The 72,089-nt window shown below is 36.2% G+C and overlaps 2 pseudogenes; one reads left to right on the top strand and one right to left on the bottom strand.

Moving 5' to 3' along the window:
- Positions 1 to 6,333: 6,333 nt before the first annotated feature.
- Positions 6,334 to 6,987, bottom strand: LOC149241740 (F-box/kelch-repeat protein At5g60570 pseudogene; annotated as a pseudogene).
- Positions 6,988 to 20,068: 13,081 nt separating this feature from the next.
- LOC149241739 (magnesium-protoporphyrin IX monomethyl ester [oxidative] cyclase, chloroplastic-like) lies at positions 20,069 to 46,783 on the top strand (annotated as a pseudogene).
- Positions 46,784 to 72,089: the final 25,306 nt, after the last annotated feature.

Raw genomic sequence — 72,089 nt, 5'->3', positions numbered from 1 at the left:
CTGGGCTCGGAGTATCTTCTAACTCTTTTATTTTTTCCTTCAGCTTCAAATTTTATTCTTGTTGTCGACTAATAGAATCCGCAAGCGCCTCACCACTAGATTGATGAAATTTCATTAGCCCCCGGCATCGCAACCCCTGACAAATCAACATTCATTTATACTCGATCAACAACCTTTTAGTTGGAAAGTTGTACCCTTTCAAAATTCAATCTCTTACCGCCCCTACCATAATTTGCATCATGCAATGTGATAGAACGGTCATCGAAAGTAAAGTCCTCTTCAGCAATTTGCTCCATTATTTTCGTATTTTCTTGCAAACAAGTACAAACCCAATCAGGTAGTATAATTCTATTAACTTCCATGTTCATGGCCTCATCAATTCTCCCTATTTCAGGTGGACTCTTGGATCTAGTTGATTCAGCCATGTGCATTCATTCTGGAGTTACTCTATGAAGAACCTCTTCATCATCCCTACCACTTGATAGCCTATCACCAACTAGTTTTTCGATTCTAGTAGTTTTTTTCCCTTTTTGGCTGGTAGATGAAGCCGGACTAGTACTATGTGTGCAAGATTAAGATTGTCCCATAGGATTTATGCCTCTTTTATTATATATTCCTCCCATGCAAGTAATCTCTTTTTCATCGATCTCTTCAACATTACTAACATTTTATGATCTTTTGTTGATACATTATGACTTTCCTTACTTTGCTCTCTAGTTCTTGGAAATAAGTTCCCGTACCTCATAGACTCTAGGTGTTCCATGAAAATTATTCCTCTATTGAAAGCCTTCAATAGCTTCATCTTCACCTAAATTAAAATCATCTAAAGACTTTGCAACAACATTAGCGTGAGTCGTATTCTTCATAGTGACTTTTCCAACAGTAAACAGAAAAGAAATAAATCATTTTTTCTTTTTTTGTTCAAATGTAAGTAGCCAATGATGATATTGCCTGCAGACTTCAGTAACAAAATACCTATCTAGAACAAAATTCGGCAACAACAATGGTCTATCTTCAAAACCATAAGTTCATATAATCGTATTTCTTTCTCTTTCCTCATGTTCCCCTTTGCTAGATAGGAAAACCTCAACCTCTACAGATATTCAAGGAGGCTCTTGTCTAGTTACCATGCAATACACTTTCCTTACAAACACATATTGAATTAAACAAAAAATTAAAGAAGATTCATTCTTCCACAATATAAGATACCATAATTGCATTGGTTCCTCGCGAAAACTGAATTTAGTATTATAGATTAAACAGTCAAACACATGCCTTGACGCGAGAGTTGTTATCAAATATGAAATCATAAAGAATCTATTGTTATTGGATAATGTATGTAACTGAACAAATAATTCATTGGAAAGAACATCAGCCCAATCGAAAATACAATTATTTTTGTATGTCTCATAAAACACATAGAAAATGCATTTCAAAACATTTTTTGTACTTTCTTACCCTACTACATGGGAAAAGAGCCAGTAAAAATCCCTAAATAGCTACCTAAACAAAGGAATATCTACAAGACAAAGATCGAAAGGAACCTCAAAAGTTGGAGAAATGAATTCTCGCACAATGTCAATCTCGTTGCCTTTTGGCTTCAGGAAACTATTCGCAACAAAAAATTCTAAACGCTTGTTCGATTCCGCTAACTTGAGTAACCATATGAATGCATTGGGATTCAGAGGAAACTTTTTTTCTCCTAGCTTAATTTTTCTCATTCTTAAATCAAAATTATTTTCACAGAGATAAATAATTTCTCTAAAATCAAAGACTTCTTGAACACACCCATCTTTCACTAATCCAGTACTCCAAATCTTGTTGCTTGTTTCTCTTATGTTGACAGATTCATATATCGCTCATACATTGTCACCCAGTCAAATCTATCATCGATGTCAACAAGTGAGTTAATGGTATCATGCCAAATAGTCTCTTTCCTCATTGGCAATCCATTTTCGCTTTGCAGTAAAAAATCATTTGTCAGTGAATAACGTTTTCAAATCTCATTGCAATTTAAAATTATTCGTTTTCTTCACAAAAATTGGTTCCTACTATTACTCGTGTGAAAACTGTTACACACAACACTCTGAATAAATAGCACTTAAAGATACCAAAGCCAACTTTTACAGAAAGTAAAGGGAAAAAATTCTGAAATTCCAAAAGCATCCTATCCATTTACACTGCAGTTTTCTCCTACTTTTTTGATCATTGATATATGTGTCATAAGAAACATAAACTTATGATATACAATAACAAACATCGTCTACCAAGGTGGCAAATTTGTTCGCATGGCCAAAAATCACTGCAATTGGGCATTTTTTGTTTTTTCAATAAAAATTTGGCAACGCGAGTGTTTGGATCTTGTTTTTTGATAGTGTAAATGGATTCATCATCATTAAAAACCCCATCGACACCCAATATCATGAAATTTGACAGTTGTAACTTGGAGTTACAAAAAAATTCCGCCATATTTTATCAGGGACGTGCCGTAATTTCCATTATTTTTCTGGTCAAATTTCAAGTCTCGTAAAACTATCAATAATAGTTATAAATATTAAAGTTCACAAGGACATTCACAAATAAATAGTATGAGAACATGTATTTAACTATCTTCTACGATGAATTGACTTGACAACTAGTCCCCACTACTATGTAAAACTTAACCAAATTTGATTTATGAATGACTTAACATACCTATGTCTCGCAAAACTTGACATGTAGTGGGGACCTTATTCTGCACAAATAGATTTAATTTTAAAATATCTGATTTTGCGGATGTGAAAATAATTTAATTACTGGAAACATAAATGTTAATTTGTAATGTAGTAGGCACAACTGCAAAAAGCAATTTGTAAACTAGAAATGGTGAATATTGTGTGGATTAAATACTTATTACTATTATGCAATATTACATTAAGTGTCTTTTTAATGAATGTGAACAAGTATTGTTCTATGGGAGAATGTATGTGTGCAAGAAAGACGGGAAACATTGACACCTTGTACGCCTCAGTATATTAAATAAAGACGTGTGCATGTATGTTATCATCAAATTGAATTTCTAAAGCACTAATATTTACCTGCAACGGTGTTTTTTGTTAATAAGAGAACCATAGAAAAATTTAGGGGCGAATCTTAGCCCATGGGTGAAATTTAAGGGGTTTCAAATTTTGGAGGGGCAAATCTTTTAAATTACCCCCGTTTTCAATAGTTAGCCCAAAAAATATTTTAAAAATAAATAATTATTATATTTTATCCCATCAGAAATAGGGCAGATGAATATTTCAATGTTGATTCGCATGGGTTGTAGGTAGAATTTTCTTCCCATCAATTTTCTTCCCATCGCCTCGATTTCCAGGTATGGGACTGGTTAGTGGCTATTTTTCCCTCTACCATTCTTGGAAAATCGAGGCCAGGTTGTATTCGCCTTGATTTTAAAGCCAGGGGTTTGTAGTTTTTTCTAGTAGGGTTCTTGGTTGAATTCACCCTGCATTTCAAGGGTTTTCACTAAGCTATTTGAATCTTGATTCAGGTGTGAAATATAAGAGTTTGACAGTTTGTTTTAAAGTTTGTGAGTATAGGGTGGGGTGCAAGTGGTCTCTAACAGATTAAATTTTAATGGGACAGGTCCATGGTTTCATGTTGTACATGACATCCTACCCTGGGAATAATTAGATAGAGAGATCAATGGCCAGATCGTGTAACCACCTCATCATGAAAAATAGATGGAAGGTCGTCCTGGAGACTTGGTTTGGCCTGGGAAAGGGCCACTTGAATTTTAAAGAATGAACCCTGCATATAATGCCTCCAATGTTTTATTGGATTCATGTATGCACATAGTAGCTCAATGTTTGAAAATGATTTTTTTTCATTAAATACTCTCTGGTCCAAACATTTTTCTAATTAGCGCAAGGGTTTGGTAACATTTTCAGGTAAATATCATTATTTTCTCTTTGTAATGTTGGTAAACTTTGTCGAGTTTTCTACTGTTTAAAGTTCTAATGAATTTTTGGCTTCAAGGTGCTCCATCTTTGGTCTTGAAGATGAATTTGGATGTTTAAATTTGTTTTTTGGTGAGTCTATAAGATATTAGGCATTAAATTTGATAATTTGCCTGGTTGAAATAAATTATCTTCCATTTGGGAACTCCAACAATAAGTAAGTTGTTTTTCCTGATCAAATCTTGTTGTTTTAACTCAAATATTATGGATTTGAATGTCTCACATCCCTATGATATTGAGCATTTCAAGCATCAAAAGAGTTTTTCAACTTTTTGTTTTTTCCTTCTCTATTTAACTATGTTTTTGGCTTCACATTTGGCATTTAACCGTTGAAAATATATCTATGCATGTATCATTATGAATTTAAGCGTTCTTTAAATCAATGAGGATCAAGCATTTTGGTGATCAAATTTGTGAGAAAGTACTAAGAATTTTAGACTTGACAAAAAACGTTTTGTTTTAAATTTACTTATTCTATGTAGTTTAATTTCTTTTGCTTCGCATCTGACACTGAACTGTCAAAAATCTCTTTGTACATATAAGTTGCTTCTAAAGCTAGGTGTTTTTAATTTTTTAATATCTTTTGAAATTAATGAGGGCTAGGCATGACATTCGTCAATTTCCTGATCTTTTGCTTCAAAATAAGGTTATTTTCAATTTTACATATTAGATCTCGGTTTTTTTGGAGTAGTGTGTTGAATTAAAGGTTTTTTCCCTGCACTATCCTGCTTTTGGTGTTTGAAACAATCCTTGTTTTCCTTGGATTTATAGGCATGCCGACTGTAAGTGATCTCGGCTCATTACGACCATTTGGATTTATAAGCATGCTGGCTATCAGTGATATCGGCTAATTACGACCATTTGGATTATAAGGCATGCATCAGTCATTTTCAGAACAAAATACTTTGTTGAAGGATTTGTCCTTTCAAGCATAGGATACATGTTACTATTTTAAATTTTTTTGAAATGTGATTTTTTGAGCTTCGGAGCATTTAAAGATGGGTTTAAAACATCTATGTAAGTGCATGTGTTCATTATGTTAGTATTTTGTTAATTTGTGGACTGTGCACACACCTGAGCAAGGGTTGTGTGGTGGACCTCATATGGACGAGTGGGATTAATTTTAAGATTTTTCTGTGTATATATATTTTTTCCGATGAACATTCAAATTTTTCTGTACTAAGCCTCTTTTACTGATGTATGTACTTTCTACCCATTTGGATATCATTGGATGGTCAAAAACATATAAAACACAATTATTCTAATGAAATTTCAACTCTTTTTGTTGTTTTCGACTCAATATGTATGCAAATCAATGAATCATGGAATGAGACGTTAATACCATGTAAACCAATTGATGTATCAGACATTCTCTATACAGTTATTAGGTGAATCCTCTGTGATAGGGTTTTTTAAATGATAATGTCCCCTAGTAAGTAAAAGTATACCAAATGAATTATTATTTTGGATATTACGAATCTGGACACTCTAGAGTATCTGTCAGGGTTTTAAGCATCTTAACCTTCTAAATATTTTGTACTCATTATTGAGGGTTTTATCTTGTTAATCGATGCAGTGTGATGCTAGAATTTTTATAAAAAATGGTTAGTTTACAAATTTCATGTTGGTCTTAAAGGTTTTGAGGTTCAGTACATGTAGCTTGACTTGTCAAATATCATTGTACCATCATAGATTATGCTGGTAAGAAATTTGTCTTGTATCGGTTAAATTGCAGAGCTTTGTTTTCCAATAGAAAATTTTGACTTCAAATTAACCATTAATAATAGGTGTTCTAGAAGCACAAGTTTCATTATGTTCCTCTTTGTGTAAAAAAATATAAGGGCTCGATTTGTCTAAGCTTACATCCCAAACTGCAGTGAAGTACACCAAAAGCTTGGAGATGTATGAATTTCAATGCATGGTTGCCTCAGTGAAACATTTAGATATTTGTTTTGAGTCTTCACATCCATGCTTTGGTGTCAAACAACCCTTGATGCCAACACAAATATGCTACAGTAGATCAACTTCTCTGTTTTCTGTTAGGAAGAAACAAAATGGAGAATATAGTTCCCTTCTCAGACATCTGAAGATTAAAGCATTGGATGTTGCTCAGCCTTTTGGTAATGAATCCAAGGAAAGTGAAGACTTTGAAACTAATAATCATTTGAAGATTGGTATAGTTGGATTTGGTAATTATGGGAAATTTCTTGCAAAAATTGTGGTTAAGCAAGGTCATATAGTATTGGCTCATTCTATAATGGATCATTGGGACAAGTATAAACTTTGAAAAATACAAAACAACAATAGATTGATGAGACCAAGAATAATGACCAACTCAACAACTCATTACTGCACAATTGTAAACAAACACTTCAGTGTGCTGCTTGACTGCAAGGACTTTCCAGTCTATTAGCCTCCTAGCATCAGAAGTAGGCCTCCATGAATTCACTACAATGCATTCACCTTCAGGTGCTCTTTGCCCACCAATTACTATAATCTCATAACCACATGCCTTGAATGCTAGACCCCAACCATTCATTGAATTTTCCCTCACATAAAACCTACCCACAACACTCCATGTGTTATTCTCCTTGTTAAATTTCTTAACTTCATTTCTAGAATACTCAATTGCATATAGTTGATTATTGACTACAACAACTAATGGGGGAGCATGAGTTGTGTTGTTCCCTACAAGGAACATGTCACGTATCATTCTCCGAGTCCTTGTTTGAAGATTATACTCTTCTCCACATGTCAGGGAAATTGTGGGGCTTGACATTCCTCCTATGACATTAAAATTTCTGTCCATGAAAAAACCTGAACATATTTTTTGTGGAGAATACATGTCAGGTCGTGTTTCCCAAGTGCCTTGCTCGGAATTGTAAATCTTGGCACACTTGAGCACAATGCCATTTTTATCACTTCCTCCTGCAATTATGGCTATCTCTTTGTAGTTTCTTGGACCGAATAAACAACGAGGGCTAGCCATCCCTTTACAGATTCAATGCTAATTATGTAGGATTCACGTATGTAATTGATGTGCTTAATTTTTTTAGTGACTACGGAGTTGTTGGACCTGTGTCTTTATAGAAGTGTAGATCTCCATTCAGTTTAAACACCAGACCATCCTGGAAAGGGAACATGGGTATGTTATTTTATGATCTTAACTTAGTTTATGTTATTGTCAGAAAGATGAGATTTTATGAATTAGCTTATTTTATGTAGTGGACTATGGTTAAAGGAAGTCATTCTAGGCAATTTTTTCCCTCAAATTACTAAAACATTTATGCCATTCTGGTATGTTATTTGACAAACATAAAAAAAACTCAAGCAGATGAGATATACCCTCAAAAAATCATAAACCAACATTTTTATGACTCTTTTACAAATCTCGAGCAGATCTGAGGGGTGACATCAGGCTCAAGAGCAAGGTGTCCAGACCATAAATGCTTAGATTTGATACTTAGTGAGTTTAAAACAATTCAGAAGCCAAATGATGTAGTTTTATGTGAATTTCAAGCATCAGTAGAAATAAACCTACAAATTTCATATATGAGCAGCAATCATACTGAGGAAGTCGCTGGGAAAACTTATTAGAGAAATTTGTGTTGTCTTTGTTCTCTGCTGCCATGTTCTTTTTATCTGCACATATCGTTGGAATTGATACACTTTTCACCATTAGCCACAACACTGGTGCAGAGGGAAAATAGTATTTCTTCCTAGATGTTTGTCTGGCTTGGGAATTTACCTGCTGCAACAAAGTTGAGTTACTTTGTCCATTGAAATAAATTATTACTTTGTCCATTATTCACAACTGAAGTAGTATGGTTACCTAACCAAAGTCCTACTATATTTTTGAAAATAAAACATCTATTGTAAATTATTTGTTTCCATCCACTTCTTTAAAAAAATTTACCTCCTATCCCACAAAGTCCAGACTGTCCACATTTATATTGGCAAGATCACCAACATAATCATCCTTCTGAACAAGTAATTCATACAAGTGCCTTTTCTTTAAGGTTCTTTGACATTTTTTCACTTGTGGGATTTCCATACTTATATTTCTATCACTATATGGAAAAGCTCTAAGATGAATCCAAATGATCATAGCCAAAATTATATCTGTTCTCTTCTTCTATATCGATTTTGTCTGGGTTCTGATTCAGTGTGCATACTTACACATTGCAAGCCTTTTTGTTGCATAAAGTAGATTCCGCATTTTTTTTGTTCAGTGCTTTTTTTCGTTCCTTTTTTAAGTTTTGTCTGGGATTATATCTCAACACTCAATGGGATTGGAGGCATTTGTGTCCATTCTGAAGATAAATATCAAGATCATATCTTTCATATCTATTTAGATGCGTACTAATGGGTGTTGGCCTATATGATCCTAAGCCTTTCGTAGAGTTGGAGCCCTTTACAACCTTTGTACTCTGAGAAGCAAGAGGAAAAATAAAATATGACCGTAGATTGCCATTGTAACCAATTGTACATGGTAATCCCTTCTATTTTTCTTTAGGGAATGGTGTACCCTGGAAGAGATATTTTGTTCTCAAAAGAGAGGATACCAAAGAAGCATCATTTCCTTTGCCAGGGACAGTCCAAGAAGGGGTAGAATTTCCATAGAGCCCATTTGATACAAGATGCATAGAAGGAATGAACTTTGCAACATAAGGCATATTTTTAACTGAACTTATGATTTGTTCATGCATATGTGCGCTACCATCAATAGGTTGTGAACCTCTAACCATTATTTCAGTGCCACTAAATGTTCTATTTTGATACATCTCCATTAACCCAGATGAGGCACAGGTTGTTGAATGAAACCAACTGACATGCTTTTGTGAAGAGCCCTAGGGTAAATTAGAGAAATTTTTGTTGTCTTTGTTCTCTGGTGCCATGTTCTTTATATCTGCACGTCTCTTGAATTGATATGCTTTGCCCCATTAGCAGCAAAACTAGTGCAGAGGGAAAACAATATTTATTCCCAGATGTCTGCCTAGCTTGGGCATTCACCTGTTGTAAAAAATATGAGTTACTTTGTCCATTGTTTACAACTGAAGTAGTATGGTTACCTAACCAAAGATGTGATATATTTTTTAAAACAAAACATTTATTTTAAAGTATTGTTTCCATCCACTTCTTTAACAGAAGTTGCCTCATGTACCAAAGAGTCCAGATTATATTTAATCGTATTTTGAATTATACTCATATATGCTTGTGAATCCATGCATTGGGTAACCCACTTCTAAGAGTAGTTGGAAGATTGGATAATAAGTGGAGTTTTAGTGTGGAACCGTGTCCAGCACTGAACAGTAACTGTTTGTTGGAAATAATACTGAGAAGGGGGGGGGGGGGGGAATCAGTATTATCACATCAATAAAACTTTTTCATTTCCATATTCAGATTCATATATGCTGCTTCCACAACTTCTTATGATTTAGTTAGTTGATCCTTAATGAGTGCATTAGAACATTATCAACCATATTAACAGTAAACTGGTGCAGTAAAATAGAACAGATCATCACACATAATCCACAGACATGAACACCATGATATAAGGTGGAAACCCAATGTGGGAGAAAACCACCTGTTGCAAGTCATCTCAATCTTCTTCTTAATAAGAAAATCCTTTTACAATATTTCTGTACTGGTGCAGTCTTATACCAGTACGCAGGCTTCTACCTGTAGAGAGCTACAACCCTCTCTCATTCTCCAGTCTCTCCTGGAAGGGAGCTACAACCCCCATAGTTCTTGTACTAGCCGATCCATTTACTAGTACGCAGGCTGCTACCTACTACAATGCTCCAAAGTTTTCAATTGCTACTGGAAGGGAGCTGCCACCCCCTTAGCTCTTGTACTAGCTAAGATACTAGTATGTGGGCGCCGGCCTACAATCTTTTCTCCTCCGGGTACCACATTTCATACATTTTCATACTGGATACTCCTGAAGCACAACACATAATATGAAAGGCCACGTTTCATCCAATTTTCATACTGGACCCATTAATATCATTGAAGCACATAATCAATCAATCTTCTGAATCACCCACTCACCAGATCAATACATATACAAGGATAATATGTGAGTTAGCAACCAGATCTAGTCCATCAGATCACATAAAGATAAGTCATTAAGAACTTGATCCATTCAACCATCAATACTGAAGCTAAACATAATCTTGCTATTATCAGAACTAGTAACCAGACATCAATTATGAACCCAAAGCCCTGCAGAATAGTCAAAGGCAGTTAAAACAAATTTCAAGCAGGGTCCTCAACTTCACCAATAGACATCTGCGAACATCCGCGCCTGTGTTGCTTTCTGATATGCGGGTATCCGCACTTGCACAGTCTTCTTATCTACGGGTATCCACACCTGCGCACTCTTCTGCTCTGCGGGTATCCGCACCTGCACCGTGTCGCACCTGCGGTCCTGCGGCTACATCCGCACCTGCGCACTCTTCTGCTCTGCGGGTATCCGCACTTGCACCGCGTCGCACCTGCGGTCCTACGGGTATAGATAGTTTTTTCAGTCTTCAAGCATACCCCAAACTATCAGATCTACATATCTGATCATGCGCCATGGAGATCTCGACCCATCAGTCGATTTTTCTATAATACTCAGATTTCTCCTTGATTCAGATCTAGCTATCACTCACCAACTGATCACAAGTATTTCATATCTAGCAGACCTTAAGATATTCAACCCATAAGTGTGCAGCCAAATGATCTCCTTTCCCTTTTATAGCCTTAGGCCTTTCACAATACCACGGACCAAAAACCATAACAATTCAATACCATGGACCCAATACTTGGGATCAACACTTTTGGATGCAATACCACGGACCAAAACCATAGGGTCAAAAACTGTCGGACTAATACCATGATCCAACTGTGAAAGAAACTTTTCTCTGCATGAAAGTGCGTGAACTTTTCTCTACATGAAAGAAACTTTTCTCTGCATGAAAGTGCGTGAACTTTTCTCTACATGAAAGAAACTTTTCTCTGCATGAAAGTGTGTGGACTTTTCTCTACATGAAAGAAACTTTTCTTTGCATGAAAGTGCGTGAACTTGAAAATAACTTTGCTGCACTATAATTTATCATCTGTGTGATTTGCCCTCAAGGACAACACTTGTCTCATAATGCCAACAATCTCCCCCTTTGGACTTGATGGCAAAGCTAACTTGTCATACTGAGAATTGTCATTTGATTCCTTTCGGCTGTCCTGCATCCCATGTATTATGTCACATCTGATATCTCTTCTGTAGATTCATCTGATTGTATATAAGTGAGATGTTCTTCTATGAGTGGGTTTCCATCAAGTACAACACATGCATCATAATGCCAACAATCTCCCCCTTTGGACTTGATGGCAACAACACCAAATCACTCTCCCCCTTTGACATCAAGGGCAAAGGGCGGACCAAGATATGCTCTTTCCTTGATATACATTCCGTTGTCCATACTCCCCCTGAGTACCTGCTGAAATCTCTGAATGAGCTCCCCCTTTGTATATGCCATGGTGCACCAATCTGTCCATGTTCCTTCTGAGTACATGCTGAAATCTCTGCTCTACTGAAGTGAGTTGTTCATGCTCCCCCTGACTGTAAGCAAGGTCTGCAAAAAGATGTTCTACAAGAAGAACATGACTCTATCATAAATGACCTTCCTATCACCAAAGACTCATACATACATCTATCTCCCATCACAATGGTGATATACCAAAAGTTTACATATGATAACATGAGAGAATAACATCATTCATCCCAGGCATAGTGGGGAAACCAACATAGGCCATTACATGACCTGAAGAGATCTCATCAAATGACTACAATAGATAGAGACACACTATTACATCATGAGTCTTGATATGACCTTTACATTGAATGATATACGTGACATTTATAATAGAGACCAAACACCTAAATAAGATCATGATAGTCATCAGCAACGATACTGTATGATCTGCTCCATAGTATCTGTCAACAGCAACTAGACTAGCAACTTGTATTAGTGCATAAATCATCACGGTATGTCCGCATCAACTCATCCTTTTGAACAAAATTCTGTATATACAGAATCATTCACGTTCTATCATATGTGAGAAACACCATAGTCATCCAGATCTGCATGAACCAAGTATCATCAATTGGGAATATCTGCATCAATCAACATATGTACGAAACAACCTGTCATCATATAGGTAAGAACTCATCATCATCATGTCTCCAAGAATGCAACTTTGAATAATCATCCATGTATCCATCACTATGTATCATTTGTCAAGACTTCTTGATATCATCAACAGCCAACAATCCTCAACCATATGAAGATCACCATGTAAGTACCATATATATATCATCAGAGAATCAACCACAAAACTGATCTGAACATCATCTGGACCACTCACAACCATATCATAGCAAGATGAATCATTTAAGCATCATCACCAAAGACTATTAACCATAATGCCAACAATGCATTATTAAAAGCATAAACTCCCCCTGAACTTGTGCCATCTGTTTACTGTCAGATCTGATCATTCATTCATCAGCAAGAGTTACTAACACTTCTAAACATCTTACAAGTGTCAAGACATTTCCACACATCATCAACAAAATCAACCAGAGCAAATAATAAACTGAATCATATCAGACCCTACTAACATATATGCGACTGTGCAGTGACTAACTCGCGTATATATGTGACTTTCCTTTATGAAACTTGCATATGAGATTTAGGACACTGAAGTTTTACACTTCCAGCTCCCTCTGATTCTGTTATGTCTGAATGTTGTGTGGTGCCGCATTTTTCTGACTGTATTTCTTTCTTCCTCCATATCTTCAAGTGTGATGAAGATGTTTTCTTCTTTGGGAGTGGTGCCCGTACTTTGTTCCTGCAATCCTTAGCTATATGCCCAAACTTGTTACATGCATAACATCTCACATGTTTCATATTGCTTTTATAGCAATCAACAGCTCTGTGACCAAACATATTGCAAGCAAAGCAATATCCATTAAAGTACCTGGAATGTGATGATCTTTCATGATGGTCTTGAACCCTTCTTCTTCTACATCTAGCTGCAACATGTCCAAGATTATGACATACATAACATTCAACATTATTCATAGGAGTAAAAGATTTTCTTTGAAGAATCTCTTTCCTTGGATGTTGATGGGGTTGACTTTTCATCTCCTTGTTGAGCATTTCAAATTTTGCCTTAGAGTCCCTTGTCTTACTTTGTGAACTAGATTCACCTTCAACAGATTCATGAAAACCAAGACCAATTTTGATAGCAGGAGACCTTTGACTATTAAGAATATCATCCAAGACTTTAGTACTATCTTGAAATCGTAAGAGCTTATCCTTTTCTTCTAATTTACCTTTCAAGATATTTACCTCAACCTGAAGTTGTTCTTCCTTTTCCAGAAATTGCTTCTTCAAAATTTCTTCAGATTTTCTTCCTTCTTCCATTTGTTGCCTTAGTTTGAGAATCTCCTTTTCTTGTTCTTCATTCAGATCCTGCTGCTTTTGACGAATTCTGAAGGCACATTATAGCTGAGATTTTAAGCTGATAACTTCGTTTTCTTGTTTTTAAATAGCTAGGAGTAGATCTTTATTCTGCTTCTTTGATTCTTCAAGTTCTTCCTTTAGTGAGAGGATCATAGCTTCAAGCCTTTCATAATAACTGGATCTATCTCTGAGTTTCTTGATTGTTGCGCTCTTTTCATTGACTTCATTTCTTAGAGATGTTACTTCATCCTGCAACTTTTGATATTTGTCCTTCAATAACTTCCTTACCTTGCTTCCTTCCTCTTGTTGAGCCTTTAGTCTGGTAGCTACTTCTTTGAAGGCACCATCCTTTATGTTCAATAGATCTTCTTGATCTCTAATTTTGTCCGTCGGCCTCTTAAATTCTGCCTCTATTTGATATCCTTCTTGCTCACCCATACGAGCACATTCAGTTGTTTCGTTATCACTTACATCACCTTCAAATGGATAGATAGTTGGAACATTAGAGGATGAAAAATTCATACCTGATAGTTCATCTTCATTCTGAAATGATTCTGAATCTGAAGTGCTTCTTCCACATAATCCCCAATCGATTCTCCCACTGTCATAACTCTCTTGAGATGTCTTCTTCTTCTTAGGTGCTTTCTTCTTAAGCTTCTTTCCGATTGTTCCACGAATCTCCTTCAAGCGATCAAGCTTCTACCAAAGGACCTGCTTTGATACCAATTGTTGGAAATAATACTAAGAGAGGGGGGGGGGGGGGGGGGGTGGTTGAATCAGTATTATCACATCATTAAAACTTTTTCATTTCCATATTCAGATTCATATATGCTACTTCCACAACTTCTTATGATTTAGTTAGTTGATCCTTAATGAGTGCATTAGAACATTATCAACCATATTAACAGTAAACTGGTGCAGTAAAATAGAACAAATCATCACACATAAGCCACACAAATGAACACCATGATATAAGGTGGAAACCCAATGTGGGAGAAAACCACCTGCTGCAAGTCATCTCAATCTTCTTCTTAATAAGAAAATCCTTTTACAATATTTCTATACTGGTGTAGTCTTATACCAATACGCAGGCTTCTACCTGCAGAGAGCTACAACCCTCTCTCATTCTCCAGTCTCTCCTGGAAGGGAGCTACAACCCCCATAGTTCTTGTACTAGCCGATCCATTTACTAGTACGTAGGCTGCTACCTGCTACAATGCTCCAAAGTTTTCAACTGCTATTGGAAGGGAGCTACCACCCCCTTAGCTCTTGTACTAGCTAAGATACTAGTACGTAGGCGCCGGCCTACAATCTTTTCTCCTCCGGGTACCACGTTTCATACATTTTCATACTGGATACTCCTGAAGCACAACACATAATCTGAAAGGCCACGTTTCATCCAATTTTCATACTGGACCCATTAATATCATTGAAGCACATAATCAATCAATCTTCTGAATCACCCACTCACCAGATCAATACATATACAAGGATAATATGTGAGTTAGCAACAAGATCTAGTCCATCAGATCACATAAAGATAAGTCATTAAGAACTTGATCCATTCAACCATCAATACTGAAGCTAAACATAATCTTGCTGTTATCAGAACCAGTAACCAGACATCAATTATGAACCCAGATCCCTACAGAATAGTCAAAGGTAGTTAAAACAAATTTCAAGCAGGGTCCGCAACTTCACCAATAGACATCTGCGAACATCCGCGCATGTGTTGCTTTCTGATATGCGGGTATCCGCACTTGCATAGTATTCTTATCTGCGGGTATCCACACCTACGCACTCTTCTGCTCTGCGGGTATCCACACCTACACCATGTCGCACCTGCGGTCCTACGGCTACATCCGCACCTTGCACTCTTCTGCTCTGCGGGTATCCACACCTGCACCGCGTCGCACCTACGGTCCTGTGGGTATAGATAGTTTTTCAGTCTTCAAGCATACCCCAGACTATCAGATCTACAGATTTGATCATGCGCCATGGAGATCTCGACCCATCAGTCGATTTTTCTATAATACTCAGATTTCTCCTTGATTCAGATCTAGCTATCACTCATCAACCAATCACAAGTATTTCAGATCTAGCTGACCTTAAGATATTCAACCCATAAGTGTGCAGCCAAATGATCTCCTTTCCCTTTTATAGCCTTAGGCCTTTCACAATACCACGGACCAAAAACCATAACAATTCAATACATGGACCCAATACTTGGGATCAACACTTTTGGATGCAATACCACAGACCAAAACCATAGGGTCAAAAACTGTCGGACTAATACCATGAACCAACTGTGAAAGAAACTTTTCTCTGCATGAAAGTGCGTGAAATTTTCTCTACATGAAAGAAACTTTTCTCTGCATGAAAGTGCGTGAACTTTTCTCTACATGAAAGAAACTTTTCTCTGCATGAAAGTGCGTGGACTTTTCTCTACATGAAAGAAACTTTTCTCTGCATGAAAGTGCGTGAACTTGAAAATAACTTTGCTGCACTATAATTTATCATCTGTGTGATTTGCCATCAAGGACAACACTTGTCTCATAATGCCAACTGTTTAGTCAATTTAGTGTTATCTAAATTGCTAGTATTTATTGTCAACCCGGGGCTCGTAAGCTGATGAAGCGAAGGTGTACTATATGTACTTAAGCAACCTCTTAGAGTTTTTCTTATCGTTGGGGGTGTTGTTGTGGTTAATTATGTTCCTAAGATGGAGTGATAATTTATAAACAAGTGAGTGGTGGTGTGTGTGTAGAGTGAATCCTAAATGAGTGAAAGTGTGTGTTTAGTGATCTCTAACTACTTGCTTGAAAGGAAATGCTTGAAAGGAATAAGTGAACTGAAATGACTTGAAATAAAATTGAAAGCAAATGACCACTTCCAATGGCACTAGACACCGTTCAAGCTGCTGCTAATAAAAGAAAAGAAAGTCACTTTTAAAACCCAAAAATAAAGATTATCTCTCTCTAACTCGATGCTTCAAAGCACATGTACTGTGTAAAGCACGGATAGAAAGTAGCTTAAGTTGAATTAGAAAAGTGAGAAAAATCTGCTTGAAAGACTAATGATAATGGTTTGCCCTTTCTAATTCTCTACTTCAGCCATATGTACTATGAAAAGTATGATTAGAAAGTAGTGAAAGAATAGTCTAAGAAGCACTTAAAATCAAAACTCTACTTTAAAGACTAGTAGTAGTATTTTGCTCTTTCTAACTCTCTACTTCAGCCATATGTACTATGCAAAGTATGGTTAGAAAGTAGTGAAAGAATAGTCCAAAAAGCACTCAAAACTGACTGCAGGTTAGTGATATTCTGATCTTAAAAGATAACAGTTTATGATGAAGATCATTCATGTGTTAGCAGCTCTTTGAGAAATAAGATTAAAAATCAGCTATAAAAACAAAAGCAGCACTTGAATTTGTCAACTTCAAATACCATTAGTTTGTAAAGCAAACACACACACATAAAAATAAATCCCGGGCCAAAAGAAACCTGCAAAGAAATAACACTGATCAGCTTGAAAGAAAGGAAAACAAGTAAATGAAACTATACATGCTTAAGGAAATAAACAAGAAAATAAAGAAATACTGCACATAAAATACTTTACAGAGGCTGAGATGAGCAGGGGCCCTCTATTCATTCAGCCACGAGAAAACTCAAAGATCTGGAAACTTCAAAACAGTGCTATGTTTATTCCTCCATTTGCAAAAAGTGTACAAAACAGAGTGCTAGGATAGCACTAAAAAAACAGAGTTCACAACGCTCTTAAATTTAACACAAGTTCAGAAATTACAACTAATAAAAGTCGGATGAGCGTACGCAGACGCAGCTATTTATAGAGGTTTCTAAGATAGCCTACTCGTACAGCTAATTAACTGAAAAACAACAAATAGTCATGCGTATTTATGGTTCCTGGACACATCATACGGCTGCGTGGATGAGTTTAATGCTTCTGTCGTCATGGGTAATGAATCCCATGTTGGATCATGTCCCCTGCCACCTGTAGAACGTGGACAAGTCACCGTTTAAGATGACGTGACCAAGCAGCTCACAATCACCGTTAAACAGCCTTGAGTTGACCGTAACTTGACCAGCTTTGACCATGGGTAAAGATGACGTGGATGGCTGGAAAAATGGAACAGGAACCTCGAGCACGTTGATACCTAAGTGCCCATGTGGCTCATCTAGCAAACCGACACGTGGAACATTGCGTTTAACAAAAAGGCTGCAGGATCTTCAGATAGCTGCAGGATCGTCAGATAGCTGCGGGATTCCTGCAAGTAAGTCAAAATCTAAACAAATAGTCATTCATTAGCAAAACTTGCTTGATCATGCTTAATGACACCTAATGTAATGATCTGGGTGGTTTTATGGTGAAAATGAGGCAAAAGTGAAGGAAAGATAAGGAAAAACTGAGGAAAATGGTAGACAAGTAGGTGTAGAATAGAGGCTCTACATACCCCCACTCCGAGGGTATTGCATGTCCTCATGCAATGAAAACACAATTCAATCCACCTGCTGGGATGCCTCGGCTAAGACATCCAATCTCCTCCTCTTCCTTTGTGTGGAAACATTAGCCTTTGGTCTCTTGAACATGCATCTGAATTTCAAATTGATTAAGGCTCTGTTCAGCCTTCTACATCTCTTCTTGAGTTTGCTGTGTTTCTTCTGCCACATGCTCATGTGAAGAAAGGTGTTATCTTGGATTGCTTTGGCAATATCAGCTTGCTGCTTCATTTCTTCATTTCTCTGTTTAATGTGACGGTTTAGCACCTCAAGTTCATAGATCTCTTGTTTGAGTAAGTCTATTTGCTGCTCATGAGGTATGACATTACTTGGGCCAGCAGTGTTCTGCTCCAATGTTTCAAAATAGTTGTACACCTCTTGTTGAACTGGGTCAACAATTGGTGACTTCCTTGGACTGTATTCATGCTCAATTTCAGTTTCAAACTCCGGCTGAAATGGACTGTCCTCCCTTGGAGGAGTAGCTGCCTCACGTTGTGGACTATCCTCAAGGTCTGTTTTTATAGCACCCTTCTCAGGTGTGCTTAGATCAACGAAGAGTATCCTTGTGGCTTTCCCTTTATTCTGCAATCTACTACTCCTTCTTACAGTGGCAGCACTCTGTGTTTCTTTTTGTGCCTTTTTCCTTGGTTTTTGTACTTTTACTTTCTTGGAGAGGGCAATTTTCTCATGGAGTTTAGCTAACCTTTGTGCTAAGGGCTGGCTATCTCTTTCTTCATCATTAGAATGCTCTGGAGTCTGATCAGTTTCTTGAATTATGGATTTTCCCTTGTCTTGTTTTTGTTTCTTTTTATCTTCTCTTCTCTTTTTGGCAGCTTCTTTGGCAAGTTCAGCGAGGGTTTCTGAGATAATCTCTTGAGCACTGTCTTCAGTGGGTTCAATCTCAGGTTCAGGATGATGTACTTCTATTTCCTCTACAGTTTGTCCTTGAACAGTCTCAGAGATACTTTCTTTTCTCTTCCTTCTGCTTTTCCTAGGTATAGAAGATTCTCCAGGTTCTTCAAAATGATTCCTTACAAGGAATTTCTCCCATGTGTCTTGTTTTTCTTTTAATTGTTCTTCTATCAATAACTTAACAAGACTATGGTGACAGAGGTAAGCTTCTATGTTTCGTGGATTCCGTTGAGCCATGGAACACATTTTCCTAAGGCTTTGGAATAGAAAGTAGGGAAGATTTATATCATGTTCTCCTTGAAATTGCAGCATAATTTTACCATGATAAACGTACAATACTCCAAATCTCCCTTCACACGTGAAAAATTTTTGCACTAACAACAGTAGAATTTTCCATTCTTCTTTAACATGAGAGATAGGAATTCCTTTGGTGAAAACACTTGTATCCATACCTGGGTTTTTAAAAATCCGCTTCCATTGTTGATCCTGGACTGCCCGGTTTTTGAACCAGCGTTCACCGGTTTGTGGAAGAGATGTAGCCCTTGCTATGCTTCCTTCACTGACTGCAAATGTTAAATCTCCCACCTCTACTTGACTGTCTTTATCCTTGAATGACCTTGCAAAGGCTTTTGTTACTTCTTTGTGGTAGCCCTTAAACTTCTTGATGCACTGTAGCCAATTGGCTTTTTGCAATGCCTCCTCAACCTGAGGGTATGCCTCCAAGAATTTCGAACCTTCTGGTTCAGCCCTTAAAAGTTTTCCCATCGATTCCTCAGCTCTGTTTAAAACACGACTTTGATGGTGACTTTACACAGTAATTCCGTGACTTTACACAGTAATTCCTCGGTTCCTGTTCAGACTTTGTGGAACAGAGGATATATGGGTGCATCAACAGCCTCAGACACCGAGAATTCACGGCTTGAATCAGAGTTAAGTGGTGGATAACAGCGTGAACACAGTGAAACGGTGACTAGTAGTCGTAATACAACTGTATCACACGTTTACTGGCTATACAGCAGAGGGAAAAACAGAGTATGGTTTATGGAGGTAATCGTAGTGAGTGAAACGGAATAAGGGAGATGATAGCGAGGAATGGAGTGTTATGAGCGCAGAGGGTTTCGAAATAATGAATGGAACGGCTATATTCTCCGATTTCGGCTGTGGATTGACACATGGCTACGGGATGAGAACTGAGAGACGTAATACGGTAGGTTACGTCATTAGGGTATGAGACCTTAATGACGGAAACAGCCATATGTGATTTCAAAAATCATGGGTATTTATGAGCTGGTAGACGTGGAGGATTCGTGGATTTGTGGTCGCATGGGAAAAGAAAATGGGTAATCATTACGATTAGTGGCCAACAAGACATAATCCAGAAAATTCCGCGTAATGAAATAACTATAGGTTTAAAATTTTAAACATACCTCAGATCCGCATTTGATTTGGCTTCTGATAATTTGCTACTAACCTTTTGTTAACTTTATTGCTAGCACATGATTCTTTCCTCCTTGTCTTTGATGATTTTGAACTGTACATATTTTCTTCAGACAGACTGTGTTTCTTGTGCAGGTGCAGAAGGCTGCAGAAAGGCTAAACGGCTGCAGAATTGCCAAATAGCTGCAGGAACTGTAATGGTGTCTTCCAGCTGCATAAAATACTTTAGTTGCCTGAAAAAAAAAACTTTATTAATGAAATGAAATGGAATGAATGAATGAATGAATGGGTGGAAAGCATTGAGGTGAAGTGAGGATGGTGATATGGAATAAATGAAATGAGATGAAAGAGAGAGAGAGATTTTTTTGGAAAACATGAGGTGTCAGGTGACCCTGATTTTCACCTCATGTTTTCTGCATGAGACTGCCAATCAAAGATTGGTTTTCAGGCTCATACATTTATTTATTTTTCCTCTTTTTTTTTTTTTTTTTTATTGAAATTGAAAGAAACAGAGATTAGGCTGATGGAGGAGAAGAATTCTTCTCAACCAGCCTCTTTTCAGAATCGCCTTGGAATAACTTAACAAACTCCTCTTTTGAGAGTGGCTTGTGGTAGACTTTCAACCGGTGGCCATTCACGATAAAGGGAGTTTGAAGTTCATCAATAGTCTTCACTCTAACTGCTCCATTATTAAAGACTTCATCAATCTCATATGGCCCAAGCCAATGAGTTTGAAATTTTCCTTTGAAGTCCTTAAATTTTGAATCAAACAAGAGTGCCCAATCACCCTTTTGAAACTTCTTTTCTTTGATATGTCGATCATGCCATTTGCTTCTTTGGTGCTGAACTAGATCGGTTCTTAGAATTGCATCTTGTCTCATTTCATCTAGTTCGTTTAACTGGTCCATTCTGTGCTTCTGGGCTTCTGATAAGCTCATCCCCAATTGAACTGCTGTCTTGAAGGTCTTGATTTGGAACTCAATGGGGAACAGGACTTCCTTCCCATAAACAAGTTCATAGGGAGAATGTCATGTGGTGTTCCTCCATGTAGTTCTATAGGCCCATAAGGCTTCAGGAAGCCTTTCTGCCCAATCTCTTCTATGAAGATGAACAGTCTTTGTGATGATGCTTTCAAGAACTTTATTTGTAGATTCTACTTGACCATTCGCTTGCGGATGGTATGGAGTAGACGTTCTATGCTTGATCTTATATTCCTCCATCAGCTTCTCTATCATCCTTGATGTAAATTGGCTTCCCTGATCTGTTACAATTTCTCTTGGGACACCAAAACGAGTGAAAATATCCTTGAAAAGAAATTGAACAACTGAATTTTCAGTAGCAGAAGTTAATGCTATAGCTTCTACCCACTTGGTAACATAATCAGTACAAACCAGTATATATCTATTTTGCTTGGATGGCGGATTAATTGGTCCAACAAAATCTAGAGCCCATTTCTCGAAAGGTTCGATGCATACTTGTGGCTGTAGTGGCATTTCATTTGAAAGAGTTGGTCTCCCAATTCTTTGACAACTGTCACACCTTTTAACATATTGCTTTGCATCCTTAAAGAGAGAAGGCCAATAATATCCTGATGAAAGGATTTTATAGGCAGTCCTCTTATCAGAAAAATGTCCGCCACAAGGTTCGTCATGACATGCCTTAAGGATGTCAGGCATCTCATCCTCCCGTACACATCTTCTGATCATCAAATCTGGCCCTGTTCTGAACAATTCATTAGAAATCCAAGAATAATGTGAACTATCCTGAATGATTTTCCTTTTCTCATTAGGAAATAAATGTAAAGGTAACTTTCCAGTAACTAAATAATTAGCAATATCAGCATACCAAGGGGTTTTGGTAGTTACTGCAAACAAATACTCATCTGGAAATTTATCCTCTACAGGAGAGTCCTCATTAGTGTTTTGGATTCTAGACAAGAAGTCAGCTACTGTGTTCTGTTTACCTGGTCGATCTAACATAGTTATGTTGAATTCTTGTAAAAGCAAAAGCCATCTTGTAACTCTACCATTAGTGACTGGTTTGTTCATGAGGTATCTAATGGCAGAGTGATCAGTGTGGACAAAGGTTTCATAGCCGGTTATATAGTGTCTAAACTTGTTTATAGCATGAACAACGGCTAGAAATTCCTTTTCAGTAACAGTATAATTTAACTCAGTAGGAGTCAAATTCTTACTTGTGTAATAAATGGCATAAGGGATCAAATCCTTTTGTCCCAAAACAGCTCCTAAAGATGTATCTGAAGCATCAGTAGAAATGTGGAAAGGGAGTTTCCAATTTGGACCCCTTAAAATGGGTGCTTCAGATATTCTAGTCTTTAAAGCTTCAAAGGCAGATTGACATTCAGGATCCCACTTAAATTCACAATCTTTAGTAAGTAGTTTGAACCACTACTTACTAAAAGGTAGAGGAAAATGATCCTTTAAGGTTGCCTTGTTCAATTCTCGATAGTCAATGCAAACTCTCCATTTACCATTCTTTTTGGGCACTATAACCAAGGGAGAAACCCATTGGCTATCTGAAATGGGGTAAATGAAGTTTACCTTGAGCAATTTCTGAAGTTCTTCTTTCACAATTTCCCTAAGATTTGGATTCATCCGTCTTTGTGGCTGCCTAATGGGTCTGCTGTTTTCTTCAATATAAATATGATGAATACAAGTCTTAGGGTCGATTCCTTTCATGTCAGTATATTCCCATGCAAAGGCAGTGGAATGTTTTTGCAACAGTTTAGTTAATTCTTCTTGTTGTAATCTTTCCAAGTTCTTGTTAATGTTTAATGTTTTTCCTGGAAAGATTTCAACTGTAGAACTACCAAACTCTTCCATTGAGAAGAGAGACATCTGTCTAGAGGAGAGATATTCAATATCTGCATCTAACTGAAACTGTGAAGAGTCATATTCTAAAGGTACCTCAAAATTTTCTAATGTATTTAGAATTTGACTGTCCTCACTGATCTCAGAGATGGTTAGAACAGGTTGAAGAGTATCCTCATCATCAATCCACTCATCTTCTCCTATTTCTGTTATTGCCTTTGCGGGAGGATACAAGTTGAATTTCTTGGTAGAACTACCATCTGATATATACATGTCTCCCGACCTACAACTTATGAAAGCATCAGCTGTGGCCAGCCAAGGTCTTCCTAGAATAAGAGGATGTCCTCCTAGATTGTTCTTGGGAGTTAAAATCATAAAATCAACTGGATATTCCCAAGAGTCTAGTGAGACTGGAATGTCTTCCAATACACCATCAGGTTTAATGATTGATCTATCTGCAAGTTGCAACAAAGTAGGTGTAAAGAGAAGGTTAGGAAGTTTTAACTGATCCATGGTCTGTCTACTCATAATGTTGATAGCGGCTCCTAAGTCAATCAAGGTATTTGGGATTTCAACCCCATTAATATGAGTTTTAACAATAGGGCTACCGGGATCTACATATTTTTGCATGGTAATTTTACCCATCATAATGTCTGCAATTTTTCCAACTAGATGTATCCTTTTGGTATCTCTGGTTCTTTTTATTGTTTTTTTCAAACTCATCTCCTTTATTGTCTTTGCTAGAATGGGAATCTCCTTAATGGCTGTTAACAAGGGAATCTTGATACAGACATTTTTCAATTCATCTAGAAAGCTATAGTCAGGCAACCAAATCTGCTTCTCCACTCCTTTATCAATTTGCAATCTTTCAGGAAAAGGAGGAATAGCTGAAGATGTGGGTTGCTCTACTAAGGGAGTTGATGCTTTTTCTTTTTCTTTAATGCTTGGGTTTTGAAGGGATACTTCAGAACCCTTATTGGCTTTGAGAGATTCTTCCTCAGAAATGCTTGGTTGTTGAGCACTTGTAGAAGGTTGGTCTAGGATTCTACCTGATCTGAGTTGGACCTCATTGAGAGGAACAACCATATAGGTAGGGAATGGTTGACCTTCCATGAGTGGTTGACTTTCCATCACATAAGCACTTTGAGGATTCCTATTATTGGGGTTTGGTTGAGTTTGAGAGGGAAGTTGATTTGGCCTCTGTTGAGATTGTAACAAGAGTTGAGAATTTTGATTTTGTGGAGGAGGTTGTTGTTGTTGAGGGAATGGTAATGACAATTGTTGACCTTGATTTGGAAGTTGGGGAGCTTGCTGATTTTGAAAGGATTGAGGATATTGATAGAATTGGGCAAATCTCCCATAAGGATTTTGCATTTGCATGCTTTGCAACCATGCTTGGAAAGGATTTTGTGGTTGTGACCAAGGTTGTTGCCAAGGATTCCAATTTGGTGGGGGTTGGAAATTCATAGAGTTATTAAACCCTTGATTTTGCTGCCCCTGCCAAGGTTTTCTTGCAACAAAACAAAGGGATTCAAGCGTACTTGGATCTTCTTGAAAGACTGCTTTGAGGCCAGGGATTGAAGGACATTCCTTGGTCTCATGGGTTTCTGAGCAAATTACACAGGTTTCCACAACTTGTGCTTCCAAGGGACATTCCCTTAAAGCATGCTTCTTTCTACACTTCGGGCAAAAGATAGTCATAGCCTCGGCTTCTGCTTTTTGTTTATTTTGAATCTTAAGGGTATCAATTTGTTCACTAAGACTCCCTAAGATGTCAGTTTTAAATTCATCTAGCATATTACCGATTTCAGCCCTACTCACTGATCCTGTTGCAGATTTATTTGCCCTAAGGAGAGAAGGATCTCTAGGCCCTTTTTGAGTTTTTGATTTGCCCCTTGAGAGATGGATACAAAGTTCTGCTATATCATTGAGAGAAAGTTGAGAAATATCCCCCTTTCCCATCATGTTTAAGATATCTATCCATTCATCCCTAATGGCTTTTAATAAGAGGGCTTTTAAGGTCTCTTCATCCAAGGTACTCATTTTTGCTCTTTTTAAATTATATTGAAATCTCTCAAGTAAATCTTCTAAGCTCTCATCTTCTTTTTGCACCATTTTAAAAACCTCATCCTTATGATTAGTAGGCATACAATAGTCCAAATACCTATCCAAAAAGGTTTGTTTCATTTCATCCCAGGTCCTAATGGATTGAGTAACTAACCCCATGAACCATTTCAAAGCTTGATCTTTTAATGTTGATGGGAACAGTTTGAGTTTCTGAGTATCATCCAGATAGTCATAGGTTCGACACACAACTTCAAATTCAAACAAGAATGTTTCAGGGTCCTCAGTTCTTAATCCATGAAAATTTGGGAGGACGGATGGTGATATGTTTTTCATGGTGGCTCGGGAGTCCTCATCAACAATGGGAAACCCAAATGAATTATCCCCGTCTCTATTTCCTCCAATGGGACCTCTACCTCCTCCATTGTTATTATTATTTCCTCCTCCTCCTCTACCTCTACCTCTACCTCTACCACCTCCTTCTTCTTCTGCCATGATGATTCTCCTAGGGATTTCAAAATCTTCTGGTTCTTCTACAAAGGGTGAATGAGAAGAGATTTCTCCTTCCTCTTCAGGTGAGTCTATTTCCTCAATTACAATTGGTTTTCTTGTAGGAGAAAGAGAAGAGTCTCTTCCTAGTTCAAACTCAATAGAAGGTGTAGGAGAGTCAACTCTTGGCTCTTGAATTTCAGGACTAGGAGTTTCGGTTGGAGATAAGGGAGGTGTCTCTTGTCTATCTCTTGAAGTAGATGGACTTGTAAAAATTGAACTTCGAGCTCTAGCTAAAAACCTTCCCCTAGAATCTCTAGCTCTATGCATGTCATTTTTTTATTTTATCTTCAAGTCAAGTTAAATAGTTCTTTTTCTGATCTTCCAGTTCACTCTAGGTGCAAGAAGAGAGCATACTCAAGAAACTATTAAATCAATAACTTTCTCCTTTCTGATCCTCCAGATCACTTCAAAGTGCAAGAGGAGAGCATACTTAGATAGGCTATTAACTTCTTTCCTTGAAACTTTATATTTTTTTTTCTTCTAAGAATATGGCTACTTAATTTCACTTCCCCGGCAACGGTGCCAAAATGTTTAGTCAATTTAGTGTTATCTAAATTGCTAGTATTTATTGTCAACCCGGGGCTCGTAAGCTGATGAAGCGAAGGTGTACTATATGTACTTAAGCAACCTCTTAGAGTTTTTCTTATCGTTGGGGGTGTTGTTGTGGTTAATTATGTTCCTAAGATGGAGTGATAATTTATAAACAAGTGAGTGGTGGTGTGTGTGTAGAGTGAATCCTAAATGAGTGAAAGTGTGTGTTTAGTGATCTCTAACTACTTGCTTGAAAGGAAATGCTTGAAAGGAATAAGTGAACTGAAATGACTTGAAATAAAATTGAAAGCAAATGACCACTTCCAATGGCACTAGACACCGTTCAAGCTGCTGCTAATAAAAGAAAAGAAAGTCACTTTTAAAACCCAAAAATAAAGATTATCTCTCTCTAACTCGATGCTTCAAAGCACATGTACTGTGTAAAGCACGGATAGAAAGTAGCTTAAGTTGAATTAGAAAAGTGAGAAAAATCTGCTTGAAAGACTAATGATAATGGTTTGCTCTTTCTAATTCTCTACTTCAGCCATATGTACTATGCAAAGTATGATTAGAAAGTAGTGAAAGAATAGTCTAAGAAGCACTTAAAATCAAAACTCTACTTTAAAGACTAGTAGTAATATTTTGCTCTTTCTAACTCTCTACTTCAGCCATATGTACTATGCAAAGTATGGTTAGAAAGTAGTGAAAGAATAGTCCAAAAAGCACTCAAAACTGACTGCAGGTTAGTGATATTCTGATCTTAAAAGATAACAGTTTATGATGAAGATCATTCATGTGTTAGCAGCTCTTTGAGAAATAAGATTAAAAATCAGCTATAAAAACAAAAGCAGCACTTGAATTTGTCAACTTCAAATACCATTAGTTTGTAAAGCAAACACACACACATAAAAATAAATCCCGGGCTAAAAGAAACCTGCAAAGAAATAACACTGATCAGCTTGAAAGAAAGGAAAACAAGTAAATGAAACTATACATGCTTAAGGAAATAAACAAGAAAATAAAGAAATACTGCACATAAAATACTTTACAGAGGCTGAGATGAGCAGGGGCCCTCTATTCATTCAGCCACGAGAAAACTCAAAGATCTGGAAACTTCAAAACAGTGCTATGTTTATTCCTCCATTTGCAAAAAGTGTACAAAACAGAGTGCTAGGATAGCACTAAAAAAACAGAGTTCACAACGCTCTTAAATTTAACACAAGTTCAGAAATTACAACTAATAAAAGTCTGATGAGCGTACGCAGACGCAGCTATTTATAGAGGTTTCTAAGATAGCCTACTCGTACAGCTAATTAACTGAAAAACAACAAACAGTCATGCGTATTTATGGTTCCTGGACACATCATACGGCTGCGTGGATGAGTTTAATGCTTCTGTCGTCATGGGTAATGAATCCCATGTTGGATCTTGTCCCCTGCCACCTGTAGAACGTGGACAAGTCACCGTTTAAGATGACGTGACCAAGCAGCTCACAATCACCGTTAAACAGCCTTGAGTTGACCGTAACTTGACCAGCTTTGACCATGGGTAAAGATGACGTGGATGGCTGGAAAAATGGAACAGGAACCTCGAGCACGTTGATACCTAAGTGCCCATGTGGCTCATCTAGCAAACCGACACGTGGAACATTGCGTTTAACAAAAAGGCTGCAGGATCTTCAGATAGCTGCAGGATCGTCAGATAGCTGCGGGATTCCTGCAAGTAAGTCAAAATCTAAACAAATAGTCATTCATTAGCAAAACTTGCTTGATCATGCTTAATGACACCTAATGTAATGATCTGGGTGGTTTTATGGTGAAAATGAGGCAAAAGTGAAGGAAAGATAAGGAAAAACTGAGGAAAATGGTAGACAAGTAGGTGTAGAATAGAGGCTCTACACCAACACTGTTCATGATGTGTTTAATTTATCCTTGAATTAAACTGTGAATTAAAATAGAACTATTTTCTCATAGCAATTTGAAATTGAATTTGCCTTGAGCTTGTTTATGAGTTGGAGATTGAATTTTTTGAGTGCTAGGATTTTTCTAGCGAGACCAAGCATTGTAATTTCATCTTGATTTTTTGTATTAATACAAAACAGATAGTGGGGTTTTGAGTTGTGGCTTTCCCCAGATATTTATTGTGTTATGTGCCTTTGATTATCTTCCTCTATTAATTATTGTTTGCTCGATGTTTATGCGCTTCCATTGTAAAGAGTAGAAGTATATTCTTGTCTCTTTCTTTAGCAAATTGCATTAGCTTGTGAATCTATAGGATTTTCTACATGGTATTAGAGGAAGATTGCTCTTTGGGCCGAGAGTTTTCAAAGCAGATCTGAGAATTTATGTGCAAAAATTTCAGAAACAAATTGCATATCTGGATTCCTTAGGAAAATATACCCAAATTCAAAAAAAAAAATTGACTGAATCAGAGTTCAGATGAGGGAGATATCGCTGATTTAAAATAAGCTCTCTAGAGGAGATTTCAAAGTTTTGAGTTTCTGGGTTACAGGTGAAAGTCGAATTTGCAATACATACTTCAAGATTGGCAGATGGCGTTCCATGGGTTGAGGCTTGAGTATGCCTTGGAAGGCAGCTCAAATTTTATAGCCTGGAGGGACGGGATGGAGGTTGTGTGCTTGAAGGAATTCTTTGATTAAGAAGTCCACAAGCCAACAGCTACGGATGCACAGAATTTGGCCGAATGGAAGCTTTAGGGGAATTTTGAGGTCTAAAATGGGCCTCCTAAGAAAAATGTACAACCAAAATAAATTTTATAAGAACCAATATGATTCAAGATGATGATGTCAACCATGGGGGATGATTCACCATTTTTGGAGTTAAAAAGTAAAAGATTAAAAAATAATAAAATAATAAGTTTACTTTTTCAACTCCTATTTTCAACTTATCTCCCTAAGGATTTGCTCAAATTTCGAGCGGGAGTACTCATTGGATGCAAAATTTAATTCCTAATCCAAGGAGTACCCATGTTGCATACTTTTGATGGGCTATGCTACAAGAAAAATGAGAAATACATGAAAAAACATTATTACAATCATGTTTTTCATGTATTTCTCATTTTTCATGTAGTAGGGTCTAATGAAAGTATGCAACGCATGTAATCCTTGGATGAGGAATCAAATTCTGCATCCAACAACTATTTCTGGTCGAAATTTGGGTAAACCCATAAGGTGATAAGTTGAAAATACAAGTTGAAAAAATAGTTTTTACTTTTTTTCCTCTAAAATTTGATAATGTAATCTAATCTTATTTGATTATTTCCACTATTATTTTATAATTTCCTAAGGAGCCCCATTTTAGACATCAAAATTCCCCTAATGAAGTGTGTGGCGAAGGCAAGACGGATAATCCTTGAGGGAGTTTGAGACCACATTGTCTCGAGTCTCCATGGCAAGGAAACTCTGCATGCTATGTGGAGAACATTGACGGACTTGTATCAAATTAGCAGTGATCAAAGGAAGTTGGCACTGAAGGATAAACTTCGTCAAATCAATATGGAGAAAGGCGAGACGATTCAAAAGTACTTGACCAAGTTCACTCAATGTCGGGATGAACTTGGAAGTGTTGGAATCACAGTTGCCGATGAGGATATGGTGAGCCTTGCTCTTCTTGGACTCCCAAGGAGTTGGCATAGTTATCAGGACTCTGTCAATGGTTGGGAGAAGATGCCAGATTGGGAACGAGTATGGTAGGATTTGATGTAGGATGAGATTAGGAGGAACACCAGGGATGTCTCTTCATCAAAGACTTATGATGAAGAGAATTGTGCCTTAGCGATTAAGGCAAGAAAGGGGAAAGGTAAAATTTCTCATTCCAAATTAGATTCTTATCATGGAGGTAAGACGAAGGACATGAAAAAATTTAAATGCTTTCATTGTCACAAGATGGGTCACTTTGCTACAAATTTTCCATTGAAGAAGTCCAAGGAGAATTCCTCAGGAGGAGCAGTGGGTGAGGCTTTGGCCTCCCAATTCGAATTGGACTTTTCCCTCATTGCATGCATGGTGTCTTCAAAGATGGAAGTCTCTGGTACTTAGACAGTGGAGCTTCTTTCCACATGACTGGAAACAAAGAGTTATTCAGTGAACTACAGGAGAAAGATCTCAAGATGCATATCAATATGGGTGATGACGGTAAGTATTGCGTTACTGGTGTGGGCACTATTACTTTTCAAAGGGAGCATGCGGCTTCACTCACCTTGAAGAATGTTATACATGTACCCGGACTGACGAAGAACTTGGTATTTTTTTCCATACTTGAGGATAGAGGCTATGATGTGATCTTTTCGAAAGGAAAGGTGTTCCTTCGACACATAGCCACAGGTCAAGTAAATAAGATAGGGATTTGAGTTCAGAATCTCTATAAGATAGAGGTAGAGGATTGTGTTGCTTTGAGTTCAAAAGTGTAAAAGATGTTGAGCCGAGATGTTGACGAGTTGTGGCACAAGCGATTGGGACACTTGCATCATGGTGCTTTGAAGATATTACATCAAATCTCTACTGGTTTTCCCAAAGGTACGCTTGAGCAAGTTGATACATGCAAGGGTTGTACTTTGGGAAAATACACCAAGTATTCCTTTGGAGATAGAGACAGTCGAGCAGAGTCTATTCTGGAGAGAGTCCATTCAGATGTGTGTGGACCATTATTGATAGTCTCCACCACCAAACACAGGTATTATGTTATATTTGTAGATGACTATTCTCGTAAATGTTGGATATTTTTCATAAAGAGAAAGGATCAGATATTCACAAAGTTTTGTGAATTCAAAGCATTGGTCAAGAAAGAGTCAGGAAAGAAGCTTAAAGCTCTACGGAGTGATAACGGTGGAGAATATGACTCCAATGAGTTTAAGAAATTCTATGAAGCAGAAGGGATTAAACGAGAGTTGACAGCACCTCATAACCCTCAACAGAATGGGGTTTCTGAGAGGAAGAACAGGAGCATAGTAGGGGCGGCAAGGGCAATGTTGTATGATTAGGGCCTACCACTACACTTGTGGGCTGAGGCATGCAACACAGTGATTTATGTTCATAGCCGTAGTCCACATCGAATACTTGAGATGAAGACACCAGAGGAGGCTTATTCCGGTAAGAAGCCAAATGTTGGTCACTTCAGGATTTTTGGGTCATCGGTTTATTTCCATGTGACCAAAGATGCACAGAAGAAGCTTGAGCCAACATAAGAGTTTGGGATCTTTGTGGGGTACACTGATACTCCCCACAACTATCGGGTGTACATGAAAACTAGTCGAATGACAGTGGTTCGCAAGGATGTCAAGTTTGATGAGGAGAAGGCCAAGCGAGTATCCCTTGAGAGGGAGCTTTAGCTACATGTGGAGAAGAAATTTTTAGTTCCTTAGGTTGGGGAGCCTCAAATTTATGTGGAGCAGCCACATGTGGAGGTTTCACGAATGGAGATATCCACTCAGGTAGAGTCTTCCAGAGAGGGAAGAAAGTGCACTAGAGAGGCTGACAGATTGTTGGATGATGCACGGGAGAATGTGGGAGCACCCTCTTCTCAGCGCAAACAAAGGAGGTCACTAGAGAGGTACACTGGATACATGGCACTTATGGGTGCATGTGTTCTGATAGAGCCATCTTCCTTTCAGGAAGCAGTGCAGCAGCCAATTTGGTTTGATGTGATGGTGGAGGAGTATGACTCCATAGTTCGAAACAGTGTTTGGGATGTGGTCCCGAGACCAAAGGACAAGTCAGTTGTGAGCTCCCATTGGCTTTACAAGGTAAAGCAAGCTACAAATGGTAGTGTTGAGAAGCATAAGGCCATATTTGTGGCCCATGGCTTTTCACAGGTAGAGGGGATTGACTATGATGAGACCTTTGCTCCTGTTGCAAGGTACTCATCTATCAGATCTATTTTGGCACTATCAACATAGATGGGTTGGAGTATCCATCAGATGGATGTGAAGACTGCCTTCCTCAATGGCATGATTGAGGAAGAGGTGTACATAGAGCAGCCCGAAGGTTTTGAAACCTTGGACCATGAGTCGCATGTGTGCCGACTCAAGAGAGCGTTGTATGGGATGAAGCAAGCACCCCGTGCTTGGTACACCAGGATATATAGCTACTTCACTAGGTTGGGATTCACAAAGAGTGAAGCAAATGCGAGCCTGTATCACATAGTGGTGGAAGGTAAGCTTTTGATCATTGTACTTTATGTAGATGATCTCATACTAACAAGTGATGAGAAGCTCATCAAATCTTGCAAGGAGGATCTTGCAAGAGAGTTTGAGATGAAGGACATGGGGCTCATGCATTACTTTCTTGGCATGGAGGTATGGCAGGGAGATGGGGAATTATTTGTTTCTCAAGGCAAGTATGCCAATGAGATACTCAGGAGATTCCGCATGGAGAGCAGTAAACCCATGGAGACTCGCCTAGCTAGTAACTGGCTGAAGGAAGATGCTACTTCAGGAGAAGTAGTGGAAGCTATTGTTTATAGGCAGCTTGTGGTTTCACTCATGTATTTGGTGAATACATGACAAGATATGTGTTATGTAGTTAACCCTCTTACTCAAGCGATGGTTAGGCCTACCAATCTGTATTGGAAGGCGTAAAATCATGTATTGAGATACCTCATAGGCACTACTCAGTTTGGGTTGTGGTACAAATGAATAGAGGGTGTGAAACTTTAAGGCTTCACCGATGCAGATTGGGCGAGGAGTCCATCTGAGAGGAAAAGCACATCAAGAGGGATCTTTAGTATTAGGTCAGCTGCAGTTTCTTGGTACAACAATAAACAAAGATTTGTTGCACTCAATTTCGCAAAGGCAGAGTACATGGCTGCAAGTCAAGCAGCATGTGAGGCTCTCTGGATGAGGAAGATCCTGGTTGGTTTGTTTGGTCAGCAGATGGATCCGACGGTGATTTATTGTGATAATCAGAGTTGTATCAAACTCTTTGAAAATCTAGTTTTTCATGATCGTTCCAAGCATATAGATATATGTTATCATCATCTCAGAGATTGTGTATTGAGGCGGATCATGTTCTTATATTATATTCCCACGGAGGATCAAGATGTTGACATATTGACAAAGACATTGCCAAGATGTAAATTCGAGTCTCACAGAGACAGGATTGGGGTAGTGGATAATCCCTTTCTTGTTGAGAAGGAGTGTTGAGAAATGGCAACAATAAATTCTATTTTAATTTGTCCTTGAATTAAACTATGAATTAAAATAGAATTCTTTTCTCATAGCAATTTGAAAATAATTAATTAAGTTTAATTAACTTAATTAATTTAGGAAATTCGAATTGGAAGTCTTTTAGAAGACATGTATATGTTCTCCCTAACTTATAGGAGTTAAGGATGAGTTATGACATAGTTGTAATTAGTTAACTCAGTTTATTGAGTTAAGTCCAGTTAAATTAGTTCCAATCAGTTTCAGGAACTACTAGTGAGTAAACAATCAGTTGGGATACTAGTGACCTAATTAGTGCTACTCTAGTTAACTGAAGATTCCACCATCAGAAACTCATGCATGTTCATTCTGAGAAAGACCCAGTTGAGACTAGAGTGTAGGGACAGTGTAATATTTGTTTTAGATTTTTTTGAGTTGCACTGATAATGCATGCAATCAAGAACTGATCCTTGAGGGATTGCGCTATTTTTAGAGGCTTTATTTCCCTTTAAATACAAGCTATCCTTCATAGGAATTACACATTGGAATAGAGACTTAGATAGCTTGTGAAGAGGCTAAGATTTGGCCTTGAGCTTGCTTATGAGTTGGAGATTGAATTTGCTTAGTGTTGGGATTGTTCTAGAGAGAACAAGCATTGTAATTTCATCTTGATTTTCCGGATTAATACAAAACAGATAGTGGGGTTTTGAGTTGTGGCTTTCCCCAGATATTTATTGTGTTATGTGCCTTTGATTCTCTTCTTCTATTGATTATTGTTTGCTCAATGTTTATAGGCTTTCGTTGTAAAGAGTAGAAGTAGATTCTTATCTCTTGCTTTAGCAAATTGCATTAGCTTGTGAATATACATGATTTTCCACACATGATTGTGTATGTATTTGAGTCACTATTATGCTGAGGAACAAACATTATCTAGTGAAGTCTTGCTAAATATTCTTCGTGATATATTCTTCCCACTCACATATGAAATATAATGGTCATAGATGAGATCATGAATATGCAAATATTCGAGGAAATAGAAAAAAATGCTAATGTACATGGACTGCATTGGGTTTTATATACATTGAAGACAAACTGTAGATGAAAATCTTATTCTAGCCTACTTTGTTGAAATCCCTAGTTGTGTATTTTAACTACTAGTTGTTACCACTTTTTTGTTTGTGGTAGTAATTAATAAATTATTCATGTTTGTTACTCAAGTGTTGGTATATTCCTTTCCTCTTCAAGATCCCTTCATTGTTATTGTAACATGATTTCCATGAATAGAATGCAAGCTTGTGTCCTAAAGACTAGGCAATATAGTAGTCAGCTCCTCCTTCAGCCTAATCTTTGTTTATTCTAGTATCGCTAGCTGACTTACGATCTCTTTCAAAATTACAGGTTTTCACCCAATTGAACTTGTTTCTCATCATCACATTGGATGCATTTAGCCCATATTCTATTCTATTTCCTGAAACATAGGCCATTTCTATTGGTGCATTAGAAACCATCTCTTTGAATGCTTCATCCAATTTCCCAACTAGACTAGCGTTATGTTTTGTATAGTGTTCCTCCCTTGATTGGAAGGAAGACATTTCTCTTTCTAGCAATCTTTTGTTGAGAGCACAAGCGTGTATAGATAGGACCCTTGCCAATAATAGTTTAAATCCTTTGAATCCTCACCTTCAAAGTTACAGGTTTTCAATGTGTTTGAACTTGTAGCTCATGATCATCTTTACTCATCTTGGATGCATTTATCCATCTTCTATCATCTTTCCTGAAACGCAAACCATTTATGTTGGTGCATTAGAAATCATCTCTTTTACCACTTTACCCAGTTTCCCAACTAGACCAGAGGTATGTTTATTACAGTGTACCCCCCCTTGATTAGAGGGAATAACTTTTCTATTTCCAAATTTTTTTTCTCAGAGAGCATTTGTGGATAGACTGGACCCTTTCCAATGTTATCAATAGAATATTTTAAATCCTCTAAATCCTTACCAAGTTCATTAACATCGTGGTCAACATGGTCGGCATCTAAATGTGACAAGTGATGAACATCATCCTCATGTAACTTCTTGTCCTCTTCCTCTTCATTCTCATCTTCTACAGCTTCTTCTCCACTATCCCCACTCATCTCCACTTATTCATCCTCATCTACTAAACTATCTTTCCCACCATGTTCAATGCTAAAGCTTGCAACCGCACCAACATCTTACTCAACACCCTCATTCATAAAGTTTAAACTCCTCTTCAGACTTTATTCTCAAATATTCAACACTTCGGACTAATGCCATTGCATCATGGGAAAATTCCATTTGGTTAGACTTTGTTTCTAAGAATGAGAAATTGCATTTGTTGATGATGCTTCTTCATTCTCTCTTTCATTCTAGTGTTGATGCACAATGGAGCTCGAAGCTCCAGGATTGTTATTTTTGTGTTGAGCATCTTCATGGCCTTATACCGATTCTATAGTTAAGGGCTCTAAGGCCTTCACAATGCCATTTGCAATCTTAACACACTCAGGATGATCTAAATCTAGATTCTCAAGTGTACAAGACAAGGCCTGAATCACTCCAACATCAATTAATTCTTTTGACACTTCTTTTGAAATGTTTGACCTTGAAGGTGAGAGTATTGCAAGAACATCATTGATCAATTATTAATGCATTAATTTGCAATTCTGGATGTTTGTAGCCATCTTCATGAATACAGATAGAAGCACTAGGTGAATTAACAATCTCTATAAATAGTGTTTTTCATCGTTAGCTCAACGAATGCATATTGCCAAAACTGGCTAACCTTACTTGAGAATTATTGCCTCCATTCATTATTTGCCTTCCTTTCTTTCATATACATCTTATAAGATGGAATAAACCTATGAAGAACATGGTATAAAGGTCCATTGTGGCCCATGTCATTATCTCCTCCTTATAGAGCCTCTAAGATGGTTGCTTTCAGCATCATTACAAAGAATAATATTTATTGTTGATGGATACATCAGAACTATTTCAATTATTAGGTTCAAAATAAAATATGCTCTTGCTAAAGAAAATGAATCTTTTCCATCCATTTCCAAGTTATCTCTGCCAACAATAGCCTTTCTTTTCTCCTCTGATGGAATCTCATCAACATCCATATCTGTAACAGAACAAGAATATTTAAATTTCCTTCCAAGGTCATTCGTCATAGGGGGTAAATATTGAGTAACTCAATCTAGGAGCTATTCAATTACACTTACAAATCTATGTGTTGGCCTCTTATGTCCTTTAATTTTCCCTCTAACATCAAAAATTTGTATGGATGCATTACCCAAGTTTCCAGCAAGGCTGTTTTCACTTTGCATAGACTTATGTCCACTTCTCAGCTTATCTTTCTCTAAAACCTTCTCCTTCTCTTTCCCTTTTTCCTTATCCTGGTCTCTTGACAAAATTATATAAGGTCCATTTTCTAATCATTTCAACCTGCTAAACTGCTTTTGCAACAAGCATGAAAACAAGAGGATCTCGGGAGATAACAAGAGCCATATTTGAGGGAAAAGTACAAGAACTCACCCTTCCACTTATATTTCGATTTAAAGATACTACAAGATTTTGTCAAATGTCTGATTCCATAGCTGCCTGAAGCATATGAGGATCATCAAGAATATGTCGAGTGATGGTTAATGCAGCACTATCAAACCCTTAAAATAGGAAAATAGTAGGCAAGCTCAGCAAAGCCATCAATCCACCTCTATCAAGGAAATGCAATGCTATGGCATGCACCCTTGTAGGCCTTGCACATAACTGGAGAAGATCTTGTACTAAAGTTTAGGGAAAATTCTTCTAAATGAAGTTACAAACAATAAAAATAGAATTTTTTTGCTACTCCTGATAGTTATGTACCCATCAAGAACATTCAACATGTGTTATATATGATTTTATTGATTAGATTCCAAGTTCTCGGGATTCTCACCATCACCATCTTTTTTCTTGGACTGCTTAGAATTTAGAATAGTAGAATATTTTTTTTTGGTTGGCTTCAACTATATCAAATTATCAATTAGTAGCATGGGTGTCAGATACTTAAAATCTGGCAGGCTCTTACTTTTTGATGCCTGTAGGCAAAATCTAGACAAGATATCCAACAAAACACTAACAAGATCATTGTCAACAACAACTTCACAAGCTACAATTCTTTCATGTAAAATTAGAGGAAAAACATGAGATGTTAGGGACAATATGTTATTATCCTTTCCAGGATCCAAATTACAATGTTTTAGTTGCTCTACAAGAAATAAGAAGATTTTTCTTCTGGAGGGGCTTTATCAGAGTGAGAATATTGTGCTTGACGAGCATAGGATTTTCATCCTCGGGCAGAGGAATCAGTGTTCAACCTTCATTGAAGCCATGCATGGTGACAAATATCTTGAAATAAATCTATGAGATCAAAAAGTTGAGGTTCAACATTCCAAATAGATGAATGCCTAGGTTGATTCAAAACAAGATTCACATAATGCAACAGAGGTTGGAAAATAATCATCATTGTCACTTTCATGTGCATCCAAATCAGTTTTGACACTGCTAGAAACATTTCCATCATCTTTGTTATCCACTGCTTTTGAATCCTTATTAAGTGCAACTTTCCATAGAATTTCTTGATGTATCATCCTAATATCTAGAGCCACATTCTTGCTATCATTTCCAATCTCTGCCATTAATGATGTCAACCATCCATTCTCTCTAGTAGAATCAACTATAAAGGCAAAAAAATATTGTACCACAAACAAGTACCAAAATAATTTTTGGTTCAATCCATTTTCTGCAGCTAATAAATTTGTCCCCACAATAGGATCCAACACATTTGATGTATTCTAGAGATTCTCTTTCAGATAAGCACAAAAGGCATGTGCAAGGGAAGTTTTATTTTGCTACGTGAATGCTTTGCAAACTACAATCATGTGCACAACTGCAACCATCCCTTTTGAAGAGAGTGGAATACTTGGAAGAGTCAAGAACCTCATAAGGGATTCTATATCCTTTTATACATCTTAGGTAGTTTCCATAGGGCTTGTGGGCAGGTAATCCTATACTGTTATCTATATCATTGAATGGTATGATTGCCTTCATATCCTTAATATTATTGCCCTGTTTCCAGATATCTGTGGAATGCTTCTTTGTGCTTTTTCCTTTCCTTTGATTCTTGGGGTCCATGCTCTGTGGTAGAGAACATAATGTTCATTTCAACCACTTGAAACACCAAGAAACACATTCCAAACACACAGGAAACATTTCACCTAGCATTTCATGATTTCAAAATGAGAGGTGAAATGCCCTGTGGCATTTTGGGCATGCTTCATATCCTAAAGCACATTTTGGCTATGGAAATAAACACTTTCACTCACCCAAACAACTAAAATTTCTATTAAACCTTTGATAGTGTTGCTTCAACATTGATTTGACTTTGATGACATAAAAAAATGAAATTTATTTGACCAATGATGACTTCTAACCTACACTGTAGCAATTTTTTTCTTATATTCTTACTATCACCAAGGATTATTCTAAGGCTCACTTTATTTTAGGCCTATTGTTCACTGAGTGACTCTATCTTCCATCCATGGCATTTGAGATGTTTCAGGCTTCTGCTACAGGGAATGTTGTGTTCAAAGATATGTTTAAAATCACTCAAACTAGTAATGTGGTACAATCACTGTTGATTTTTTGCTAAGCTTGGTTGGCTTCCCAAATTTGATTTTTGGAAAGAATCTTTCTTTTGCCTCTTACTTCTGGCTTTTTGACAAGCAATATCAAGACGTTGTAGTCATATGTGTTCTCTTACATCATTTTACTTAGTTTGAAAATATGAACATAGTTATTTTGAAGCCTATATTCATAATCTGCACAAGGTACATGGATAAGTGACATTGGGTCCACAGAAAACTACTATATTTTCATAATGTAAAACTAGTGTGTGTTTGGTACAAGAGATTTTCATTATATAAAATTGTGCTTTATGCCAATCCCTAATTTCTTGCAGAGGGAGGCATAGACAAACAATGGGGAGAGTTGGGGAAATTAGAGAATTGATGATAAAATCAAGGACACTATCATGATCATATCTTTTAGATTGTCATGATATTCTACTTGATTTAAGTTTAGAAGATAGGTCATCTTGGCCTGAGTTAGGAGTGGGATTTTGGTTTACAAATAGAATTTCTCTTTTCAAGGATGGAGAAACTGGCACGAACAACAATGAAACAAGTGAAGTTGTTTCATCTAATACTTTAAATCTCCATACATAAATAAATCAATGATTACATATGTTTGATGCATATTATGGTTGGCATGGCTCCATTTCTAATGCAATTATGTTTAATTCTTTGACCATCTCTTTATACAAATTTTTCAATTTCCCTGCTAGCATGTTTTGAATATCACCTTATTCGTGGTTTGATATTTTACCAATATTCTTGAAAAATGAAAAGCACAATTTGAAAACCGAAAAGCATAATTTAAAAACCAGTTAATATTTACATGAAATAATTATTGAAATAATTATAGCAAAACTATTAATTTGATAATTTTCTAGAGTGTATATGTGTATTATAGAAAAAAATGTTTAGGGATACTACTTAAAAATAAATAAATAAATATAAATTGTTATTGGATGTTTTTGCTATTATAGGTTTCATAAGTCTCATTCACCATTTCTCTAGAAATGCTTGTTATAGTTTATAAATAACTTGATTCTTAGATACATTGGATTGAATTTTGTAATATAAGTGAAAATAATGTTTATATGTTCTTTCCATTTATATTCATCATAGTTTTATAAATTGTTTTCCTTTTATGAATAACATCTAACAACATTTGAGATGAACTAAGGATCATTCAACATCATTTACATTCATCATAGTTTTATAAATTGTTTTCCATTTGTGAATAACATCTAACAACGTTTGAGATGAACTAAGGATCATTCATCATCATTTACATTCTTCATAATTTGTATCTTCTTATAAAGACTTTATATTCCCTTGTTATTATTCCTTGTACAACATTCAACAAATGTGAAAGAAAATGTTTGAAACATGTTAGGAGTTATTGTTAAGTATATTGTTAATAAAAAGTCAAATAACTTTCACATTGATCACCTTTTGACACACCTAATTCCCCACTTTGCAACATTTCCATAAATCATATAAGTTATTTTCCACTTAGATTGTGATTATTTTAGTTTTCTTCAAGTTTTTTTCTACATGACACACATTATCTAGTGTGCATCATTTAGACTTACAATAATTCAAACAGATAACTTTAATGTTAAAAGTCAAAAGAACTTGCCATGTTTTCTTATTGGGATGTTCTTCCCTCACCCTTGATTTTATAATTTTATCCTCTAATCATTTATCAATAAAAGGTCTACATAATAAAATACACAAATCATGAAATATATTTGACAAGCAAGTAAAGTATTTCAAGCTAAAATAGTTTTTGGATTAGACAACACATATAATTCAAGAACATGCACCAACATGCCTAATATAGTTTTATGTGATGGTGAATTATTACTATATAATGTGCACTACTAAATTCATTTTTTTTCGCAATTCCAAATGGTGTGTTTTATATAAAAACACACCAATGTGTGTTTACATAGATTATGCACTATGAACTACAAAATCATTTTAAAAGAGAAGAATTGACTATGTAATACATGGAGCAGTTAGATCTTCCCAAAAAGCAAATATTTTGTTGAAATCGAACAACAACTCTAGAACTTCAAGAGCTAATAAGGAAAACTCCACAATTCTGACCTCAAAACCAGAACAAAGGATCTGAAACTCTTTGTTGGCTCTCCATTTTTGGTCTTTTTCCACATACATTTTCCATATATCCATCATCCTTTTCTATCATATCATGGTCATTTTCCCACATTTTTTCCTCTTATTTCACTTTAAGGTAAAAATAGTTATCTTTTAAATTTTAGAAATTTTAGTAAAAATTTGGTATTAAAAATTATTTTGACTAGAATAGAATTTCTCGTAATGGCTCCTTTGAAGTCGTATGTGCAAGACACCTGGATGGAAACTGAAGCTATATTTGAGAAGCTTGGGAACCAAGGATTGACGGACTCTTATTGGCACAGTCCAATTGAGTCAGAACAGGCTTGGTCAACGCTGGTCAAACTTGACCAGTCACCCAAAAATCCCTAACTAAAAGGGGCAGTTTTGTGATTTAGTGGGATTTTGCCATATTTTGTGCAACCAAAAGGATGATTTCGACCTGAGTAGATGGATTAGGACTCTTATAGGATGTTATATCTATTTTAGCTAAGTTTGTTATATTTTTGGCTTATTTAAGCACAACATTCAGCACTTATGAACATGTATTATGACTATTGAGACTACTTTACTTTTGAATATCATTTGAAGAGTTTGTTTTCCATTTTCTTGTTGTTCTTGCTATGGAATGTGATTTTTGATCTACAGTAGCTGAAAGTTTCAAGTGTACCAAGAAAGGGTGGAGGGCCCCCATTCTGAGCTAAGTACACTGTAGTGTAATTTTATGCATAATTGTGAATATTTTAGATAGTTGTTTTCTTTGCAGTTCTTGTGAATATTTTCTGAATAGATTCATTACATGCCATGTTCATTTATGTTTTTGAATGATTTCATTTCAGTAATTAGTTTAATAAAGGAAGGACAACCAAGGCATCTAAGTTAGATCCTCTTCCTTCTAGATTAAGAACTGAATTGTAAATTGTGTTTATGCATTTGATCTTTTATTGCTTTGGTTTTTGATATGATTTATGATGAACTGGTCTTGTTGGTATAATAATGATGATGGAGGACAAACAAAACCTCTACGTTAGAGCCTCTCCCTCATTTCCTATGCTCCACAAAGACTCATAGCACTTTTACTTCTAGATTAAATTTTCATAGTTTCTTTTTAAGTAATTTATCTTTGTAATATGCATTTCCATTATTTTCATTTGAACAACTACTTCCTATACTAGTTAATTTAAGCTTCCATAAACTTTGGTTTGTTTCTAAGTCTACCAACCCAGATTGGTAAGAAAATACATGTTCTAATTTACCTAGTAAATTAAACCAACACTCTTCAAATACTCAACATAAATACCTCAATCTTTGAATAAAAAGGAGTTAACCACACAAGCACTCTGATACCATAATGAGAAATCACAGGTGGGCTACTCACAGGATGAACACCACAAAGGAATAACTCAAACTGATAAAAACTGAGACACCAATATTTATGTGGTAAAACCCTCAAAGAGGGAAACACCCACGAAGCAACATAAAAGTTGTATCATTTCTCATGAAATGAAATATGGACACACAGAGATATCCTCTATTTTGCATTTGTTTATCTAGATTATATTCCAAAACTAGGCCAAAGCCTTACATTTATATATACTAGCTTGTGCAACTAAGGTGGACCCAACCCTTAGGAAAACCTTGGGTCCACTTGCGACTATCTACAAATCTAGGGTTGTGCCCATATGAAGTGGCATGACTCCCAAGAACCTAAAATGCAAGTGAGCCTTGAGGGCCCCAACATAAGAAAAAGACCAAGCATTGAAATTTGATTGTAATACATGGAGTGGTCAGATCTCCCAAAAATACATAGTTTTGTTGAAATAGAACAACCACCCTAGTTCTTCAAGACCTAATAATCTGAGCTCCACAGGTCTGACCTCAAAACCAAAAGAAGGGATTTGAAGCTCTTCAAATACCCAACATAACTAGCTCAATCTTTGAACGAGGAGGAGTGAACCTCACAAGCACTTTGATACCATATTAGGAAATCACAAGTGGGTTACTCACAAGGATGGATACCACTTAGGAATAACTCATGTTGACCATAAACTAAGACACTGAGATTTACATGGTAAAACCCTCAAAATGAGACATCCATGAAGCAATAGAAAATTTGTACTACTGCACAAGAAATGAAGGGTTATATCCAGTACAATACTCTACTCTTAATCATGCAAGACAAGTGACCATCCATGATCTTTAAATAGAGATCATGGACCAATTAGGTGATAAAACATAGATCAGTTGTCATAAATACCTAGAACATGAGCACCATCGAAGCATCTATGCATGAGATAGAACGGTGACCATTAGATAACCAAAGCACACATGACTATAGTACATTAGACCAAGTTGGTCTTAAGCAACTCCTAAGGTCTAATATCCTAATATCCCCCCTTAAAAACAACTTGGGATTGGACAAAGGATTTACCAAATGACATGGGACAAGAGGGAGGCATTATGCCTAAACCCATTTGAGAGAGGGAAGGAGGCATTACAAATTTACAACTAATACCAAACAAAGGGAAAGAACATTCTTTTTCTCCTTGAAGCTTAATGAAAAAGAAAAAAATCAATAAAGATTCAAAAAAAAATTCAAAATTTCCATAAGCCAAAAACTACTTCCAAACTCTTTGAAAATATTTTATGGTTAAGGTTGTTGGCCTAGAACACAAGTCTAGCCACATATTTAGTGTAGATATTCAGAAATTTCACTACAAAATCCTTTCAAAATTCCCAAAATATTTTTTCCAAGCAATTAGATCCTTCACATGGATTAAAAATCCACAAAACAAAATTGAATTGTGATGTGTTTTGATGGAGAAACCTCTTTGTAAATTCTTCTATCCGAAAGAAAAAATAATTCTAAAACCCTTAAAGAAATGTTGTAATTTTTTTTAAATGGAATTTTCAATATATAAGTTGTTGACCGAGTGCATGAGGTTGAACTTGGACGAACCTTGAAATGTTCAATGAGTCTTTTAGGGATAGACCAAACCCTACACAAACTCACCCAGTAACGAAGAGTTTGAACTTTTGACGAGATTAACCATGTCCTCCCCTTGTTTTTCTGCTGACCTGAGTAACTTGCAAGTAACCAGGAGACTCGGTGAGTCCTGTTCTAGTGGTTACCTTGAAACTCTAGAAAATTAATCCTCGTCCAACCTTTACAAAGATCCAATTCAATCTATACTCCTGATGGAATTCTCTATTTCTTCTAAAACATTTTCTAGTGAAAGGTGCACAAGTAGGTTTGGAAGCCTTAATCATAGTGGGATGGAAGAGGGATAAAATATGCTAGAAAAATATTAGGGAACCAAAGTTGAAAAAATATCTTGTACTTCCCTAAAGACAAGGGCCTTCCTCAATAAATTTTATCATATTTTCAGTAAACACAAATTTTAATGAAAAAAAAAAAATCTTAAAATGAGGTATTAAGTGAAAGAATTGTTTAACAAACCCATTTGTTCTTTCTCAGTCAAAAGAAAAATGCTTCATGATTTAGCAAAAAAACCTGCAAATGAAACATTTCTCAGTTAGCAAGATAGTCTTCCAAGGCTTTCTCGATATACACTTTGCATGAATAAGCCTGAGTTCCTTAAGAGTCTCTCTAAGGCAGTCAACAATTCTCCACCATTTACACCCTGAAATGGACCTCATCAAAGTAGCATCAAGCTACGCCTACGAATTCCCCTCCACTAGTTTATTTCTATGGGAACCCTGTAATGCTTCCTTAAATCCTTTAAAGGATTACAAACACCTGCAAACTTACCAAATTGGTTGTGTCAAGTTGTAGCCAAAAGCACAAGCTGCTACATTCAGCAATTTGATAGTGACTTCTCTCTTGTACACCTTACATCCAGGGGTAGAGTATATCCTCTTGCTAATTATACATTGAGTGGTTTTTAGTTTAGTAAACTTTATTAAATTCACATCTTGAAAAATAGGATATAATTTAGGGGTTAATATAGTCAATTTTCCTCTCAAGTCAACATGGTTCGATGGCCTCTATTACATACTTGGCTTGATATTTTGATGCCTTTGTGTGATATGGATATGGAATTACAAGAAACAATTGAGTTAAAAATTTGTATTTGATGAATTTCCATTTGTGTCATGTTATGAGATGACTTTGTGAATGGGTATGCAAGAAATTGACCTAACTCGAATGTTCATTTGTAGAAAACCAACCCAATTGTGGCTGAGATATTTTCCCTTATTTCCAAAGATGAAGCTCGCCATGAAGGGTATGTTATCTTAATTTGTAGGTGTGATTTATCAAATCAAATCCCTAGTTATTCGCTGCAAAAATGGCTCCCCTTTCATAGCTCCCTACGTCTAGTGGAACTATTGTTTACTAGATTGGATATATTTCCATTTGAAACTTACATTGGATAAAGTATTTATCTAGAATATATATTTTTTGCCATTGTAATTTCATTTTATGTTGTAATCTGTCTATTGACTTTCTCAACTCAATCTTTGACACATTTGGTTACAGGTTTCTGAACAAGAGTTTATCAGATTTCAATTTTGCACTAGACCTCAGTTTCCTAGCTAAAGCATGCAACTATACTTTCTTCAAGCCTAAGTTCATATTCTATGCCACTTACTTATCTAAGAAGATCAATTGCTAGAGATATATTACCATCTATAGGTACCTAAGAGAAAACCATGAGTATCAAGTGTATCCTATATTCAAGTACTTTGAGAACGGGTGACAGGATGAGAATAGGCAGGGTGAATGTCTCTCAAATTTATTGAAATCACAACCACAATTTTTGAATGACTGGAAGGCCAATATTTGGTCAAGGTTTTTATGTCTCTCGGTGAGTTAATCTTAAATTACATCTAACATACCCCAAATATCTAGGCAATATGATGTATGTTATTTTCATTCAATATTTATCGGATGCTTTACTGTTTCTTATTTCGTGTGAATGATTTCTTCTAGGTACACTTTCTTTCCTTTTGCAGGTCTATGTGACGATGTACCTGAATGATTGCCAAAGGACAAAATTTTATGAAGGCATTGGACTGAACACAAAATAGTTCGATATGCATGTTATCACTAAGGTGGGTTAGAAGTTTCATATAGATTGCAATACTTAGAAGCCATTTTGTGTCTAAAATTGAGTTGTAGTGATTTTTTGTGTGTGATGGATTTTAGCAATGTATTTTTTTGACTGATGCAGACAAACCGAACTACAACAAGGATTTTCTCGTTGTCTTGGATGTTGAGAATCCATAATTCAAAAAGAAACTTGACATGATGGTAGACATCAACCAGCAAATAATAGCAATTGGAGAAAGCCAAGCTCATGGATTTGTGAAGAATCTCCAAAGAATTACTCTTATAGTTGCTTTGGTGTCAGAATTAATAGCAGCTTATTTGATGCCACCCGTGGATTTCGGTTCTTTGGATTACGTTGATTTTGAGCCATAAGTTGTGTACTAGATGCATTTCATACATGCAAAACTGCACGGTTGCACTATATCATCGAGAATGGAGCTCTGTGACTCTATGCCTTTCTTTGTATTTGTTTGACTTTTGAGATGTCCTACCCTTTTCTAGAAAAGCATTCATATTTTGTCAGAAGATTGTCTTTACATATGCACATGTTATATGCAACATTGGAGTTATGTGATCTAAAGTTCTCAGCAATAGAAAGTCTTTATGTCTTGTTAGTAAACAAAATATTTAAACTCAATAGGTGTTTTTATGCCATGATTTGTGCAAACATTAATCTCTCATAGCTTGACAGAAGTGGTAGAGAAAATATTAATCTCTCCTACCTTGACAGAAGTGGTGGTCAAGATCAACACATTTTTTGGTGGAATATTATCAAAACTAATAGAGGGATATGCAAGAATGTACAGTAAGAACCTTGACAAGCACGCCCATTGAAGCTTGCAACATTGTTTGTAGGAAGAGAAAATTATGTTTATTTTTTCCAAACATGTAAGTTAGTATATTACATTTTAATGAATATATTTTCCTATTATCATATATGGTTTCATACTTTAACAAAAAATTCGCCAAGACTTCACAAAGTTTTATTATTCAGTGAAATATTTGTTAAGGTCTTACAATATTTTATAATTTTGTGAAAGATTCGCCATGATTTTACAAGATCATATAATATGGTGAGAGATTCGCCAAAAAAATTATATATACATATTATATTATTGATAAAATCACCTTTCATTTTTCCTATGTATCATGGGGATTCGCCCATTTATTATACATATAAATTTTAGGGGGTTCTTAAAATTTTTCTTGAAGAGAACAGACATCAGAATGATAAAAAATATGTATGACAACTTTATCTTCGATAAAAATATTTCGTAACATGTTTCAAATGAAAAATAGTAGCACGTAGTGATTTTTAAGAGAACGAATTAGCAAACATTCAAAGCCGATACTATAATAATGAAAAATGTTATTTAACATGAATTCATTCGAAATAAAAAATCAACAACTTCGAGTAAACTGCACAAATCAAGGAACATAAACTAACACTATGTACATTCACATACATTACACTAATTAATTAGCCATCATTTACAATGATTATGCACAAGGAAAATCCCCTATTAGTATTATGTTTACAGATTTGTTTAAAAACCTAATGTTTCCAATATTCGAATGTTAACCTCTAATAACATACCCTTGCTATAAAATTCAATAACGCACATATGGAACATATTCCTTGCTTCACACACTTGTTCTCCCTCAATTGTTACGATTACTCATGTCAAAACGGTTACATGTGACACACTCAGTAATTAGCAATCGAACATACCAAAGACAATCACACTCGCATGCATTTACTTTGCACTTTGCCACTGATTTAATATCACGACTATATGTGTCATAAGAAACAAAAAAAACCCATACAAAATAAGTTCGAACTAGTTGTGATCACCATAATTAACTAAGAAACCGCCAAATGTGAATAGAAAACTGAAAAAGGTGAATCAGTATAAAAGCTTTCAGTATTGTAGACCTTATGTATTTCTGCACTATTGCTATCATCCACGATTTAATAGAAATTCCATTGAGACACCATTGAAGATGCAACCTCAGCTTTGGAGATAATAATTTATGTATGGCAACAGAAGCTTGAAAAATTCCCCAAGCTTTTAAACGCACTTTGTAAAGAGAAAATGTTACACGATCTGCTTTTTGAAATACATAAACGATTAGAAAAGGCTCTTATTGATATTAGCAAATAGATTCTTTCCTTTCTCTGCTAATGATTTCAAAATGCTTGTCGACTCATTTCCCTATAAATCACCACCTGTTACATTTTTGTGTTTGAAATATGTTGCGAAATCTATGTATTGAAGATAAAGTTCACATCCAAATCTTTCTATCATTCCAATGTTTGTCCCATAATTAGTATTTATTATTAATTAATTCACGAATGTAATAATTGGAACTAAATGAGTTTTTTTTGTATCATTGAAAATAGTGTTTATTCCTCACTATACTAGCTATTTCAAATGCTTGTCAACTTGTTTACCTAGAAATCACCACTTGCTACTATTTTGCGTTTGAAACACGTTACAAAGATAAAGTCACCGTCTAGATCTTTTATGTCCTGATGCATGCCATTTGATTAATAGAAAACACTACTACGGGTAAATACCAGTCCTCTAAGCATTCAATTCACCAACTACACACCTTCCCACGTATTCAGTTAATGTACCCACTTGTAGATGGAATGAGAAACTCACAGAAGAATTAAAACATCAAATCTAGAAGCATGATTTTGAAAGCATTAAAATATTAATACTAACGTATACTTTCAACAAAACACAGATGCATATGTGTAGGACTGTAGAGCAAATCAAGTGTGGGGAAGAAGCTCTCAAGATTTCATTGTACGAACCTCCACACTCCACACAATCTATTAATAATAAAATAACCATTGGTCATGTACCGAAGTGCTAACGAAGATCTCAAGATATCAAATATAGAAACATGATTTTCAAAGCATTAAAATATTAATACTAACATATACTTTCAAAATAACACAAATGCATGTTTGCGGAAGAAGATCTTAAGCTTTCATTGTGTGAATCTCTACACTCTGCATAATCTATTAAGAATAAAATAACCATTGGTCTTGTTTTAGAGTGCGAACGAAGCTTTCAATTTTTCATTGTGTGGACCTCCACATTCCGCACAATCCCTCTACACATATTCAAAGCATAGTAAAAGCTTCGCACAAGGAAACATGGGAGTGTTTTATACATTATCTAGTTGTCAACACATAGACCAAACTTTTCATGGCACAAATTGCGACTCAATTGACTCACTCATAGGATGGTTCACATATCCATTTTAATGCACGACACTTCTTCCTCACACAAATTGGAAAAATAGTTTATTTAATATTCCATAACACAAGTAGCTTTTATAGTCCAGCGGTTATGATAATTGTTACAGCAACAACGTAAAAGCAATCAATGTAAAGATTAACATTAACAAATTGCTTTCATAGCCAATAAGTATACATATAATCCATCAAAAATAATAACACATCTAATTCAGGAATTGACATCTTAGATCTGAAATCGCTTTGCCTTCCGAAGAGTAAAATCTCTGATTTCAACGCACATACTCCATCCTCTACACTAAAAAAGCTTTGCACAAGGAAACATAATAATATTAATTAGAGATTTGATAATCCCCCTCCCCCCCCGCAGCCTATGCAAACAACCATTAACTGCACCAATTCTCACATCATTGACCAAATCAATGATAGTTTCAAAGTACACACAAACAAAATATCAGAGCACCCTCGTCTATGCAAAGGAACCCCATTCTCCCGCACATAATCTATCGTCTGCACAAGAAAAGAAACACACAAGGAAACATAATAATATTAATTGGAGATTCATTCAATGCCTCCCACCCCCCACTGCATTGCAAACAACCAACAACTGCATCAATTCTCGCATCATTGACTAGAGTAGTGTTAGTGTGAGAGCACTCACTAATGAAATGCGAGAGCACCCTCGTTTATACAAAAGACTCGCGTTCTCCCGCACATACTCCATGCTCCACACAATAAAATCTCTGCACAAGGAAACATAATAATATTAATTGGAGATTCGTTCATCCCCTCCCTGGGCCTATGCAAACAACCTAAAACCACATCAATTCTCACACCATTAAGTAGAGCACTGACATAATAGTGTTAGTGTCATAGCACTCACCAACGCAATGGGCACCCATAAAATTACTTTAATTTTAATTTTAAAATGAATTGTGAGACACTAACAAATACCAAAAATAAAACGCCCTCCACCATGGGAATTATGTCCCATCAGAGCTTCATCAACCAATCAGAAATAAGATTTAAGATTTATTGAAAATTCGAAAATTAGTTTTGAATTTATGCAAAAATAGAAAAATTAATCATTTTCCTAAAAATTTGGTTAAAATTGCAAAAACAGAGTCAAATAATTCACAGTCAACGAAACTTGACTATGAAGTGAATCCTATAGCGAAACTTGACTATGAAGTGAATCCTATAGTCACTAGCCAGGTAAAGACTAATAACACCCTTTTTAAATTTAGAATTACAACATTCTTCAAATCATAATCTAAAAGTTTATTTAAAAAAACATTAAATTAAAAGATATATATATAAATAATTAATTTTAATTTAAAAAAAAAACAAATAAATCTAATGTGAAAAAAATCCCTTAAATAATTCTTCACTTTAAAAAAAAAAAATTATATATATTGCAATTAAAAAAAACAGGTCCCAAAATTTGCCCTTACTTTTATCCATTCCCTATATAGATAAGTGGTGAGTTAAATGGTTTTCTTATTTGGCAGTGAGCAAGGGATATGAAAAGGGTTGTGGAGTAAAATTAGGGGAAAGGTAAGAAAAGAAGAAAGAGAAAAATACTTTAATGTTTTTAAAAAATATTATATTTATTTATTTATTATTTTTTAATTTTATGTATATTTATTATAAATCTTATTTTATATATATATATATATATATATATATATATAAATATAAAGTAAGGTTAAAGAGTAATTTAAGAGTTTTTTTTAATTATTTTTTTAAGTTAATTTCATTAAAAAATATCACGATTTCAAACAGGTTACAATCTTAATCCTAAAGAAAGGGGTGCTACTAGTAGCCTCGCTTTTTAATTATAAAGTTGATTCTAAGGTTTTTGTTCACAACAATATGGAAATTTAATACCATGATTGTAAAAGGTTATAATTTTAGCCCAACCCTTCTTTCCCACCCCCCACTCCCGCCGAAAAATGGAGATTCTACAAGAACCACTTTACAATTCAAGTGTTGATTTTAAGGATTTTTCTTACAACATTATGGATATTTATGGCCATCTTTCTCAAAAGACCAATGCACTCAAATATTTCATTAAATGGAATTATCTATGGGGAAAATATACCATCTAATCACACCATGCCACATTCACAAGCCAAGGACATCTAATCCTTTCAGTTGGGGTGACCAAGGGTGTAGTCATTCCTTCCACCAGGACAACCACCTCACTTATTTAAGCCATAGTAATAGCCATCATTTCTAACATCATAATTACACTCATGCATAATGGAAAATTTATTTCCATATTTGGTAATATATGCCATCATTTCTAAATTTATGCTCCATCATCCTTCTCTTTCTATCCTTAATTTGGAAATTATGGTCCACCACTTTCCCCATTGCAACTTTAAGAAGTGTTGTGTGTTCTTTTCTGATCACATGGAAATTGATCATTGCTACACTAGCCAGAGAATGACTCTTGTTATGGAAAAAATCACCATGAGTGGTTCCATTATCAGGCATGAACCCTTAACTTTGATGAAATTGCAATAGAATGAAGAAGCATGTTAGGTTTTTCAGAATACAGGATGGGTGGCATAACTTGAAACATTATGGGGGTTCAATGCCTATATTGCTTTGGAATTTATACAATTTTTTCAGAAAACATCGACAAATGTTCACATGCTCCACATAAGGGTTACAAAGGAATTCTTTTCCATAGACATAAGGTTGCCGCAAGTTGGTGACTGGTATGTTGTGCTTCAAACAACAATGAAGGATTTCATGTTAGAAATAGAGACCTTTGTTAACAAAGGAAGAGGAACAAGCATTGAAGGGAACACCAAAGAAACTCCCAATGGTTATAGAAAGGAAAGATCAAGAACTGACCTCCTCTATTCCTAATTCACACAATGTCAAAATCATTGAAGATTATCCTTTGAAGGAAATAATTTGGTCCCTAATGAATCAAGAGACCTAGGAAAAAAAACCCAAGGAAAAATCCCTAAGGAAAAGAAGGATGCACTCTTCAGTCACAACAGACACAGTGAATCACCATGTTGAGAGCAATGCCACTACACAAGAACCAACTGGTATAAAAAATGGAAGACCTACCTACTACTACATAAGAACCAACAGAGAGTTCAGTTAGCATGGAGATAGAGGTTGCTGCTACACAAGAACCAATAAAGAGTCTAGTTGTTATGGAAATGATATTATTATTCAACATGAACATGCTTCAAAAGGATTGGTCAAGCACAATAGACAAAGAGTTGTTGGTTTCATTCTAGGTAAGTTGCACATGGAACCCTCTTATTTTACACTCTAAACACAAAATTATGGATTGAAGAAGAAAAACCATAAATTAAAGAAGAAATTGAAGGATCTTAAGGAAAATTTACAAGAAAAATCGCAAGAAAAAAATTGGAATTATTGCCCACGCCATCAAAAATTGTGTTTGGTCACCTTATGTCATGAATTAAGATGATGCAGTCGGAGAAAAGCTTTCTACTGCTCCCCTTGAATCACCTAATGCAATTTCTAGGTCACTACCAAATTTTGTAGGGTCTTTTATTGAGAATGACCCTAAGCCAACAAATAATGTTATTATAGAACTGATTAACCCTTTCAAATTAAACCCTAAATGAATGTAATATTCCTAACTTATTTAATCCATAAAGAATATTTGGAAGCCTTTGAATCCCACAAGTTTGAAATCTCCCTCTGTTCAATTTCAGGAAATTTTATAAAAGGGCTAAAGTTGTGGCCATCTTTTGCTCTACTTAGGAATGTAAAAGGGATAGTTAGGCCCTCTCATACATTGAGGCCTATTGATATGTTATCTTGACAAGGGGAGATGACCAAGATTTAGAAAAAATCTGGTGGGGAACAGTAAAGACTCTCCTTGTTTTTATACAAGTGGCACTCCTCTCTTTATATATGGAAGATTCTTTCTATGTCTTCAAACAAATGTAACAGGCGAGTGCTAAAGAGAAAACCTTAACAAATATTACAACAAAATTTTTGTATAGTTGATTTACTTATAAAGCACATCATCTCATTCATGGAAAGAAAGGGGAATAAACATGACTGCAAAAGGTATTAACCATAAGGTTTACATATGAAGACAAAAAATACTCTTCCTATGGAAATGGTATTAACAATGATATTCACATCATAAGAATTTTAAAGAGTAAAGTAAAGGTTTTGACAATATTGGCTTCCTACATAGCAGTAAGTAAAATACACCAACAATATGAAAGGAAACATATTAATTTACAGAGAACTTAACATGATATTTCTATTTAAACTCAAAAGGGTGAAAGGAGTTATGCACTTGCAATATTAAGCTTAAAATTCAAATTCAAAAGAACACACTGACTATGAACTCTTAAGAGTTCTCAACTAAGCCACTTCAAATACAAATATTTTAAAAGAGTTCATCATATTCATAAAATTAAAGTGCATTGTCCAAAATGAATTGAATTAGGCTTTCATGGACCATGTAAATGAAAAAAAATGGAAGAAAAAAGAGGAAATTTGTTATAAATTGACTCTTCTTATTCAAAATAACTTTGAAATGAAAAGATGGATGATTTCTAACTAAGAAAAATATATTAAAAGATTCAACTAGAAAGTTAATTTACTTAATATGTTGGAAGGGGTTCTCTCTCTATTTATAAATGTTCTTCACATCTTTTTTATAATTCTCTCTTCATCTTCTGGAATTGTTTTGTGCTTAGGGATTTCCCCTTTTTCACTAACTGAATTAAGTCTTATTCATACATATAAACTTTAAGATTCATTCCCCAAAAAAGTCTCACTTTAAACGTTAGAAAATTCCTTTAAATCGGTAATTTTTTTAAAGTAATTTTTTGCAAATCCAGAAATATTCATGATAGTAATTTAATTTTTTGATATGATAAATTTGATTTCATTAATGGAAATCATATACAAATTGTTCTTCACATCTTTCTCTTTCCAATGAGTGTTATTTTTCCCAATTGGACATGGGTAACTCAAGTTATGGCCTCCAAAAGTTAGTGACTCTGTAATCATTGATCTGCTCCATGTGAATCTTGGCCTTTGATTTATAAATATTCCCCAATTATCCCACGTGCATTGCAAGAGGGAATTTATAACAAATTATAAGGAAACATAGTTCTCATTTTTTTTTTAAGTATAAAGAGCCATGAATAATCATATACAAGTTGTTCTTCACATCTCTCTCTTTCCAATGAGTGTTCTTTTTCCCAATTTGGACATGGGTAACTCAAGTTATGGCCTCCAAAAGTTAGTGACTCTAATCATTGATCTTCTCCATGTGAATCTTGGCCTTTGATTTATAAATATTCCCCAATTATCCCACATGCATTGCAAGAGGAAATTTATAACAAATTATAAGGAATATCTCTCTTTCCAATGAATGTTATTTTCCCAATTTTGACATGAGTAACTCAATTTATGGCCTCTAAAAGTTAGTGACTCTGTAATCATTGATCTACTCCATGTGAATCTTGGCCTTTGATTTACAAATATTCCCCAATTATCCCACATGCATTACAAGAGGGAATTTATAACAAATTATAAGGAAACATAGTTCTCACTTTTTTTAAGTATAAAGAGCGATGAATCTTCGCATGGCTTATGTGTTGGATAAACTTTTGTTCACCACCCCAACATCCAATCATCATGGAAAGTCACCACCCAATCATCTATTTCCAACCAATGCATTCCAAGTGTCACCCATGAATACGATATCATCATGGAAAGTCACCACCCAATCATCTATTTCCAACCAATGCATTCCAAGTGTCACCCATGAATACCAAAACATATCATCCAATCATCATGGAAAGTCACCACCCAATCATCTATTTCCAACCAATGTATTCCAAGTGTCACCCATCAATACCAAAGCATATCGTGGGGAGTTGTTACATAAAAATATCATCCAATCATCATGAAAAGTCACCACCCAATCATCTATTTCCAACCAATGCATTCCAAGTGTCACCCATGAATACCAAAACATATCGTGGGGAGATTACTTTCCACCCAATCATCTATTTCCAACCAATGCATTCCAAGTGTCACCCATGAATACCAAAACATATCGTGGGGAGTTGTTACATAAGTATGCATGATAATAATCAAAGTATGGGAAATAATGCAAATGAGAAGGATAATACATAGATGTAAAAGTAAGATTAAAAAGTAAAAAGTAAGAAAAATGACGAAATGTACAGAAATAAGAAAAATGATTAAGCATTAAAGTAGTGACGTGGAATTGTGGGGAAGTGAGATAAAATGATGGAGCGAAAGAAATATGACTAATAAAAAAATAGTAATGGGGCTTACAGGGATGTGAGGCAAAAGTGAAGTGATTGATTTACAAATTGTATGGATATGTGGGTGAAAATTGTAGGCCATGGAATTGAAAGGAAGTAAGGTGATGAAAAATGAGGTTTGCAACCCATGGGTGATGGAGAAAAGTGAAGTGAGGTATGCAACTAATAACCCGTATTCAAAGAATGATTAAGTTAAAATGGTTAAATGACTAAGTAAAAATGGTTGAGTAATTAGAAGAGAAGGAAAAAGAGTAATTTTGCATAGAAATAATCATTTAGTAAAAATCTTAAAAATGAATGGTGTTAGCACTTTCTGAGGTTGTGGAAGAAAATCACCAAGGTAATCACAAACCAACTTTAGAAGACGGGATCTAGCCCTGCGAGCTTCAAAGAGGGCTCTCTCTGTCAGGTTTAACTTTGTTGAATTGAGTATTAGGCTAGTTATGAAGTTTGAGGTTTGATTTGTATTTGAATAGTTGGTTGATAACTAGATTACCATTGGGCTATGGAGTCTATACATAGAATACAGATTGATAGCAGTGTCTACAAATAGATCTCATAGGGCACGGTAGCCAAACCGAATGGATTCTAATAGAGAAAAAGAACAGATTTAAGATTCACTTTAAATATAGAGCACTGTTACCTGAATTCTATATTTAACTTTAAATATAGAGCATTGTTACTTGAATTCTATATTTAAAGATCATAAAAAAACATTGAAATTATTCGTAGCCCGGTGCAAAGTGTAGGTTTAAACAAATTCTACCCTTTTGAAAACAAATATGTGTTATAAACAAAGAAATATAAACACATAAGACGATAGATGCACTTCACCAACAACTTGACACAAGAATCCTGTGAAAGAGATTTTTGTATTACTTGGAAAATCCATTGATGCTTCAGTAATATATATAGTGTTCTTTTGTTCAAAAATCAACCCTTGATATTTCTCAAGATAAAGTATTTATAAATTGATTTACAAAATATCCTGAGATCTTCTGCTAAACTAATATCAAATCCCAAAAAAGGAATTGATTTACAAAATATTCTCTGATAATCTTTGGAAAAATATGAATAAAAATTATAACAAACAATATTTACCATCCCAAAATATAACTAAGTAATAGGAATTATATACTATTTCTGATCTTTTGTTCAGACTTTAAAGTGAATTGTTGCTAATTGTGGCTATTTGTGGAAAAATCTGTTGGAAATATGTTGTTTATGAGCATTTTGGTGGTGATTGGGCCTTTGAATGAGCAATGTTGTTTGTCTTGTTGGTAGATGTCTATGTTGTCCCTCTTTCTACTGCATTCTGTTTGATGACTGTGGTGTTGAATATATGCAACAGGTTGTTGATGTCCTTCTGGAGATCTGATGACTGATTGTGCATTGTCTTATCCATCATCTTTTAAATACTTTGTTTTGTCACAAAATATTTGGATTTAAATAATATATTTAAATTAATATTTCCAAATATTTAAATGAAATTCATAATTCAAAATTCAAAGTATTTATTAGAATGATTTATAAATCCATCATGTTTTCGAATCCATATATTGTTTCAAAAATCCATGGCTTGTTTTCTAAATCCATGTATTGTTTCTCTTCCCATGGATTTTGAAACCCATGTGTTGTTTTCAAAAACCATGTCTTGTTTCTCCTTTTACCTTCCCTGTAAATTTCTTTTTACTCCTGTAAATCTTTGGATGGATTTCCAAAACCATGTGTTGTTTTTTGTAAATCTCGTGTAAATCTTTGGATGGATTTCCAAAACCATTTGTTGTTTTTTGTAAATCCATGGCTCGTAAAACATTTCTACTTTGACTTTTATCCCTGTAAAAACAAAAATATCTTGCTTCAACTCATTTTTACTTCTCCTCTTATGTGTAAAACTCATTTACATGAAGCTCTCTATTTTTTGAAACCTGTGCATTTATGTTGACTTTTATCCCTATAAAAACAAAAATATCTTGCTTCAACTCATTTTTACTTGTCCTCTTATGTGTAAAACTCGTTTACATGAAGCTCCCTATTTTTTGAAACCTGTGCATTAATTTCATGAACATACGATTGTAAAATTTCCCTTTTATTTTCTCTCATGAATTTATTTTCCTGCACCCATGAATTTCTTTTTCCTGTAGGTGTAAAATTATTTTACTCCTTTGCCCTATTTTTTCTCACTTGTGCATTAATTTCATGAACATACGATTGTAAAATTTCCCTTTTATTTTCTCTCATGAATTTATTTTCCTGTACCCATGAATTTCTTTTTTGTGTAGGTGTAAAAATATTTTACTCCTTTTGCCTGTCATTTCGTTTCACCCACTTTGCCTTCCATCCTTGAATTCCCTCTAAAATATGTTTTCACTTGATCTCTTTCATTCAACGTGTCATCCACACAGCATTGGTTTTTATAAAAGTCAAACCAATAGTCATGGATTTCGGAGGGGGACTAAAAAATAAGAGGTTTAGGGGGAGGGGGGTTTGAAATCACGTGAGGGTGACAGTTGTAAAGGCTAGTAAAATTGAAAATCACTTTTCGGAACCCGCTTAAATGTCGGAGGGGCTGGGCCGAAACATATTCATAACCATGGATTATAATATGCACATAGCTCGATGCCTTTAATGTTTAATGTTAGGGGGAATTAATGTATGAGTGTCGGGTGGGCCATAGGCTTTTACTTTTGGATTTATAATGAATAAAGGAATTTCATATTTTTTAGAGTTTAGATTTATTTATTTATTTTTGAATTAATTTTAATAATTCAAAATAAATGATTTCTCACTTCTGCCTTCTTATGTGCTTTCTGGTGCAGACTTCAACTTGCCCTTGTCTTTGATCTAGGAATTGGATTTGAGTGCATGATATAATGTGGAAAAGTTGCTTTTGAGTTCTTTCTAACTGATCTGATCCAAACATTTACATGCAAAAATCTCCTTAAATCTTGGTACTAGGTGTCTCTCTGGAAATAATTTACAAGAGGAAATATTATTTACAACATCTCAAAAACAATAATGATGAACTATAATCAAACGATCCTATAAAAATTATAGGACCCTAAAAGTGGCTCCAGCTAGGGATGGAACTTCCTGGTGAAGTGTCAAGAACACCGTAGACTAGTCGCCTGATCCATTGGGCTGATCCCAAATCTGCAACCTATTCTTGTCATAAAAACTCTTCGACTGAAACTCTTAAACTGAAACCAAAACCATTCTGCACACTTAAAATTATACTGCTATATGAAACTAAAACTGGAAAGAATGCTTGAAAAAATTCTCAAATCACTGAGCTTATTTGCACACTACTACCTACTCTATACTGTTGAAAATCATGTTGAATCAAATAATACAAAAATGCCAATGAAGCCAGTCACGCAGATGACTACTAATTTGAAGCTTGCATTCCATTTCTCCAAATAGAAAAATAAACACAACAAATGGAAACTCAAAATTCTGACTGGAGCCTTCTTCATAATCCATAACCAACACAAAATTCAGTTTTGTTAAAGGTTCCAATAGGTTTTCCAAAGGATCCTCAAAATCATGGAGAATTTCTCTTTGTTGTACTATGCCTGAAAATAACTTCTCATATACTATCTCCAAAATGTATCTATCCCTTTTTGAATTTTCTGGCGTTGTGTTTTCAAGGGATGTAAGATTATAAATATTGTGTTTATCATCTATAGGATGTAAAACAACTTGTTCTTCAGCATCTCCTTGAAACTCACTGATACAATTCTCTTGTATTGAAAAGGTGATTGGCTGAATTTGTTGACAATTATGTTCACCTTCATGTGACTTTGTTTGAAAACTGGCCTGTGCAGGTTCATTATGTACATTGTCCACACATACATCTTCAGAAATCTGAACTTGACAATCTTCTCTTTGAAATAAAATTTCAGAAAGTGAAAATTCAGAAGAAAAATTTGAAATACAGTCCTCATCCATATCATGATCAGATAAAAATTTGCAAGGCTGATGTAAAGTATTAAGTATTGGTTCCCAGGAGACTATATGATCTTCAATCTCATGGTTACTTAATAACTGTGATTTTTTAATAAAGGAGTCTCCAATGTAACAGAAAACAGAAAATAGGGTCCTCATCTATATAAGAAGGTTGTTGCCCCGTTATGCTAGTTTCATCTTGCTTTGCTGCTTCACCAGTGATCTTATAATTTTCTTTCAACTCTTCAAATGTAGCATAACATAAAGGTAAAGAGCTATAATCATCATGACTTTCTTTCAACATCTGAAATGTGGCATAACTTAGTGGTAAAGAGTTACCATCAGCATAATTTGCATTGTTTTCTTGATGTTCAATGTCTAAAATATATACATGCTCATTTGTCTCAATATTTTCATCACTGTCATAAGTAACACACACATGGTGATTGTTTTCCTCAATTGGCTGAAATTTGGCATCCTCTTGCTGATAACCTTCCACTGGTTGTTGTTCTAAACTAGTTTCAAATGAATCCACAAAACAACCAGTTTCTACCTTTTGGTGATGTGACCCAACAACCTCTCCTTCTTCTTCCATATCTACTTGAAAGGGAGGTATCTTTTGATGTCCATTAAAAATAGTTTTATCTTGCAAAATACATGTGTTCATAACCCTTTCCATGGCTTTCATTAATGTCTCTAACTTAAGGTTTAATAAAGGAGGAAACTCCTCTTTAATTACTTTCCTTCTTTCAACTTCCATTCTAGATCTTTTAATCAATAGGTTCATTTCCACATCAATAACACTTTTTTGCATATCCTCCAAAGTGGAAAGGTTTCTTTCTCTGAGATAATAGGAAATCTTAGCATCAAAACCATTTGGATAATTAAGCATAGCCAATCCTGGGGGAGGCTTTATATCAGTAGGTATGGAATCATAAACACTATTGAATCTGGTTGAGAAATATTGGACTATCTCATCGTGTTGCCTTTTTAGATTCCAATACTCATCCATAATCTGAAAAGGGTTCCTTTTAACCTCCCATCTATTAAGGAAAATACTTTTAAATTGCTGTGAATTAGGAATACTTCTAGTTTTCAAACTTCTTTACCATTTCCTAGCTTTTCCTTAAAGGCTTTGACAAAACAACCTCAATTTGACATCTTCATGATAGAATTCCTCCAAGTCAATGAAGTCAATGACTTTATCTACATGTTTCCTTGTTGTAATATTACCTGTACCATCAAATTGGGGTAGCCTCTGGTTATAGTTTTTCAGCAGCACATGTAAAGGGAATGATAGATTTAATGATGCATACTGGACAGTGGTCATAACTGAGATTTGTGTTGAATTTGTACTAGATGGACTATGTCTATTATTTGGATCTTGTTTGAGACAACCAATATTAATATGAGATGCATTTTCAACTTCAAGGGAAGAATATACATTCGTCGAAAGGGGCTCGTGTCTAGATTCATCATTTTGATTTGGATTTAATAGACCAAAGAGAATCCTTAAGATACTTTCAAGAAAAGATAGAAGGCGATTGAAAAAAGATAATACTATATCTTGAAGTAAATTCAAGTCTAAATACCTGACTTTCACATGTTGTCTTCCCATCCTTGTGTTGACAAGGCCTGTCCTTCTTTGAATCTAATTTGAAGTTTCTTGGAACCTGGTCTGTGAAGCCATCGAATCTGGATTCTTTGACAGTGGAGTCACCCTAAAAACTTTGAAGCTCTGGATACTTTGAACGTGGAGTCACCAGGTGAATGATACAACCTCCTTATGTCTGATCATTGTCCACCATCAGTAATCAAATCTGAAACTTGATATGATTTTCTTAGAAATCTGAAATGTTTAGTGCCCTAGTATGGTCACCAAAATGTTAGCACTATTGCTTTAGCGTAGCATCGGTTGTTCTCTAGCCATGAAACTTCGTGGAGAGGCTAAGGCACATGAGATCTCCAATACCGAGAAAGGGTTTGGTAGATTCTAAACAGTTTGGGAGATATTAAAATAATTAATATTTTTAATGTAATCCCTAAGTTTAAACTTAGGGAAAATAAAATATTAATGTGAATTAATATGAAACTGTGTTAGAATGGTCCAAAAGTCATGGATCAAGCCAAATCTATTCTTAGCTGTTGATTAGGGACTTAATTTCAGTTGTTAATTTGTCAACAAGAAAAGTATAAGAGGAGGCTTAAGGGTCACTTGGAGAACACACTCAGGGAGACCAGTCAGTTCAATTTCTGGAGCGGGGTTAGCTGAGAAATTGAACCAGTGGTCTAGTGAGCAATTAGGAGGCAGCAAGTATGGAACATAGAGACTGGAGATCAATGCAGAGGCAGAAAAGGTAGATGCAAGGCCAGAGGGAGCCATGCAAAGGCAACAGAGACTGCGCAAAGCTAGCAGGGCCTGCATCATGCATGCAGAGGCTACAAGAGTGACGCAGAAGGCCAGAGAGGCTGCGCAAAGTCTCAATAAGCTAACACAGAGGGTTTCAAGCCACGCAGAGGTCAAGAGGGCTGACAATGGGTTTAGAAAAAGTGTTGGAGAATTTGTCTATTTATGGGTAAGCCAGTTTGGCACCCTATTGTACTGGAAAATTGTTGAATAATAAAATCCTCCCTTGCTGCACCAATTTTCCCACATTGGGTTTTTCCGGGGACATTAGTCCAAAATATCTGTGTCAATGTGTTGATTCTTGTGCTTATGTTTGTTTCTATATTACGATGTTATATCTACAACAGTATTTATTTTAATGTGTATTGAAGTGATTTCATGAATAACTTATGGTGGAATAAGTAGGAAAAGTAAATTAGTTACTGCAGTGATAGAATTTTCACATGGTATCAGAGCAAGTAATCAGAGACAAAAAGGGAAAATCAGCTATGGTTCGAGACCACGATGTAGGGGCATCCACCTCAGGGGACTCACGCAGATTTTCAGAAGATTGCACAAGAGAAAGAGATTTCGATTTCTCTATGTTGGCTTCCATGCTGGAAGAAGAAGTGGCGTGCATGACTAGTGCTGCATCATCAGAAGTATGGTATATAGACAGTGGAGCCTCGTGGCATATGACGGAAATCAGGGCGTGTTTCTCAAAATATCGAGAAGATAAGATGAACTTTCAGATCACCATGGGGAACAAGTAAAAGTGTACTCCAGTAGGGAAGGGTACCATAGTTTTTCAGACAGAATCGGGAGAGCAGTTCCGTGCCACAAATGTGTTGCATGTACCAGGATTGGGGATGAACTTAATTTCTGTGTCACAACTACAAGGCCAAGGCTATGATGTCTACTTCATCAAGGAAAAGGTATACGTCAAACACTGGAAATGGAAAAAGAAAGTGCAGATCAGGATCAAAAGAAATCAGTTGTATAGATTACAACTAGAATCACTAATGGCACTAATAGGCAGTCATGGGGACAAGGGCTTGAACGAACTATGGCACAGAAGGATGGGTCACTTGCACCATGGAGCTCTGAGAATTCTCAGGAGCACTGTAACAGGAGTTCCGAATCTGAGTACAGAACGAGATGATGTATGCAAGGGATGTGCTCTAGGAAAGTATGCCAAGGCAGCATTTACGAGGAGCAAACACAGGGCCAAGAGTATACTAGGATTGATACACTCAGATATATTTGGACCTATGTCTGTCAAAGCTCTTAGTGGTGCCGAGTATTTCCTTACCTTCATTGATGATCACTCGAGGAAAACTTGGATTTATTTTCTGAAAACCAAGGATGAGGTTTTCTGTCGATTAAAGGAGTTCAAGGCTCTAGTGGAGAATCTGACTGGGAAGAAAATAAAAGTTTTGTGCTCAGATAATGGTGGAGAGTATGTCGATAAGGACTTCACTGATTATTGTGCTAAGGAGGGCATCTGAAGAGAGCGGACATCCACCTACAATCTGGAGCAGAATGGGGTAGCAGAAAGAAAGAATAGGACTATTGTAGAAGCAGTTAGGGCCATGTTGTACAATTAGGATATGCCAAAATTCCTGTGGGCGGAATTATGCAACACAGTTGTCTATGTTCAGAACAGGACTCCTCATCAGGGATTGGGCAAGATTAATCCAAAGAAAGTCTTCACTGGGAAGACGCCTGAAGTCATTCATTTCAAGATATTTGGGAGTTTGGCATATTGCTGCATACCCGAAGAAAAGAGAAAGAAGCTGGATCGGACTGCGAAAAAGGGATATCTAGTGGGATATAGTGAGAACGCTAAGGTATATAGAATCTATCTTCCAGGGAGCAGGAAGGTAGTAATACGACGAGATGTAAAGTTCATGGAGGATAGAGCTTTCAGAAGATCTCGTGAAATGCCTTCTGAGGAGCAGTCAAAAGAGGATCCGTTGGTCATGCCTCTTCAACCAATAGAAGTGAAGAATTCTTCCTTAGGTCAGGAAGATTCTCAGGATGAGGAGGAGGAGTGAACAGAAGCACCTACTGGCAGAGGAAGTACTAGCAGGGAACTTCGACATATTCTATGTGACGCAGAGAACTTCACCTATGAGCCAAGGAACAGTAAGAGGGAGCGAAAATAGCCAGATAGATATCAGGCGTTAGTAGCTCAGGATGGAGAGCCTGCCAACTTCAAGGTGGTAACTCAGCATCAGGTCTGGCTAGATGCGATGGTAGAGGAGTAGAACTCCATAATGCTGATTAATGTCTGGGAGGTGGTGTCAAGACCTCAAGACAGATCTGTGGTAGGTTCGAGATGGATCTACAAGATCAAATATGTTGCGGATGGCATTGTTGAGAAATACAAGGCTAGGTTTGTGGCTAAGGGGTATGCTCAAAAGGAAGGGATTGACTATGGGGAAACCTTCGCCCCGGTAGCCAGGTATACATCCATTAGGACCGTGATATCTCTTGCAACCCAGATGGGATGGGAGATCCATCAGATGGATGTCAAGACGACATTTCTGAACGGGGTAATAGAAAAAGAGGTATACATTGAACAACCAGAGGGCTTTGAAACCCATGAGAATAAGTCTCATGTATGTAGACTGAAGAAAACCTTGTATGTGCTGAAGTAGGCACCGAGAGCATGGTATGGTCAAATAGATGGCTACTTGCAGAAGATGGGGTTTGTCAAGAGTGACGCGGATCCGAATCTCTACTATTTTCTCATAGAGAACGAGTCGCTTATCTTAGTATTGTATGTGGATGATCTCTTTCTGACAGGATCATCTAGACTCATTGAGGACTACAAGAAGAACCTAGCCACGGAGTTGAATATGAAGGATCTGGGACAAATGCACTACTTCTTAGGGTTGGAATTTTGGCAGCAGAAAGAAGAAATCTTCCTTGGGCAAGGGATGTATGCTACAGAAATCCTGAAAAGATTCAGGATGGGAGATTGTAGACCTATGGCTACGCCAATGGTCACCAACTGGAAGAAGATTGATGCATCAGAAGACAAGGATGTCGATCCCACCCTATACCAGCAGCTCATAGGGTCCCTGATGTATTTGGTCAATACCAGGCCAAATATTTGCTACACTGTCAACACCCTCAGTCAGTTCATGGTGGAACAAAAGACAGCACACTGGGAAGCAGCCAAACACGTTCTCGAGTATTTATATGGAACAATTGATTATGGGATCTTATACACCAAGGGGAAGGATATCAGGTTGAGTGGATTTATTGATGCAGATTGGGCAGGAAGTTCAATGGATCAGAAAAGTACCTCTGGGTACTGTTTCAACATTGGATCAGGAATGACCTCCTGGTGTAGTAGGAAACAAAAGTTCGTGGCTCTGGGCTCATCTGAGGTAGAGTATATGGCAACAAGCATAGCTTCATGTGAGGCCATATGGCTTAGAAAACTATTGGTGAACCTATTCAGAAGAAATATGGAGGCGACCAGGATCATGTGCGATAATCAAAGTTGCATCAAACTCTCTGAGAATCTAGCGTTTCATGATAGGTCGAAGCATATTGATATTCGGTGTCACTTTGTCAGAGACTATGTCCATCAAGGAGCTGTACAGTTGAGCTACACTCCTAAAGGAGAACAAGTGGCAGATATTCTCATCAAGGCCCTTGGAAAGTCAAAATTTGACTACTTCAGGGAAAAGATGGGGATGGTAAAGAACCCCTTTCAGAAGTAGAAATGAGTGTGTTAGTAGCACGAATGAAGAGGGAGTTGCAGAGCAGATGCAGTGTTGGGAGAAAGGACCAGCAGCAGCACAGATGTAGAGGGAGTTGTCGTACAGATGCAGCAGCGGCAGTAGCAGTGGAAGAGCCATAGCCAGCAGTACAGGATACAACAGTGCAAAGGATGTTGGGAAAGAATGCTTTGCATCAGCACAGGAACCGATGTTGGATGATCAAGGTGATGTTGAGTGAGGAGTATTACCAAAGCACAGTCCTCGCTAAGAGGGAGTGTTGATTTGGGGTAGCATCGGATGTGGTTTCACAGATTCTAAACGTTTGGGAGATATTAAAATAATTAATATTTTTAATGTAATCTCGAAGTCTAAACTTAGGGAAAATAAAATATTAATGTGAATTAATATGAAACTGTGTTAGAATGGTCCAAAAGTCATGGATCAAGCCAGATCTAATCTTCGCTGTTGATTAGGGACTTAATCTCAGTCATTGATTTGTCGACAAGAAAAGTATAAGAAGAGGCTTGAGGGTCACTTGGAGAACACACTCAGGGAGACCAGTCAGTTCAATTTCTGGAGCGGGGTTAGCTGAGAAATTGAACCAGTGGTCTGGTGAGCAATCAGGAGGCAGCAAGTACAGAACAAAGAGACTGGAGATCAGTGCAGAGGAAAAAAAGGCAGACACAGGGCCAGAGGGAACCACGCAGAGGCAGTAGAGACTGCGTAGAGCTAGCAGGGCCTGTGTCATCCACGCAGAGGCTGTAGGAGTGATGCAGAAGGCTAGAGAGGTTGCGTAGAGTGTCAACAGGCTAACACATAGGGTTTTAGGCCACGCAGAGGTCAACAGGGTTGACGGAAAAAGTGCTGAAGAATTTGTCTATCTGTGGGTACGCCAGTTTAGCACCCTGTTGTACTAGAAAATTGTTGAATAATAATATCCTCCCTTGCTGCACCGGTTTTCCCACATTGGGTTTTTCTGGGGACATTATTCCAAAATATTCGTGTCAATGTGTTGATTCTTGTGCTTATGTTTGTTTCTATATTACGGTGTGATATTTGCATAAGTATTTATTTTAATGTTTATTGAAGTGATTTCAGGAATAACTTATGGTGGAATAAGTAGGAAAAGTAAATCAGTTACTCAAGTGATAGAATTTTCACAAGCACTCAGTAATTTTCTGAGGTTGTAGAAGAAGATCAACAAGGTAACCACAAACCAACTTTGGAAGCTCGGATCTAACCCTGCCAGCTTCAAAGAGGGTTCTCTCTGTAAGATTTAACTTTGTTGGATTGAATATTAGGCCAGTTATGTAGTTTGGTGTTTGATTTGTATTTGAATGGTTGGTTGATAACTAGATTACCATTGGGCTATGGAATCTATACATAAAATACAGATTGACAACAGTGTCTACAGATAGATCTCACAAGGCAAGGTAGCCAAACTGAATGGATTCTTTAAGGTCTATGAAATGGAGAAGAAGAACAAATTTAAGGTTCACTTTAAATATAGAGCATTGTTACCTGAATTCTATATTTAAAGATCAGAAGAAAACATTGAAATTATTCGTAGCCGGGTGCAGAGTGTAGATTTAAACAAATTCTTCCCTTTACTTATCTATTGAATAATTCAGATTTGAAAACAAATATGTGCTATAAACAAAGAAATATAAACACATAAGATGATAGATGCACTTCACCAACAACTTGACACAAGAATCCTGTGAAAGAGCTTTATGTATTACTTGGAAAATCCGTTGATGCTTCAGCAATATACAATAGTGTTCTTTTGTTCAAAAACCAACCCTTGATACTTCTGAAGATGAAGTATTTATAAATTAATTTACAAAATATCCTGAGATCTTCTGCTAAACTAATATCAAATCCCAAAAAAGGAATTGATTTACAAAATATTCTCTAATAATCTTTGGAAAAATCTGAATAAAAATTATTACAAACAATATCTACCAAAAACATGTAGATATTTCCCAAAATATAACTAAGTAATAGGAAGTCTATACTATTTATGATCTTATGTTCAAACTTTAAAGTGAATTGTTGCTGACTGTGGCTATTTCTAGAAAAACTGCTGGAAATTTGTTGTTTCTGGGCATTCTGGTGGTCACTAGGCCTTTGAATGAGCAATGTTGTTTGTCTTGCTAGCATTTTTGTATTGTCCCTCTTTCTACTGCATTTTGTTTGATGATTATAGTGCTGAATATATGCAGCAGGTTGTTGATGTCCTTCTGAAGCTCTGATGACTGATTGTGCATTGTCTTATCCATCATCTTTTAAATACTTTGTTTTGTCACAAAATATTTGGATTTAAATAATATATTTAAATTAATATTTCCAAATATTTAAATGAAATTCAGAATTCAAAGTATTTATTAGAATGATTGATAATGTTTTCGAATCCATATATTGTTTCAAAAATCCATGGCTTGTTTTCTACATCCATGTATTGTTTCTCTTCCCATGGATTTTGAAACCCATGTGTTGTTTTCAAAAACCATGTCATGTTTCTCCTTTTATAAATTTCCTTTTACTCCTGTAAATCTTTGAATGGATTTCCAAAACCATGTGTTGTTGGCTGGTAAAACATTTCTATTTTGACTTTTATCCCTGTAAAAAAATATCTTGCTTCAACTCATTTTTACTTGTCCTCTTATGTGTAAAACTTGTTTACATGAAGCTCCCTATTTTCTCTCACCTATGCATTACATTCATGAACATATGATTGCAAAATTTCCCTTTTGTTTTCCTTCCATCCCTGAATTCCCTCTAAAATTTGGTTTCCCTTGACCTCTTTCATTAACCCTCCCATCTACACAGCATTAGTTTCGTGACCTCTTTCATTAACCCTCCCATCTACACAGCATTAGTTTCGTGATGGCATGAAATTCTATTCCCCCCATTTTTATAAAAGTCAAACCAATACAGTGAATGGATTTCGAAGGGGGTGGGCAGTAAGAGGTTTACGGGGAGGGTGGGCCGAAATCACGTGAGGGCGACCGCTGCAAAGGCTAGTAAAAGTGAAAACCACTTTTCGAAGCCCCCTTTGGTTAAATGTCGGAGGGGATTGGAGGGCTGAAACATATTCATAATCATGTTTTATAATATGCACACATTTCGATGCCTTTAATGTTGGGGGAATTAATGTATGAGTGCGGGGTGGGCCACAGGCTTTGACTTTTAGATTTATAATTAATAAAGGAATTTTCATGGTTTTTTAGAGTTTAGACTTATTTATTTATTTTTGAATTAATTTTAATAATTCAAAATAAATGATTTCTCACTTCTGCCTTTTTATGTGCTTTTCTGGTGCAGACTTCAACTTGCTCTTGCCTGTGATAAGGAATTGGATTTGAGTGCAGGATATACTATCGGAAATCTGTTTCTGAGCTCTTTGTGATGAAAATACCTACAGTGTGATCTGATGCAAACATTTACATGCAAAAATCTCCTTAAATCTTGGTACTTGGCGTCTCTTTAGAAATAATTTATAAGAGGAAATATTATTTACTACATCTCAAACATAATAATGATGATCTATAATCAAACGATCCTATAAAAATTATAGGACCCTAAAAATTGGGAAAATGGATAACAAAAATAATAGTGATAAGTGGAAAATGGATGAAAAATGAAAAAAATGGATAAAATGGATAATTGAGGAAGATAGAATAAAGAGGATGTCGGTAAGTTAACTCCATGGATTATTGGACCAAATTGGAAATATCTCAGGCATATTACCTCTATTTTTATTTCATAATGTTATACAAAGCCCCCACATAAGGGTATCTAATAAGAGGGTGATTACAATGAATTGCCTCTTTTTGGTATCCTTTTAAAAGAAGAAACTATGTACATTGACCCTATTTGAAAAAGCACTGCAAAATTGAAATTTATTTTGGATTATTAAGGAGTTGTTGGGTCTTCATGAATAATAAGTGAAGTTCATATGACACTTTCAAAACTTCAAAATTTGGTCTCCATCTAAAAGGATACAAATTCAAGAATGAACTAAAATCACTCTAGTTGATGTGTGACATGAAAACACATCAACATTTGGCTCCAACCATAGGATAGTGAACCTTTATGGCATGTTGCGAACCCCAAAACTAAACCAACTTCCTTATCCATTTGGATATGGAGTCATCCCAAACCATTATCTCGTTGCAACAAATGCTTCTTGGGAAAAGAAATACAAAATTTCATAAATGAGGAATCAGCAATATACTTGTCCTAACCTAATTAGAGAAAAGGACTTCTTTCAAGTATAAGTCAACTTACAATGTAACCAACTGATATTTTTTCTCTCGGTCAGGGTTGAAAGTATTTTTTTATTGGAAATGTTCCAAAGAGACTCCTTTGTAATGACAAGAGTGCCATGGTGAGGTTGAAAAAATAAACTACTATGGAGAATCCAAGGAGGATTTTATGGATGGATTTTATTGATTTCCAACAATTTCATTAGATATACCATATACCCCTCTTCTTGTGAATTCCATTTTGTTTTTTATTCCAAGAATACCCCTTTTGCTTTAGACATGACTTTGTGATGAGAAATCAACAGCTTGAAAGTTTAATGCAGAGTGATAAATTTTAACATTAATTTTGTTCATCCCATGTTCACATCCTTCTTGTAGCTTTATACAAACCAATTATAGCCATTATGAGTCTACTGTAACAACTTCCCCATATTCATGTGCATCTCGTGAAGGTTCATCAAATCTGTCCTCGAACTCATTATCAACATCATTCCCAAAGTGAACATATGATAAATCCAAATTTCCCTTTTGTCACTGTTAGCCCTGAGATGCAGTGCTGACTTTTGGAAGGTCAAAGAGGGGCTCGGTCTAATCTATTGTTCTCAAAGGGGCCCCACCTGGGTCATTTTTCCCTTTTCTCCTCTTACCCGTTCAATTGCTAACCTTCCCGTTTCCTTCGTTCACCCTCTAACCCCGACAAAATACTCCCTTTTGGCCTTAGCCCCAAGCGCAAAGCCAAAGTACCCATAAAACCCGACCATATGCCCTTGCGTGCTCATAAAACACCTCACCGCATCCACGCCGTTGATCTTCTCCCGCCAATCCAATGGCCCATATTGCTCTCAATAAAGGCAACCTGCCTGATTGGCCTCCACCGTTAGATCACCTCTGCCAGATCTGACGGTCCTCGCTCATATCGCATGGACAACTAGCACGGGTGGTACCCGCGCGATATGGGCGGTTTTTCTCTCTCCTCTGCCACTACGTGTCAGTTGCTGAATGGAATTGCATGACTTTGGACAATTACCACTTACCACCCATTGTCCACGCGATAAAAAAACCATTAACACCCAGAGTAAACCACCCCCCCATTACCGTCCGCGCAACTCCACCACCCGATAACTGTTTGATCTACCTACTTGAAGATCTTACTGCTCGGACATATCCCGCTCCCACCATGATCATTAGCCTTTGCAAATTGATCTCCACCACACATCTCCTCGATCTGACCCCCACCATCCATGACCATCCTCACCGTTCATCTGCCCATGCACCACAACAACCGAGTTAAACAGAGAGCATGGCCAAATGAAGAAAAGGACACAGCACGACTCAGCAACCAAATTTATCAGTCATGGAGCCCCCTGCCACTATCAATCCAACTGCCTGTAGGATAGTACAGTACCAGAACTGATGGAGTTTCGTAACGGAGAAAGTAACCTCGTCCAGAGACGCTATCAGACAATTAATGGTAGTTGGTAGTCAATTAAGACCCCTCCATCCCTAAACGACTGAGAGCCATTGTAATGATAGATTATAAATAGCCAGAAGAAAGATGTAACCAAGGTTGGCATTTGATGTAAGGTTCAACTTCTGGAGACTGTAGACACTCTATAACTTGCAGCGTCTCATCTTAATTTTCAGCAATGCAAGCTTCTTTTGTTGTTACATGCTCACTGTCCATTTCTTCTCTGTTCTAAGCTTGTGCATGTGGTGTTGTATTCATGATT

The sequence above is a fragment of the Pinus tabuliformis genome, chromosome 8 (genome assembly GCF_031772625.1).
Source record: "Pinus tabuliformis cultivar Carrire ecotype Pingquan chromosome 8, CPIR1, whole genome shotgun sequence".
NCBI classification, from domain to species: domain Eukaryota; kingdom Viridiplantae; phylum Streptophyta; class Pinopsida; order Pinales; family Pinaceae; genus Pinus; species Pinus tabuliformis.
Note: the sequence above shows the minus strand (reverse complement) of the source record. Positions and strands in the feature narration are given on the sequence as shown.